This window comes from Stomoxys calcitrans, chromosome 4 (genome assembly GCF_963082655.1).
Source record: "Stomoxys calcitrans chromosome 4, idStoCalc2.1, whole genome shotgun sequence".
Taxonomy (NCBI): Eukaryota; Metazoa; Arthropoda; class Insecta; order Diptera; family Muscidae; genus Stomoxys; species Stomoxys calcitrans.
In genome coordinates, this window is record NC_081555.1 from 81,565,828 (window position 1) to 81,637,916 (window position 72,089).

The following is a 72,089-nucleotide window of genomic DNA, read 5'->3' on the forward strand; positions in this document are numbered from 1 at the left end:
TTTACCCCTTTCGCGTCTCCTGCCGTAATGATGGGAGCCATATAGTCAGCATATACTTTCTAGTAGGCTATGTTGCACAGCGACATTTCTGTTGGCAGTATCCCATCACAACTGGCATTCCAAAGATCAGATCCCAGTATGGAGCCCTGCGCCACTCCTGATGTGACCTCATATTTACTGGTTCCATCCTGAAAGTTATAGATCAATTCCCTGTCATGCAGGTAACTTCTCAGTATTGTCATCAGATACGACGGTAATTTGAAGTATTCTCTAAGCGCCCGAAGGTCGTCCGACCATCCAAGGCTATTGAAAGCGATCTTCACAACCAATGTGGCCAAGAGGAGATTTTTGTCCGGAAGCTCATTGATGGTACACTTTCATCAGTGATGACTTGCTGAAATTTATTTCCAATATGTAGCTTTAAGGTATTTGGTCTCAAATAAATACAGAGAACATTTTGTTGGATAAGGTGGCGTGTAGCACAACTTCCTTTGTTCTTTGTCTCCATCGTTTTATGTGACATTGCATAGTGCGATTGAAGGGTGCAGCCCCACCACGAAACAAAATCACCCATAAAGATCATGTCTGTGTTTTGTTAGTATTTGTCACCTCGTTACATTATTTTGTATACATTTAGCACGAGTTGAACAATTCTGTATTTTATACCAAATAACATAAACATTTTCCAATTACACCCTAAGCCAACAACAGAAAAGAAACAGCCACCACACTCTATAGCCAGTCATTGATCCATGGACCAGTCGGTGTATCTGCCATGCCTTCATATTTCCAGATGACTACCAAAAGCATTTAACCACATATAAATCCCATCATGGCACCTAACACTCGCACACCCCTAACAGCCCCAACAATTTTCAACATCCTCCAAAATTGGTGTCCCCCTTTTGTAAAAAATGGCATTGGGGAATTTTGTCAGCTATGGGGCGACGTTTGTAATTTAAAACGAAATCAGGCAAGTGTTGATGTCTTCAATTAGACATCGAACAAACTGATGCATTGGCCTACGTGGATGTGTCTGTCTGTTGGTATGTCTGTCTGTCTGTCTGTCTTAAGATATGTCTTTGAAGCTCCCTGGGTATTATGATGAACACTGTGGCTGCGTGTGCCCCAACCAAAGTGCCTAGTAGTGTGTACTGTTTGTTTGCCTCTAATTCAATTAGTTGCAGTTGCAATGCTGCTACACGTATGGTCGTAGCATCTTGCGATCTTTTCTATTTTGTGAGTTGATAGTTTTATGCGCCTAAAGTGCACCGCAATGAATTTTTATGACAAACACTGCACCAGAGGACACAAAAAGCCATCTCTTAACCATCAACCAATGTCCCGGCTATACATCGAACAATGTAGACACACACGAACGATGTGTTTTCTTCGTTAATATTCAATATTTTTGTTTGAAGTGAGGTATTTCGATCATAAAACTATAAAAAAAGAAGAATCAAAGTTACAGTGGAGCTTGATATTAAAAATAACATATTGGATTTTTTTTAAAAATTTTTGAGAAAATTTCGTTTGCAATAAACATTTTCTGGTTTTTAAAAAAAAATATTTTCATAGGAAAATTATATTGTGGAAATATTAATGTCATAAGAAGTTCGGTGCAAAACTTGATTATACACTCCACTCTAGAATCCATTCCGTTTCTAACACATTAGAATATTGGCCACGGCAAATGTGTGCTGTGATGGCATGCAAAGCAGTTGTTGTTGTTGTCGCATAGAAGATCTCCAACGAGGCTCTGGAGGAGTAGTCCCTCAAGCGTCTTGGCTGATGGTGAAAGAGAAGGGAAATCGGTCTATATGACTCCCCCTTACTCGGGTCTTTTCCTGGCTTCAGTAGCGGCCTGCCTATCTTCCAGACATCGGGTACTTTAGGAGTGTTCAAATACAGGTAGAGGACGCTTGTAAGGTACTCGACTCCAGGTGGATCGAAATTCTTCAGCAGCAGTGTAGAGATTCATATCGAATGTTCATGGCATATGCAAATTTGCCCATGAACATTCGATTAAGGAACAACAGGGAACTTCTCTCATATAAGTGAGTGCCAATACAAGTTGGTCTGTTGATCTGGCGGTCTAAGGCACGTTTAATTTCGAATAAGTAAATCTAGACTTTTCCAAATTTTCCAATAAATATTTGGGATTTAAAAGGGTCAATCGGTTTATGTTTTGATATACCCTACGTGTAGTCAATTGCCCAATATATACCGGTCATAAACTGGAGAATTAGTTACCTGTCACAGGACATATCCTACAGGGAATGAAAAGTTTCAACTGTCAAAACTTATGATTCTTAATTATTTTTTAAAAAGTCAGTTAATTATTGTTAAAAAATGCTTATCCGTTAAATATGTTTCCTAACTAATGTTATCTCCCTTAAAAATACTTGCAAAGTGTACTCATCCGTTTCGAACTGTCCTAGGACCTATCCTATGGTGTTAGAATGGTGGCAATTCGTCACCTCGAGCGACAAACCCCTATAAAAGAAAGTGATAGGTTTTTTTTTCATGTAAGTGGACGAGAACTGGGACCGGTCCCTATCACCAGAGGACCTATCCCGTGACAGCGTGCAACGTCCCAACACCTTCCTCACATGCTTTAACTTGCCGTACCGATTTTGCATAAGTGAGCCCTATACTGACCTTCTGCTGGGATATTTGCGTCTATCGCCTTAACTTGGACTGCTTCGCCCCGAAAGGCTTCGGGTTAACCATGTTTGCTGACGGCAGTTCTCTGACCTTCACTTCCAAATCGTCTGCTCTTTTATTCTTCCTTGCTCCGCTATTACCTGACACCCAAACTATGCGGATTTTGTCATCCTCAGAGGAGGAGTTATTCTTTTTCTTACACTCCAATACTGTTTGTGACTTAAACGTACTGCCTTCAGTACCCTAATGGGAGTGGCGCTCATCGCTCCGTCTATGCCAAGGCAATGTGCACTCTGAGCCTCTTGTATTATCCCTACGTCGCACTTATTCTCCATCGCAGTCCACCAAACTACTGATGCATATTTGAGTATTGGTCTATTCGCGCTCCTGTAGATTCAGTGGATCATACTTGGATTAAGACCTTTTTCGGGCCTTCTGCCCTTCTACATAATGCCCAACATCTATGTCGGTACGCTTTTGAATGTGATACTTCCAAATTAGTTTCCCGTCCAAGACAACTCTTAAGTATTTTACCTTTTCAGATATCGAAATCGTTAAATGGAATATCTCAGTTTTCTCTTAGACATTGAGACCCCTACGTCTAGGCCAATCGCATTCAATCTCCAAGGCTCTTTCGTCCTTATTGCATACCTGATTCGGATCTTTACCCCTTAGATGTCTTTAAATATCGTCTGCATAGCAAACGGATTCGAATTCCTCTTAAATTAGCATCCTTATGATGGTCACCCATAAGAGTGGCGATTAAATGCACCCCGTGGCACTTTCCCCATTATCATTATGACATGGGACCCACAATTTATCTACCTGTTCTTTAGCATATGGTACACCTAAGGACTCGGTCCACCCGGTACTGGTCTAAGGATTGTATTAGTGTGTCGGTCCGCACATTGTTAACAACCCCCTCGATATCAATGCATAAATTCAATGTTCTGTGGGCCACAGCCGCGACAAAAATCGAAAAATCGACTGTGACAAATTATTGGGTTGCCCAAAAAGTAATTGTGGATTATTTAAAAGAAAGTAAATGCATTTTTTATAAAACTTAGAATGAACTTTAATCAAATATACTTTTTTTACACTTTTTTTCTAAAGCAAGCTAAAAGTAACAGCTGATAAATGACAGAAGAAAGAATGCAATTACAGAGTCACAAGCTGTGAAAAAATTTGTCAACGCCGACTATATGAAAAATCCGCAATTACTTTTTGGGCAACCAATACATACATTAAGTCAAGAAATCTCCAAACTTATCCAATTTTTATGCTTCAACATTAATTTTTGCGTTGTAATGGTACTTGGAAAAATAAAGCAAAACAAATAAAAGCGCTTTCATCGATTTATATGGTAACTGTAACAGTTTATTTGAACCGATTTGGACCACAATTGGCGCAGTTATTAGAAGTTAAAACAAAATACGTCATACTAAATTTCAGCTCAATTGGGTAAGAATTGCATCCTTTAGAAGCTCAAGAATTCCAGATCCGAGATCAGTTTACATAACACCTATATGAAGTTATGGACCGATTGAGCCAATTTACAACCCCAACCTACACCAATAAGAAGTATTTGTACAAAATTTAAAGCGCTAAGCTTTGTTCTTTCGCAAGTAAGCGTGCATTCTACAGACAGAAGGACAGACAGACAGGCGAATGGACTTTTCTTAATCGACTTAGAATGTCAAGACAATTAAGAATATACTTTGGTGGATTCCAGATCAATGTTTTCATGTGTTACAAACGGAATGACAAAATAAATATACCCCCACCCTACAAAGGAAAAAAAAATCACAAAAAAAATTGAATTAAAAGTTAAATTAAAAAAACAGACGTTTTCAGTTGAAAAAATAATTGATTCAATCATTTTTATACCCACCACCGAAGGATGGGGGTGTATTCATTTTGTCTCTTCGTTTGCAACACATCGAAATATCCATTTCCGATCCTATAAAGTATATATATTCTTGATCAGCGTAAAAATCTAAGACGATCTGGGCATGTCCGTCCGTCTGTCTGTTGAAATCACGCTACAGTCTTTAAAAATAGAGATATTGAGCTGAAACCTTGCACAGATTCTTTATTTGTCCATAAGCAGGTTAAGTTCGAAGATGGGCTATATCGGACTATATCTTGATATAGCCCCCATAAAAACCGATCCGCCGATTTAGGGTTTAGGCCAAAAAATGCCACATTTATTATTCGATTTTGCTAAAATTTGGGACAGTGAGTTGTGTTAGGCCCTTCGACATTCTTCGTTAATTTGGCCTAGATCGGTTCAGATGCTATACAGACCGATCCTCCGATTTAGGGTCTTAGGCCCATAAAAGCCACATTTATTATCCGATTTCGCTGAAATTTGGGACAGTGAGTTGTGTTGGGCCCTTCGACATCCTTTAGGGTCTAAGGCCCATAAAAGCAACATTTATTATCCGATTTTACTGAAATTTGGGACAGTGAGTTGTCCTAGGCCCTTCGACATCTTTTTTCCATTTGGCCCTGATTGGCTAAGATTTTGGACGCATAAAAGGAGCATTTATAGTCCGATGTCGCCGAAATTTGGGACAGTGAGTTATGTTAAGCCCCTTGACATAGTTCTGCAATATGGCACAGATCGGTCCAGATTTGGATATAGCTGCCATATAGACCGATCTCTCGGTTTTAGGTTTTGGCGCCATAAAAAGCGCATTTATTATCCGAGTTCGCCGAAACTTGGGACAGTGAGTTGTGTTGGGCCCTTCGACATCCTTCTTGAATTTGACTCTGAGCAGTGCAGATTTGGATATAGCTGTCATATAGACCGATCTCTCGATTTAATGTCTTGGGCCCATAAAAGGCGCATTTATTGTCCGATGTTGCCGAAATTTGGGACAGTGATTAAAGTTAAGCCCCTCGATATATTTATGCAATTTAGCCCAGATCGATCATAATTTGCATATAGCTGCCATATAGACAGATCTCCCCACGATTTTAGGTTTTGGGCCCATAAAAAGCGCATTTTTTATCCGATGTCGCCGAAATTTGACACAGTGACTTATTTTCGACTTCCGTGTCATATGGTTTAGATCGGTTCATTTTTGATATGGATTCTAAAAAGACCAATATTTTGTTATACGCAATTGAACAATGACTTGTACTTATTAGTATTTGGTCCAAATCGGAACATAAGTCGATATAGCTCCTATGGGCTATTTGGGATTTAGGCTATTGGCGGATTTTGACGAAAAATGGTTTACATGTATACCCGAGGTGGTTGGTATCCAAAGTTCGGCATGGCCGAACTTAACGCCATTTTACTTGTTTTCATTTACAGTCGTGACTAGGCGCCCTTGTAGCCGAGTTGGTAGCGTGCTCGGTTTGCCAGAACGGGGATCGGGGGTTCGACTCCTGCCTGAATCCTTGTTCTGTCGCTACTGTGGTATCACAATGGACCTAAAATTGTCTAAGCGAATCTGCAATAGGACTGCCACTCGTACTTAACCTTAACTAACCTACAGTAGTGACTAAAATATTTGCTATTTTCAATTAAAAAATTAATTTTCAGTTTTTTTTTTTTGCCTGTTAGGGCGAAGATCATTTTAATTTTACAATCTTTGTTTGTTTCTCTTTCGAGAGCTCAATGATCGAAGATTTTTTTTTGCAATGGAAAAGGAAAAACAGAGATCACCATAAAAGCCAACCACTATGGGACGCGTTTTGGCATTTGGTTAGAATAACTCATCGGCCATATTAGAAAGCCGTGCCGCAGTACGACACCTCTTTGGGAAGAAATTTTAACATGGCATAGTAACTCCCAAATGTCGCCAGTATTAGGAGGGGATAACCACCACTAAAACGTTTTTTTTTTCTAATGTTCTCGCCAGGATTCGATGCCAGTCGTTCAGCGTTATAGGTGGACATGCTAACCTCTGCGCTATGGCTGCCTCCTCTTGGGCAATGTAGGACTGTTTAATAATAAATTTTTTTCTTATACAATCCTTTAGAAAAATCACAAAATTTGATAGTTCACCCCGTTTTTTGCTCCACTGTCAATGTTGTAAATATAATTTATGACACAATAACATATCGTCAACATGTCGTCAGCAAAGACGAAAAAAGGCTACGTAAAACTTAAAAGCCATTTTAGTTTGCTGTCAATAAAATCAATTTAATATGAACATTTTTCCATTAGTCGCATTCGGACTCGTCGAGGCAACAATACCGACGACAACTTCAACGGCATAGTCGTTGTGTTATGTCTTCCTCAAATATCGTCCTTTACAACACTTGACGTCTCGTCATTCCTTCCGCCAATGTCGCGAACATAGACATTGCCATGACATGATCTGGCAGCGTCAAGTGAATGCAAAATGATCTGCGGGCGACGCAGAATGAAATACGCTTTGGGTTAAAATGTTCCCCTATAACCATAAAGTGCATTTTGGCTGCACAAAATATTAAGAAACATTTCTCAATGCACATGGCCGTGGACAACGCTCTCCATAAAACGACTGCAGATGGGAATTAGAAATAACAAGTAAAGATTTTTGGTAGTGTTTTTGGGACTTCTACTCGTATATAATATGTGATTAAAAATTATGGAAAGTCGAATAAATGAATAAACATGTAAATAAAATTGCCGGTACATGTGGTCTCGTTCAGATAAAACTTATTTTATTAGTAGCTAATGTTTGTTGGAATATTCCCTCCCCATAAAATTGTTCGCTTTTTATTTAAAAATAAATCTGAGCGAAATTGCAACACTATCAGAAGTTCATAAATGCCAATTTCGTTGCTTACTCTTTTAGGCAGATGTGGCACAATCGCATGTTAAAAAATTGGCCTCACTCATACGTTTCGTATATTTTTAATATTCCATATTTTAAGCCATTAGTAAAGTTGTCAATGACGATTTTAATCGATTTCATTTCTTTTCATCTTTTTCGTGAGCGGTACTAAAAATAAGAAATGAGGCTGAGTAAATATTCAATACAAGAAAATATGGTAAAGGCACGTGTAAATTTTTTGGAGGGGAGTTCGATATTTCTACACTTAGTCTTATATTTGGAGTTTCCTGTGATTCCGAGACTCTTAGTCGCTTTGCTTGAAATGGTTCAGAAGTGAGGATATGGTTATGTCGCGTCCTACAATTAGCTGTTCCATGATAACGATTTGTTTAGCCTTATGTCTGTGTCATTCACTTGACGGAAGTTCAATAAACCCTATCTCAATTACAAAGGAAGTTGACATTTTTCCTCCCAACGCCGCATTCATTGCGTAAGATAAACAATATCCTACTCTTGAAGTTTAGCCGAGCTCACCGACAAGGGGAATCCCCATTTAATAGTGCATGTGTGCGCATCCCTTGACTATTACCTTCATTGACTTGATTTCTTTCAATCCACTTGAATATTTCACTTAAAAATAAACAGACTTCACGTGTTAAATATTTGTGTCTTTCGTTTGTGGACTCTTTTGGCTCTTTTTTTTGGAGGGGGGGAGTAGATTATGTTAATGACCTTTCAGTTTTTTGAGCAAGTACCGAAATGCTTTGGTATATAAAAAGCCCTGAATTTTTACCTTTTATCTTAAGTATTTAAATTATTTCTGTGGTGGCAAAGACCCAGTAGTGGCTGGGTTTCTGGAAAAACATTTACCCAACTCAATAAGTTTTGGTTTTTGTTATTTCGTTAATATTTGCGGTCAAATGAAAATGTTTCGCTGTTTTCCCTATTTGTCTGGCTTTGTTTTTTTTTTCAATGGAACATATTTTCATATGTGAGAATATGAGAAAAGTTTTACAGTTGAGTTTTTTTTTGTTTTACACATTTTTTGGCAACAATTCCATGAATAAAAAACTAAATGTGAACACAAAAGTACATACAGACGTGTACTCATTTTGTTCATAACTTTACAAGTGGATGACATTCAAATTATATGTTTTTAAAGGCTTTTCTAAAGGTTGCGTATGCAAGTTATTTGAGGTGGTCTAGATTTTTGGAAACAATTTTCAGATATTGTGTTGGACAGTCCAGAAAAATTATGTTTTTATGTATATTTCGTCTGCAAATACTTGTACTTTGTACAAAGAGTCATACAGACTTAAATGAAAGAGTTAAAGTGAATATGACCCATAGGTTGAAAGGAGTAAAGGAGCAAATTTTTATGTTCAGAATAAGTTCAACACTTAGCATTTGCAATGATATGCAAATTTGCCCATGAACATTCCTTTAAGGAAAACAAGCAAAGTTCTCAGATATCAATGAGTTCTATCCGATTCATGTTTAAGCTCAATGATTAAGAGCCTCCTTTTTCTAGTCGAGTCCGAACAGTGTGCCGCAGTGCCTCTCCCTCTTTGGGGAAAAGTTGTTACATGGCATAGTGCCTCAAAAATGTCGTAGGCATTAGGAGGGAATAACCAACGCTAAAAATTTGTATACTCTCCACCATAGAAGGGGGGTAAACTAATTTCGACATTCCGTTTGTAACTCCTCGAAATAATCGTGTAAGATCCCATATAGAATATATATTCTTGATCGTCGTGTCATTTTAAGTCAATCCAGCCATGTCCGTCTGTCCGACTGTCTGTCGAAAGCACGCTAACTTTCGAAGGAGTAAAGCTAGACGCTTAAAGTTTTGCACAACTGCTTCTTTTAGTGTAAGTCGGTTGGGATTGTAAATGGCACATATCGGTTCAAGTTTTGATTTAGCTGCCATATAAACCGATCTTAGATCTTGACTTCTTAAGCGACTAGAAGGCGCAATTCTTATCCAATTTGGCTGAAATTTTCCATGAGGTGTTTTGTTATGACTTCCAACAACTGTGCTAAGTAAGCTCTAAATCGTTTTATAACCTGATATTGCTCCCATATAAACCGATCTTCAGACTATACTTTTTAAACCTCCACAGGGCGCAATTCATGCGGCTGATACAGCTCCTATATAAATCGATCTCCCGATTTTACTTCTTGAGCCTCTAAAGAGCCCAATTCTTATCCGAATTGGTTGACATTTTACACAATGACTTCTACTATGGTATCCAATATTCAATTTATTTATGGTCCGATATCTTCTTATATATAACGAGTAGAAAGGCATTAAGTTCGTCCGGGCTGATCTTTGGATACCCACCACCTTAGGTATATATGTAAACCCCCTTTCGTCACAATCCGATGAAAATTTGATAACTTATGCACCCAACTTCGGCACTGACATTGAGTGGTCTTATAAATGAAGGTCACCGTTGAATTTTGTATTTCAAATTTCAACAAAATCGGGCAATAAATAAAGCTTTTATAAGCTTCAAACCTTTAACCGGCATATCGGTTTATCTAAATACAGTCCTATTTTTACCATATTTGGGTCCGATGGCGGATGGCCTAAAACTACTCACTGTTGAAAATTTCAGTGAAATTGGGTAAAAAAATAATGATTTATGGGCTTCAGACCCTTTATCGACAGATCGGTCTATATGGCAGCTATATCTAAATAAAGTCCGATCTGAACCATACTTAGGTTAGATGTCGGGAGGCTTAAAATAGCCAACTTTTTCAAATTTCGGCGAAATTGGGTAATAAATAAAGCTTTTAAGACCCTCCAGACCCTTTATCAGGAGATCGGTCTATATGACAGCTATATCTAAATATAGTCCGATCTGAACCATATCTAGATTCGAAGTTGAGAAGCCTAAAACCAGTCACTGTTTCAAATTTCAGCGAAATCGGTTTAAAAATAAAGCTTGTATGGGCTTCAGACCTTTATCGGGAGATCGGTTTATATGGCAGCTATATTTAAATATTGTGCGATCTGAACCATATTTGGGTCAGTTGTCGGGAGGCCTAAAATAGCCCACTTTTTCAAATTTCAACGAAATTGGGTAATGAATAAAGCTTTTAAGGGCTTCAGACGCTTTATCAGGAGATCGGTCTGAATGACAGCTATATCTAAATATAGTCCGATCTGAACCGTATCTAGGTTCGAAGTTGAGAGGCCTAAAACCACTCACTGTTTCAAATTTCAGCGAAATCGGTTTAAAAATAAAGCTTTTATAGGCTTCAGACGCTTTATCGGGAGATCTATCTATATGGCAGCTATATCTAAATAAAATCCGAACCAAACCATATTTGAAGTGAATATCGGGAGACTTAAAACTACCCACTCTTTCAAATTTCAGCGAAAACGGGTAATAAATAGGGCTTTTATGGGCTTCAGATCCTTTATCTTGAGATAGGTTTATATGGCAGCTATATCTAAATATAGTCTGATTCAAACAATATTTGAAGCGGATGTCGGGAGACCTAAAACTTCCCACAGTTTCAAATTTCAGAGAAATCGGGTAATAAATAGGGCTTTTATGGGCTTCAGACCCTTTATCGGGAGATTGGTCTATATGGCAGCTATATCTAAATATAGTTCGATCTGAATCATGGTTGGGTCAGATATTGGCAGGCATAAAACCACTAACTGTTTCAAATTTCAGCGAAATCGGTTAAAAAATAAAGCTGTTTTGGGCTTCAGACCCTTTGTCGGCAGATCGGTCTATATGGCAGCTATATCTAAATATAGTCAGATCTGAACCATACTAAGGTCAGATGACAGGAGGCTTAATATAACTCACTTTTGAAAATTTCAGCGAAATTGGGCGATAAATAAAGCTTTTAAGGGCTTCATACCCTTTATCGGCAGATCGGTCTATATGGCACTATATCTGAATATTGTCCGACCTGAACCATATTTGGGTCAGATGTCGGCAGCCCTAAAGCTACTCACTTTTTTAGCAAAATCGGATGAAAAATTAAGTTTTTATGGGCATTAGACCCTTTATCGGAAAATCGGTCTATATAGCAGGTATATCCAAATATGGTCCGATTTGGCCCGTTCAAGAACTGTGCCAAATTTCAGCCCAATATCTCAATTTTTGAAGGCTGTAGAGTGATTACAACAGACGAACGGACACACGGTCATCGTCAAATCGTCTTAGAATTTTATGACGATCCGAAATATATACAGTTTGTAGGGTCGGAACATGATATTTCGATGTGTTGCAAACGTAATGACTAAATGAATCCTACGGTGGTGGGTATAATAAAAATCAGTTTGTTTGTGTGTTCTTTATAGACTCAAAAACGGCTGAACCGATTTTCTTGAAATTTTGATCCTGTGGTGAAAATAGGGTACTACATTTTTTGATATCTGAAGGGGGAGTGGACCCTCCCCCTTACCCTAATTTTCAGAAATCCCAGATCTCGGAGATGGGTGGTGCGATTTAAGCAAAATTTTGTGTGCTTTCTTATAGTAAACTTACATCTAAAATTTGGTATCTCAAATTTGGATGGGGTACCTGGGGATGCGCACCACTCACAAAACATAATATATATATATATATATATATATATATATATATATATATATATATATATATATATATATATATATATATATATATATATATATATATATATATATATATATATATATATATATGTAAAATGGATACTTTCGGGACAATTTTTCTGTATAATGTATGTTTCGAGGACATTTGTATACTTTGGGGACTGTCCCCAAAATTTCTGTCTATATTATGGATGTTTTGAGGACACCGATACATTGGGGACACTTTTTGCTTTACGATTTTATGACTTTTTCTAGATTCTCCATAATTTTGATCACTAAAATAACACTTACTTTTCATATATACTCTTGTTTTCTATAAAAAATAAGTGGTTTTTTAATTTTATTTTTGCTCATCGTGTTGCCAGAATAGTATCGTGTAAAACAGCAACCTACAAAATCAACCCTGTTGTTTCAATGTTACCACCTCAGGGTGGTAGTTCAGAGTATTGCCGCAATGTCGCCAAAGTCACTCAGATTTAATATTGGAATAGTTCGAGTACTCGCCGCAATTAAAACAGAGCGCTGTAATGAATTCGGCTATTTTAGTGCCACGACATCTACTTTTTACGCGGGTAGATTTTTTTGGGCTCATTGTAACTATAACATAGAAAGCAGCATCACTCTATATATAAAAGTCATAGTGTGTTTCCTTGTCTGTTTGTTCGAAACTCGAAAACGACCAAACCGATGTTCTTGAAATTTCCACAGATTGTGTAAAATGGTCTGGAAGGAATAATAGGCTATATAAATTTTTGATATCGAAAGCGGGTCGGAGCCTTTCCCTAACCCTAAAAATAACCACCAAAATTAAAAGTGGATCGATTGTAACAATGTTGGACTCAAATTAACGATATTTGGGAGTATAAAATAAAACATATTAAAATTTCAAGCTAATTCGAATGGGGCTAGCCCCACCACAATAATCCCAAACGCACATATACACCGATCGAGGCAACATACAGTGGGATAGAACCGAAAAAAACTAGTAGGAAATATGCCATGTAAGAACGGATAGAGAAAACTATTTGAATTTTAAAGACCAAAAATTAAATCTGCACGAAACTTTCTATAGAGAAACGCATAATACCCATTTTGGGAAGAGATAGTTTCCAAATCGGAATTTTTTAGTACATTTTCTGTGAAGGTTACAAATATCGTCAAGCCAATTCGCATGGGACTCGCCCCTCCACAAAAACCTTGAACGAACATATAGACCGATCGAGGCAACATACAGCGGGATAAAACCGAAAAAAAAAACTAGTAGAAAACATGCCCTATGAAAACAGATAGAGATAACTATTTTAATTTTGAAATGGTCAAGGCCCTACGTAGTGTAAGCGTTTCGCCGCAAGACCCTTAAGTTGGTCACCTCGGAATTAAGAAAAAATGTTCGGGCTGCCAATCATCATTTGTGGTCCAACTTCCAAAATTCTTTTTTTTGCTGAATAGCGCTGAAAAATTCTAAGAAAAAAAAACAACAAATGAAGATATCTTAATAATTCTGTTTGATATTTCCAGATATAAGTGTATTTAAAATACCAAAATTAAATTTTGTCTGTAAGTTTTTACAGAGCTAAGATAGTTTCCAAATCGGCATTTTTTTAGAAAATTTTCTGTAGAGGCTAAAAATATGGTTTGGTGCAAAAATTGTTTGCATGGGTTCAGGGGACATATGAAGTTAAAAAAATATTTGAGTTAATGGGGATCTAGGCTTTGCATTTGAGATCTCGAGGAGTTTTCCAATTGTTTAATAAATAAATGGCCCATCCTAAAGTAACTTAAGCAGCCGTTTAGGTTGACATAGCTTGTTCAAATTTCACTTGAAAATTATTTATAATATTGTATTTCCTTTTTACTATAAAATATATTGGTATTTAAGCTATTTTTATACCCTCCACCAAAGGATGGGGGTATACTAATTTCGTCATTCTGTTTGTAACTACTCGAAATATTCGTATGAGACCCCATAAAATATATATATTCTTGATCGTCGCGAAATTTTTTGTCGATCTAGCTATGTCCGTCCGTCCGTCCGTCTGTATGTCGAAAGCACGCTAACTTCCGAAGAATTAAAGCTAGCCGCTTGAAATTTTGCACAAATACTTTTTATTAGTGTAGGTCGGTTTGTATTGTAAATGTGCCATATCGGCCCATGTTTTGATATAGCTGTCATATAAACCGATCTTGGGTCTTGACTTCTTGAGACTCTAGAGGGCGCCATTCTTATCCTATTTGAATGAATTTTTGCACGAAGTATTTTGTTATGATATCCAACAACTGTGCCAAGTATGGTTTAAATCGGTTCATAACCTGATATAGCTGTTATATAAACCGATCTTGAGTCTTGAGTTCTTGAGCTTCTAGAGGGCGCAATTTCTACCCGATATGATCAAAATTTTGCATGACGTATTTTATTTTTACTTCCAACAACTATGTCAAATAAGGTTCAAATCGGTTCATAACCTGATATAGCTGCCATATAAACCGACCTTGGATCTTGACTTCTTGAGCCTCTAGAGGTCGCAATTATTATCCGATTTGCCTGAAATTTTGTACGACAGATCCTCTGGTGACCCTCAACATACGTGTTTATTATGGTCTGAATCGGTCTATAGTCTGATACAGCTCCCATATAAATCGATCTCTATATTTTACTTCTTGAGACCCCAAAGGGCTCAATTCTTATTCGAATTGGCTGACATTTTACACATATAATTTAATTGTGGTCCAAACCGGACCATATCTTGATATCGCTCTAATAGCAGAGCAAATCTTTTCTTATATTATTTTTTGCCTAAGAAGAAATGCCAGAAAAAAACTCGACAATTGCGACCCATGGTGGATGGTATATAAGATTCGGCCCGGCCGAACTTAGCACGCTTTTACTTGTTTCAATTAAGAATAAATAATGAAAATACTCTTTTTGACCAAAAAATGCAAAAAACTATTTTTGCGCATTCTTTGATTTTTAAGCTGCATAACTTTTAACTGCATAACTTTTAACGCATGTGGACACTTTTTGCAGCAAGTCATTGTAAATTTTGTCAAGAATCCAAATCAAAATGAAAATCAATCTAAAAATACCGTTTTAATATTACTACCTCAGAGTTGATTTTTGCACTAGTTCAGAGTATCGCCGCAATGTTGCCAAAGTCATACATATTTAATATCGGATTAGTTCATGTACTCGCCGCAATAAAATCAGAGCGCTATAACGAATTCAGCTATTTTAGTACCACGACATCTACTCTTTAACGCGGGTCAATTTTTTTGGGCCCATTATAACTATAACATAGAAAGAAATATCTCTCTATATACAAAAGTCATAGTGTGTTTACTTGTCCTTTTTTTTGAGATTCGAAAACGACCGAACCGATTTTCTTTAATTTTCCGCAGATTGTGTTGGATGGTCTGGAAGGAATAATAGGCTACATAAATTTTTGATATCGGAAGCGGGTCGGAACCTTGCCCCAAAAATAACTACCCTAAATTAAAAGTGGATCGATTGTAATAATATTGGACTCAAATTAACTGTATTTGGGAGTATAAAACGAAACTTATATTAAAGTTTGAAGCTAATGCGCCATAAATACATTCTGCCCAAAACTTTTTACAGAGATACCCAAAATACCCATTTCGGGCAAAAATAGTTTCCAAATCGGTATTTTTTAGTAAATTTTCTGTGGAGGCTATAATATGGTTTGGTTCAAACAATTTTGTGCATGAGTTTAGGAAACATATGAAGTAAAAAATATTAGCCCTGCGGGGGACTTAGCTGAGAACTCGCGGGGTTTTTCTAATTGTTTTAATAAAAACTTGCCTATTTTGAGGCATATATTGCACCCGTTTAGGTTGACATATTTTGTTCAAGTTTCACTTGAAACGTATGTATCTATAATATGCTTTTTTAATAAAGACTAATCAATGAAAAAACTTTTTATGACCAAAAAAAACGCAAAAAAATCACATTCTTTGATTTTAATTTTAAATCCACCAGTTCAAATCATGCATCAAAATGAAAATTAAGCTACAAATCGTTCAAGTTACTCTAAACAACACAAATATCGCTCGTATGTCGAAACGTTCTGAGTACGTATAACTTCAAAAATGTCAAGCTTTACGGTAGAGCTGTCAGTTGGGAGATTACACCACAAGGGTTGTCCTATCCCGAAATATAAAAGACAACTCTCGTATGCAACAAGTGATGGGAACGTGGTCTGAAGAAAGGGCGTTTGAGTGAGTCTCTAGATGAGATATTGTTAGAATAGAATTTTGGGCGAACCGTGTAGGATTTGGAGGATAATAAACATGTACACAGGACTGATTTTGATATTTATAAAGTACGTTCCCAGCGGTGTTACTCATTACACAATTCCAGCTTGTATGTTGTGCGTTAAAGTCGCCAAAAATTAAAACATCATTATTTTTATACCCTCCACCATAAGATGGGGGGTATACTAATTTCGTCATTCTGATTGTAACTACTCGAAATATTCGTCTGAGACCCCATAAAGTATATATATTCTTGATCGTCGTGAAATTTTATGTCGATCTAGCCATGTCCGTCCGTCCGTCCGTCTGTCTGTCGAAAGCACTCTAACTTCCGAAGGAGTAAAGCTAGCCGCTTGAAATTTTGCACAAATACTTCTTATTAGTGTAGGTCGGTTGGTATTGTAAATGGGCCATATCGTTCCATGTTTTGGTATAGCTGCCATATAAACCGATCTTGGGTCTTGACTTCTTGAGCCTCTAGAGTGCGCATTTCTTATCCGATTGGGATGAAATTTTGCACGACGTGTTTTGTTATTATATCCAACAACTGTGCCAAGTATGGTTTAAATCGGTCCATAACCTGATATAGCTGCCATATAAACCGATCTTGGGTCTTGACTTCTTGAGCCTCTAGAGGGCGCAATTCTTATCTGATTGGAATTGAATTTCGCACGACGTGTTTTGTTATGATACCCAACAACTGTGCCAAGTATGGTTCAAATCGGTCCATAACCTGATATAGCTGTCATATAAACCGATCTTGGGTCTTGACTTCTTGAGCCTCTAGAGGGCGCAATTCCTATCCGATTTGAATGAATTTTTAAACGTAGTATTTTGTTATGATATCCATCAACTGTGCAAAGTATGGTTCAAATCGGTTCATAACCTGATATAGCTGTCATATAAACAGATCTGGGGACTTGATTTCTTGAGGTTCTAGAGGGCGCAATTCCTATCCGATTTGGCTGAAATTTCGCAAGACGTTTTTTATTATTACTTTCAACCACTATGTCAAATAAAATACAAGTCGGTTCATAACCTGATATAGCTGCCATATAAACCGATCTGGGATCTTGACTTCTTGAATCTCTAGAGGTCGCAATTATTATCCGATTTGCCTGAAATTTTGTACGACGGATTCTTTCATGACCATCAACAAAAGTGTTTATTATGGTCTCAATCGGTCCATAACCAGATACAGCTCCCATATTTTACTTCTTGAGGCCACAAAGGGCGCAATTCTTATTCGAATTGGCTGACATTTTACACAGGTCTCCAACATATAATTTAATTGTGGTCCAAACCGGACCATATCTTGATATCGCTCTAATAGCAGAGCAAATCTTTTCTTATATCCTGTTTTGCATAAGAAGAGATGCCGGGAAAAGAACTCGACAAATGCGATCCATGGTGGAGGGTATATAAGATTCGGCCCGGCCGAACTTAGCACGCTTTTACTTGTTTCTATTTAACTTTATTAAGTCATATTTAATGTTAGGCTTCTAATGTGGGGTATAAGCAGATGTTATTATAACACAGCCGCCTTTAGTTAACCGATCATTACTGTAGATTTTGTAGCCTTCCATCTTGAATTTATGATGGGGTTTGAGAAATGTTTCATTTAAGAGAAAAACATATGATTTTGTTGTAAAAAGCGAAATTCAGCTGCATAATTGCTGCATTTTGTCGTTATGCCTTGTCAATTCCTGTGTATAACATGAATCTGATTTATGTTGAATGAATTATAAAGCATGACGCAACATCATTCCTTAAACTCTGAATTTATCATACCTATTCTGCACTGTTGTAGGCGATCAATAGCTTCAAAGTATATATCATCATAACAAATTCATCATCGTTAAGTCGTCCGCATCGTCTACTTGACTGCCTTGCCTTGTAACGTTAGAGTATAGGTTTCAATTGCCAAATGGTTCAGTACTAAAATTTCTAGCTGATTGACGGCCAGCTGTTTGAACATATGGGGTTCTTAACCCACTAAAATTTAACCACCCTGTGTTCTAGATTAACATGTTGGATTATCAACAGCTGATCGAGAAGACAAACCTTTGTTTTTGTAACCAGCTTGAGGGAAATCATCTGGTTCTATTTAATATTCATACACACATCGTGTACCACAGGAAATTTTGTTCGTAACTAGATTACGCATTTGCATGTAATCTTGCCTACATGGACATTTTGAATCATCAGCCTTATGGTTCACATTATTTAGGTATCTCTTGGAACAGTTAAAATATATATATATACAACAGGACCATCCCGTTGAGTCTTATTTAAAGTACAAACTGGGAGATCATGGTTACCGGCGCATGCAGGACAGACAACTGTTCGGGACCTGTTGTGCGGGACCTTTGTTATTTTTAATTGGGCCACTTCACAACGATTCCATAGAAAAATCTAATTGTACGGATTTCCTTTTTTGAAATTTGATGACGGCCGTATTCATTCATATATATCTCGTCGTCTTGAAATTACTTTTGTTCCGATGGATATTTTTTGGAGCTAGTACTGCGACATCAACCAAGCGATTATTTTAGAAAAGATCATAGTTTGGCCAACAACAATTGGTGGAAACGTATCTCATGTTATAGTAATTTCACCATCTTCTTTACTTGCTGATTCCATATCATCTCTATCGAGCGCTTGATATCGATTGGCCGAATCGAGAACTGTAGCATTTCTTAGATATTTGAAAGGCATTCGTTGGAAACAAACGCAACTTTACGTTTATTATTTCTTAGAAATACCATAATTTAATATTTTAAGGAAAACATTTTTAGCGCAGAAAAATTAACATGTGGTATCAGCTGATTACCAGAAAAGACTGTGATATTTTCATTTAAAATTCAGATAATTTATCTGAAATTAAGATATTCAACTTCAAATTCAGATATTCCATTTGAATATCAGAATACCTCACTTTCAAGTGTAATTAAGAAAATACCAGTTGAAATATAGAATTCCGTTTGTAATTCAGAAATTTTATTTAATATTTTGAAATTTCATTTGAAATTCAGAAATTTCATTTGAAATTCGGAAATTTCATTTGAAATTCAGAAATTTCATCGGAAATTCAGAAAATTTTTTTTGAAATATAAAATATTTAAATTGAAATTCAGATACTTTATTTGAAATTCAGAAAATGTCAATTAAAATTCCGAATCTTTCAATTGAAATTTAGAATTTTTCGATTGAAATTCAGACTATGCCACTTTCAAGAGTGGTTCAAAAGTGGTTTCAGAAATTCCATTTATAATTCAGAAATTTTATTTTAAATTCAAATATTTTATTTGTAATTCAGAAATATTCTTTATATTCAGATATTTCATTTAAAATTTGGAATATTCCAATTGAAATTCAGAGTACTTCAATTGAGATTTAGAATATTTCATTTGCAATTCAGACCACTTTCAAGTATAATTCAGAAAATACCATTTGAAATTGAGAAATTCCATTTATAATGCAGAAATTTTAATTAAATTCTCATATATGCTATTTGAAATTCACATATTCCATTTGAAATTCAAACCACTCCACTTTCAAGTGTAATTCAGATATTCCAAGTACCAACTGCAATTCAGAAATTCCATTTGTAATTCAGAAATTTCATTTGAAATTGAGATATCATATTTCAAATTTAAAAATTTTATTTCATATTCAGAAAGTGCATATAAAATTCGGAGTATTTCAATTAAAATTCAGATACTCCATCCGACATTCAGGTATTCCATCTAAAATTCAGATATTTTATTTGAAATTCAGAATATTTCAATTGAATTTCAGAATATTTGAATTAAAATTAAGAATATTTCAACAGAAATTCAGCTTACACAACTTTGAAGTGTAATTCATAAAATACCAATTGATATTCAGAAACTCCATTTCTTATTCGGAAAATTAATTTAAAATTCAGATATTTTATTTGAAACTCAGAAATTCTATGTTATGTTCAGACACTCCATTTCAAATTCAGAATATTTATTATTATAAGGGGCTATGTTTTAAAAGCTGTGGGAAAGTTTTTTTAAAAAAAGTTCAGAAAAATGCATTAAATCTTTACTTGGGTCGATAGAACGGTCCATATAATTTATTTCATGCAAACCTTGACCGTGGCTGCGCCTCAAATGGTTCATCCGCTTAGTCAATTTTGGCATACTCTTTCCAACATTTCGGCCGGTATCTCACGAATAAATGATTTAATGTTGTCTTCAAATACGTAAATTGAAGCGGGCCTGTCTGTATAGACATGAGCTTCAACATGGCCACACAATAAAAGTCTAGAGGCGTTAAATCGCACGATATAGGCGGCCAATTGACCGGTCCCGAACGTGAAATAAAGTCCTTACCTAACTTGCCTCTCAATAAGTCCATTGTTACGCGTGCTGTTTGGCATGTGGCACCGTCTTGTTGAAACCATATGTCATGCAAGTCAAGCTCTTGTTTTTTGGGCAAAAAATGTTAGATATCGTCTCACGGTAGCGCTCACTATTTACATGTACGTTGCGATTCGCATCATCTTTGAAGAAGTACGATCCAATGATGCCACCAGCCCATAAACTGCACCAAATTTTGACTTTTTCTGGATGCATCGGTAGCTCTTGCAATGCTTCTGGCTGATCTTCACTTCAAAATCGACAATTATGCTTATGAACTTTTTTAACAGATAACTTTTTTTTGATAATAAAATTAATTAATTTGCAAGCGTTGTTTGTTTGCAAGACGATTCATGATTAAATTGTAGACCAATCTGAAGATGTTTGACAGTGACACAAAACACGAAACTTGCGTGAGCAATGAAAACCAGTGTTGTCGAAAAGATAATAGCTAAAAAATCACCATTTATTGTATGAACTTCAAAATATTTCGATTGAAATTCAGATATTTTGAATTTCAAAATATATTGATTGAAATTCAGATATTCCATTTTATATTCTATTCCAGATATTATATTTTATATTTAATAATTTCAATTAAGATTGCGATAGTTTTTTGAAATTCAGAATGTGTTTATTAAAATTCAGACATTCCATTTGAAATTCCAATTAGAATTCAGAATATTTCAATTGAAATTCAGACTCCATAAAATACCAATTGAAATTGAGAAATTCAATCTGTAAGTCAGAAGTTCGTTTGAAGTTCAGAAATTACGTATGATATCCATGCAGTCCTTTTGAAATTCAGAATAATTCATTTGAAATTCAGATTCTTCTTTTGAAATTCAGAATATTTCAATTCAAAGGTAGATATTTTATTTGAAATTCAGAATATTTTATCTAAAATTCAGAATATTTCAGGTCAAATTCAGGATATTTTAATTCAGACTGGTGTAACTTTCAAATGTAATTCAGATTAAACCTATTGAAATTGATAAATTCCGTTTAAATTAAGAATTTCATTTAAAATTCAGGTAGTAAATTTGAATTTCAGAAATTCCGTATGATATTCAGATATTTTATTTGAACTTCAAATACTTCATTTGAAGATCAGATATTTTATTTGCATTTCATAAATTCCATTTGAAATATTAACATTTTTCAATTGAAAATATTCCATTCGAAGTTCAATTATAATTCAGAAGATTCCAATTGGAATTCTGACTACACCACTTTTAAGAGTATTTCAGAAAATACCAATTTAAAAATTAGAAATTCCATGTGGTGTTCAGATATTCCATTTGAAATGCAGAATATTTTATTTTCAATTAAGACACCCCATGTGAAATTCATATATTTTATTCGAAATTCAGATATTGTATTTGAAATTCAGATATTTTATTTGAAATTCAGAAATTTTATTTGAATTTCAGAATATGTAAAATGCAATTTAGATATTCCATTTGAAATTCAGAATATTTCTATTAAAATTAGGAATATTTCAATTAAAAATTAGACTACACCACTCTTAAATATAATTCAGATATTCCAAGTACTAATTGAAATTCAGAAATTCCTTCAGATATTCCTGTTGAAATTCAGAATACTTCTTTTGAAATTCATATACTTCATATGAAATTCGGAATATTTCAATAGAAATTCACTTATTTCATGAAATTTGAAATATGCTTATTAAAATTTAATATTCCATTTGAAATTCATCATATTTCAATTTAGAATATTTGAGTTGAAATTTAGAATATTGCAACGAAATGGTGTGGTCTGACACAATTTTCCAGTGTAAGTGCGAAGAAACCAACTATAATTCAGAAACTGCATTTATTAATCAGAAATGTCATTTGAAAGTTATATATTGTATTTGAAAGTCAAAAATTCCGTTTTATATTCAGATATTAAACTTAAAGTTCAGAATATTTAATTTGAAATCCGGACACACCATTTGAATTGAATATTTTATTTGAAATTCAGAAAATCCATTTGATATTCAGATATTTCATTTAACGTTCATATACTCCATTTGAAATTCAGAAATTTCAACTGAAATTCAGATATTCCATATATCTTAATTCGGAATATTTACATTGGAATTCATAATATATCATTTGAAATTCAGTTCAAATGTTTCTATTGAAATTCAGACTACACCACTTTCAACTGTTTTCTGAAAATACCAATTGAAATTCAGAAACTCTATAAATTCTGAATAATTCGTTGGGAAAATTATGCATGCAAGACGAAACGCGTCCCATAGTGGTTGGTGTGTGTTGCTATCTTTGGCTTTCCTTTTCCACTTTCAATTTCCGATCATTCATCTCGTCTCGAAAGAGAAACAAACAAAAAATTTCTTTTAAAATTCAGATATTCAATTGGAAACTCTAAAAATTTCAATTGAAATTCAAAAATTGCATTTGATTTTCAGAATATGTTAAATAAAAAATCTTAACTCAAGACCCAAATCGGGCGCAGATTTTAATGCAACTTATTGTGCCAAATTTCAGTGAAATTTATCAATAAATGCGGCTTTTTGAACAAAATACCTTTAATGTGGAGATCAGTCTGTTTGGGCGCTATAGTGAGATACAGTCTGACTTAGACCATACTCAGTAAGGAAATCGAAGATTGTATCGCAACTCACTGTGTGTGGGAAATCAATGCTGCTTTTATGTAAGTCATTAAATCGGGAGATCGGTCTACATCAAGATATAAGTAGTCCTTCATCGAAGTCTCCTGTAGTAAAAAATATACTATTCAAAATAATATAAATGTAAAATTTATATACCGGTCTTAATGGTAGCTATATTCAAAAGGCTACACAATGTTGGGGAGGCCAAAAGAGACAAAATTTGACACGCTGTATCTCTACCTATATTAAAGTTTTTGGCCAACAATAGCCAACAATGAATTTTGGAACGGCGAGAATATGGTCCAGATCGGTCCAACCTCTCCAAAAAAAGATTTCAACACCGAGTTTAGTTAAGTTTCGGAGCTTGGGAATGTTTTATACATCCATTAATAAGGAATATTGCGTAAATAATGCGGTCGGTTTTTATGTGTAATGATGACGGCAACAAAAAAAATTGGAAAATTTTACGTTTTTCAAAAATTTACTTTTGTGTCGCCAGTTATTTAAAATCGGATAGGATAGAGATATATTCATGATTCTTGTTGTGTTTTCTAGAAGGAGTGATGCAGAATTAAAGTTCCTTACATATATATAAAGGGTGATTTTTTAGCATTATCTTTTTGGCAACACTGGTTTAAACAGCTCACGCACGTTTCGTGTTTTGTTTTACTGTCAAACATCTTCAGTTTGGTCTATAATTTAACCATGAACCGTCTTACAAACGAACAACGCTAGCAAATTATTGAATTTTATTATCCATGCTCTATTAAGAAGGTTCATCGTGCGCTTCTTCCATTGAGCGACGAAGATAATTTTTGGCTCAATGGGTACGTAAATAAGCAGAATTGCCGATTTTGGAGTGAAGGTCATCCAAAAGTTGCAAGTGCTACCAATGCATCCAGAAAAAGTTTATGGGCTGGTGGCATCATTGGACCGTACTTCTTCAACGATGAAGCGCATCGTAACGTAACTATGAAAGGTGAGCGCTACTCTGAGGTGATACCCAAATTTTTTGACCAGAAACGCATGAGCTTGACTTGCATGACATGTGGTTTCAACAAGACGGTTCCACACAGCACGGGTAACAATAGACTTATTGAGAGGCGATTCGGTGAACATTTTATTTTACGTTCGGGACCGGTCAATTGGCCGCCTATTTCGTGCTATTTTACGCCTTTAGTTTAGTTTTTGTGGGGTTATGTTAAAGCTCATGTCTATACAGAACAGCCCGGTTCAATTGACGCAATGCAAGACAACATAGAAGCATTTATTAGTGAGATACCGGTCGAAACGTTGGAAAGAGTATGCCAAAATTGGACTAAGCGGATGGTCTATTTGAAGCGCGGTTATGGGCGACATTTTCATGAAATAATCTTCAAACATTAAATTATATGCATCGTACTATCGATTCTAATAAAGATTTAAAAAATTTTTCTGAATTTTATGTTTTTTTTTTTGTTTTGAAAAACTATAGCTCTTAACAAGTAAGAACGTGCTAAGTTCGGCCGGGCCGAATCCTATATACCCTCCACCATGGATCGCATTTGTCGAGTTCTTTTCCCGGCATCTCTTCTTAGGCAAAAAAGGATATAAGAAAAGAGTTGCTCTGCTATTAAAACGATTAAAACGAAACGAAGATATGGTCCGGTTCGGACCACAATTAAATTATATGTTGGAGACCTGTGTAAAATGTCAGCCAATTCGTATAAGAATTGCGCCCATTGGGGCTCACGAAGTAAAAAAGAGAGAACGATTTATATGGGATCTGTATCGGGCTATAGACCGATTCAGACTATAATAAACACGTTTGTTGATGGTCATGAAAGGATCCATCGTACAAAATTTCAGGCATATCGGATAATAATTGCGACCTCTAGGGACCAAGAAGTCAAGATCCCAGATCGGTTTATATGGTAGCTATATCAGGTTATGAACCGATTTGAACCTTATTTGACACAGTTTTTGAAAGTAAAAATAAAACACGTCATGCAAAAATCCAGCCAAATCGAATAGGAATTGCGCCCTCTAGAAGATCAAGAAGTCAAATCGGATAAGAATTGCGCACGCTAGAGGCTCAAGAAGTCAAGACCCAAGATCGGTTTAAATGGCAGCTATATCAGGTTATGGACCGATTTAAACTATACTTGGCACAGTTGTTGGATATCATAGAAAAACACGTCGTACAAAATTTCATTCCAATCGGATAAGAATAGCACACTCTAGAGGCTCAAGAATTCAAGACCCAAGATCGGTTTATATGGCAGCTATATCAAAACATGGACCGATATGGCCCATTAACAATACCAACCGACCTACACTAATAAGAAGTATTTGTGCAAAATTTCAAGCGGCTAGCTTTACTCCTTCGGAAGTTAGCGTGCTTTCGACAGACAGACGGACGGACGGACGGACAGACGGACGGACATGGCTAGATCGACATAAAATGTCGCGACGATCAAGAATATATATACTTTATGGGGTCTCAGACGAATATTTCGAGTAGTTACAAACAGAATGACGATATTAGTATACCCCCCATCTTATGGTGGTGGGTATAAAAAATCACCCTTTACGTGCAATAAATGTGACGTAGTACTTGGTTTTTAGCAGTGACAATTTATTTATAACGTATTTTGGTTACCACGACCTCATTTATGGCTGGGTTATGGCGAGACATTTCTTAAATTGTTGGAAACATATTAACATTCAAGTTAAAATAAAAAAATCACCGTGAAACTTTTGGAAACTTTTGAAATGTAGTAAAAACAAGTATGGACGGTCTAAAGTCGTCCAAAAACGACCTTTTGATACCATACACCACATGGGGTATGCAATATAGGTGAAGTCTTCGAAATTTAAATTTGCTTACAATTGAAGTGACGAATTTCGACCAAACTTTTGTTTGGAAATCGGTTCATAAATGCGCTTGCAACGGCCCAAAAACTGAAAATGAGGAAATATATATAAATGACACATATATCTAAATCTGAACCGATTGTTATTATATTTACTAGAGATCCGAAGAGTTGCAATTAACACAAATAATCGAATTATTGCAGTATAAGTCAAGTATAACTCAAAACTTTATATGGGAGCTATGCCTAAATCTAAATCGATTTCGAACAAAATCGGCACACATAGTAAAAAAACAGTCATAAGAGTATGCATTGTGCCAAATTTTGGAAAAATCTGTCAAGAAATACGCTGACCATGGCCTTAAAAGTAAAAATCGGGTGATACATATATATGTTAACTATACATAAATCTGAACCGATTTATTTAAAACACAACAACATTGTCAGGAGTTATAAGGAAAAACTACTTGCCAACATTTTGGGAAAATCGTATAGCAAATGACCACATTATTGCAACATCATTCCAAATCGGACGAACATATATGCGAGCTAAAAAAAATCTGAAATCTGAACCGATTTTAATAAATTAACATGCATGGATGGACAGACGGACATAGCTAAATCAAATCAGAACGTGATTCTGGGTCGATCAGTATGCTTATCAATGGGTCTATCTCTATTTCTTCTGGGTGTTACAAACAAATTCACTAAGTTATAATACCCTATACCATGGTAGTGGTGTAAGGTATAAAAAATGGCCATATTGGCTTTAAGATAAAGGGGTGGTTTGATTTTGAAAAGAGTCAAATTAGCATTTAAAACTTTTCTTATTGACTCCGCTTTATGAAAATGGAAAAGAAAAATGTTAATGATTTGATAACCAAAGTTTACGAAAACTTCAAGTAAATAGGAGTATCTTTTATGGAAAATTTTCCTAGTTTTAGAAGAACAAAATGTTTTTCATGTTGAAAACGATTCCATATTTAAACCGCTAAATATATTGGAATGATTATTTTTTTTTACTTTATCTATACTATACTGGCACAATTTGGGTGAAACTTTCAGTATATAGCTAAGAAATTGACGAGGTTATAAAGAAACAACACTGAAGAAACCAATGCAAAATTTTGACATTTTAAAACTAAACTGTCCATATCTCCTCAACGGTAAACGATGACATAGGACATGCATGCTTATGCATGCTTTTTTAGACCTCGTCAAGCTCTTTCTCCAGAGTCCTAAACCATGGATATCGGTACAGTAGATTAAAAGTTATAAATCTTAAAAGGTTGGAGAAGTGGAAAGTGGTTAATTTTGACACCCTGCATCTCACCCTGTTTTAAATATATTGACCTACATTTTCCATTTTCCTGAAAGCCTATGTACTCTTCTACAAATGTCTAGAACATTTTTTACCGCTCAGATCAACAAATAAAAAGTTGCTGATTTATTTCCATTTTTCTTTTTGCCGCTTGGCCCAGTGTGCAACGCCATCTTGCGTTTTAAATTATCCATAAATGACTTTTTCGATAGAGAAAGGTTGAAAGATAGAATAAATTATAATGCAAAGTTGATAACACAATGGCTGAAAACTTGACTAAATGGATACGCAATGATGTATGGTTGCAGACTCGACTAATTGATAACGCAGAGTTGATTTTTTGAAAATCAGAATGTATGAGTGAAAGGTGGCAAGTTTTTCCCTTGTTAATAAAGTGTATACATCGAGGACATGTCCCGGAAGTAAACATTTTATATAATAGTGTCCTTATAATATACGTTTTATAATAAATCTGATATATGTTGACATTTCAAGGTGTTAGAGTGGAAAAATGGACATACATCGTATGGGAAAATAAAAACGAAGCGATGTATGCCATAATTTCCATAGGTTTTTTCTGTCCCCAAAACATCCATTTTACATGTATATATATATATATATATATATATATATATATAGACCAATCACGACAATATGGGAGTCAAATGAGAGGTATTTAAGGTTAGAAAACGTATCAGATATCCAATTGTCGGGCGAAGTGTTTGGGGGACCACCCCAACCCCCAAAACACCCCTAAATTGGACAAATTTACCTACCATGCAAATATAGGACTTAATTGAAAGGTATTTACGAGTAGAATACGAATTTGATATCCAAATGCAGGACCAAGTCTCTTGTGTTCCACTCCTTCCCCAAAACGCCCCCCAAACATGGCTTATTTACTGACCATGGTAAAACGGGACATGAATAAAAGGTATTTGAGTGTAGAATTTGAATCTGATATCTAAATATGGGACCAAGTGTATGAGGGGCCGCCTCTCCCCAAAAACCTCCTCCCCCGACACCTCTTTGGGGAGAAGTTTTATACATGGCAAAATACCGCACAAATGTCGCCAGCATTAGGAAGGGATAACTACCTCCAAAAATTTTTTTATTATATTCTCGCCAGGATTCGAACCCAGGCGTTCAGTGTTAAAAACGATTTATAGCGCATGTAGTAAGTGAAAATAAAAGTAGGACGGTAAAGGTATATATACGTAATACTACAACTAAACTAAAGGGGGAATTTTGATGAAATGATAATTGTGTCCAAACATCACATGTGAAAGTGAAAGGAGTTCTGCATACCCTGCCATATTGGAGAAACTCACAAATGACTGAAACGACTGCAAGTCGTTGTAATTTATTATCAAAGTTCGTGCTTTGTGACAATTGATCGATGAAAATCCCCAGTTTTTCTAAAAAAATTATCTTAGGTTAGGTTAAAGGACACGCGTCTTGCTACCGCAGTTAACAACCACTTCACTTAGAAACCTCTGTTTGATTGTGTTTGTCCTAGAAATAAATGAAATAAAAAAGAGAGAGAGAGAGACGATAGCTGGTAGAAAAATATAAAGGAAACGATAAACAGAAAGCCGGCATAGAGACCGAAAGAAGCCATCGCAGGTCCTTACCCAAGTCCAGAATAACTCGGGGGTCAAAAGATTCTAGATAGCTCAGGTAAGAGAAAAGGTATTCACCCATAATCCTAAGCTTTCTCTCAGCCATCGCAGGACATTGGTACACAGATGCTCGACCGTCTCTTCCCTATGCTCAAAGACTCAGCAGAAACCATCATCATCCCTCACCCATCGCCATGTCAACTCCCTGACATCGGAGCTGACCGGCGCCAACCGGACTCTCACTATCAATCCAAGATTATGCTTGCCCAGCTCAAGGACAACGTTCCGAAGAATCTGGCCACAGGACCTTGGCCATGGCATTGTGGGTCCTGCAGCCTACACTGGCATCCCCCGCGGAGTCTACGCATTCGCCGTACTAATCATCTACCATCCCCTACAGCCAACACTGACGGGGGTTCACCATAGGCGTCGCACTCTCAAAGTCCATTTGCGATCCAATATGATCAGCTCGTCAGCCTCTTCGTTCCTCGCAACCCCTTGATGGCCCGGAACCCAGCACAATCTGACAGCAGCACCCAAACGTCCCAGACGCTTCTTGTGAGAGTATGAGAGGGCCGCCTCTCCTGAGTCAGGATCACATCTAAGGCTCTGAGGTTCGGAAAAACCTCGGCCTGAAAGACACTGTACCTATACAAAAGTCTATGTGACTCATTAATTATTAGGAATTGAACAAAAATTCTGACAGATTTCCATTATAGAGCTAACAAATAAACATAAATTCAAGCTTCATTAAGTTTTGTGAATAAGGCCGTTACAATTTAATTTTTCATTAAAAATACTAAAAAGTCTATCGAATAACGTTTCATTGAAATTTTAAAAATGATTCTAGTCCAACAGCACAGGAAATGGTCGCATAAATAGATCTCACATTACAAATATATGGAACGTGCCGTTTGGCTGATCGTAATATGCGACTCAATAAAATTTCACGCATTGACACCGCTGCCGAGCGCTTTATGCGAAACAATGTGCGAAAAAGCGAAACATCTTGCAAGCAATTTCAATGAAAGAAGCACGCACAAATTGGTTATTTATAGGATACAGTATCAAACGGTTTTGCAAGAATGCAAAAAAAAAAATAAGATATCGGTGTATATGTCAGATGGCAATGCAATTGAATGTGGGGATAAACGATAAATACTGTACAGCCCACGAGTTTATTGAAAAAAAAAAACATCAAAATTAACAAGTAAAAAGGCATTAAGTTCGGCCGGGCTGAACTATGGATACCCAACACCTCGGGTATTTTTGTAAAACATCTCTCGTAATAATCCAGTGATTTAATATTGGCCATTTTGGCAGCTATATCCGAATAAAGACCAATCTGAGCCATATAGGGCACGGATGTCGCAAAGCCTACCATATGTCACTGTCCTAAATTTCAGTGAAATCAGACAATAACTATCTAATTTTTTTAGGGTGCAGACACTTGGCTCTGAATGTGGATAACGAATTCGTGCCACTGTAACCAATGTCCGCCTATGAGGCTGAACAACTGCGTTCGAATCCTGGCGAGAACATCGGACAAAATTTGAAGCGGTGGTTATCCCCTCTTAATGCTGGCGACCTTTGCGAGGTACCATGTCATGTATAAAATTCTCCCCAAAGAGTTGTCGCACTGCGGCAAGCCGTTCGGACTCGGCTATAAAAAAAGGTCCCTTATCATTGAGTTTAAACTTAAATCGAAAGCAATCATTGACGTGTGAGAAGTTTACCTCTGCTCGGTTCCTGGGCAAATTTTCATTGTACTGCCAAAATCCTTTCTTTTAAGTAAATACTACCGGTTTGGGGGTATTTCGTGGGTGAGGTGGCTCCTAAAGTAAATATAAGATTCGTGCTCTACTTTCAAATATATTTTATATGAGCCCCATAATGACATTATCGGTAAATAAGTTCTTTTTGAGGGTGGGTGGAACCCATGGGCTTTGTCCAGAAAATGAGTATCGACTTCCCGAAAATCTATCAAAAAGCTTTTATACAATAGGGACGTATTTTGAGGCGGGCGGTGATTAGTTTATATTTGGCAGATTTTGGGCGACCCCCTAGGCACCCGACCCCAACAATAGAAATCATGTTTTGTTTTTGGTGATTGAGAGTGTGCAAAAAATTTCGAAGAAGTGCTTTTTAGGGGAGGGATGGCACCGCAGACATTTTGTTTCCAATATGAATATCAAATTTGTGCTCCACTCCCTAATCCCTTTCATTTGAGCCACATATTGCCATGGTCGGTAAATATGTACTGTTTGGAGGGTGTTTTGAGCTGGGGCGGGCAGAGGCACTTTGTCCTGAAAATAGATGTCAATTTCGTTCTTTACTCCCAAATACCGTTGATTTGAGCCCCATATTGCCATAGTCGGAAATGAGGTTCAGTTTAGGGTGTGCTTTAGGTCGTACCCCATACACTTAGCTCCAAAATTGGATATCAAATTCGTTTTCTATTCTCAAATACCTTTGATTTAAGTCCCATATTACCATAATGGGTCAAATAACCCATTTGCCATATCTTTAAGAGGAACTTGGACCAAAATGTTAATGCCATATTTGTTTTCTGGTCTCCAATACCTTTCATTTGATACCGTTATTGTGCCCATCGGACCACTATCGGATATGGGTGGCGTTTTTAAATTAAGGGAGAGTGTCCGCCTCGACCCGATATCTAAAAATTATATAGCCTATATTTCCTTCCAGACAAACTTACACAATCTATTAAAATTTTAAGAAACTCGGTTCATCCAAGAATCATATAGTCATAATGGGTCTAATGGCTTTTTTGAGGGATGGCGTGACCCCCCTATACTTCGATCTGATTTTGTATGCCAGATTCGAAATCTACTCCCAAATACCTTTCATTTGAGGCCCATATTGACATGAACGTCCAATATGCCCGTTTTGGGGAGTTTTGGGGTTGGGGCGCCCCGATGGGCACTTAGACTCAAATTTTAATAACACTTTCAAATTCTACTCTTCAATACCTTTTATTTGATACCTTTATTGTCAGGATCGGTCCACTTTTGATTTTGGGTTGTGTTTTCGGCATAAGGGGGAGGATCCGTTCACCTTCCGTTTTCAAATAAACCTATTTTAATTTGTTTTGGGGCTGGGGCGGCCCCCCAGGTACTTGGACCTAACTTTTATTGTGAAATTCGTACTCTCCTCTTGAATACCTTTCATTTGAATTCCATTTTGTCCCGATCGGTTGATTTTTGGGTAGTACTTTTGGGATAAGCGGAAGGGTCCGCCTCCCTCCCGATATCCAAAAATTATATAGCCTGCATTTCCTTCCAGACCCACACACGCAATCTGTGAAAATTCCAAGTAATCGGTTCAGCCGTCGAATCGTCCGTTTGTGATTCTACGGAACAAACAAACCGAGTCCTATATAATCATGATGGGTCATATGCCTATTTGGAGCGTTTTTGGGGGATGGGGTGACCCCCTATACTTCAATCTGATTTTGTATGCCAGATAAGTAATCTACTCCAGATTACCCATCATTTGAGCCCCATATTGACATGAACGTCCATTGTGTCTGTTTTGGCTTGGAGCGGCCCGACTCAAATTTTAATACTTCATTCGTATTCTACTCTCCAATACCTTTCATTTGATATCTTTATTGCCACGATCGGTCCACTTTCGGTTTTGGGTGGTATTATTGGCATAAGGGGAGAGTCCGCCCCTTTCCGATGTCAAGCAAGTAAGGAAAAGCAAAAGTCGGGCGGTGCCGACTGTATAATACCCTACATCCACCCTATAAGTACAAAAGGGGAGCTATATCTTATTCTGAATCAATTTTGATTGACCTCGCCCTATGTTTATACCCTACACAACTACTGTAGAACAGGGTATTATAACTTAGTGAATTTGTTTCTAACACCCAAGAGGAAAAGAGATAGATCCATTGATAAATATACCGATCAACTCAAAATCACTTTCTGATTCGATTTAGCTATGTCCGTCTGTCTGTCCGTCTGTCTGTCTGTGCATGTTATTTTGTGTATAAACTACAGGTCGCAATTTTTATCCGGTCGTTTTCAAATTTTGTATGGGAATGTTTTTCGGCCTAGAGACGAAGCCTATTGAAATTGGAAAAAATCGATTCAGATTTGAACATAGCTCCCATATATATGTTCGTCCGATTTGCAGTAATACAGCAATAAAATGGTCATTTGTTAATCGATTCTATCGAAATTTGACAGGAAGGATTTTATGACTACCGACATTGCAGGTGGATTTTATAGAAATCGGTTCAGATTTAGATATAGCTCCCATATATATGTTTGTCTGATTTGCAGTAATAATGGAATAAAATGGTCATTCGTAAACCGATTCTCTTGAAATTTGTTGAAAAGGATTTTCTCTTGACTCTAGATTACTAGTAAATTTTATAGAAATTGGTTCAGATTTGGATATATATATATATAATGATGCAAGAAAATGGTCATTTGTTAACCAATTCTCTCGAAATTTGACAGGAAGGATTTTCGTATGACTTCCGACATTACAGGTGAATTTTATAGAAATTGACATTACTGGTGAATTTCATGGAAATCGGTCCAGATTTAGATATAGCTCTCATATATATATATATATATATATATATATATATATATATATATATATATATATATATATATATATATATATATATATATATATATATATATATATATATATATCTATATATATATATATATATATATATATATATATATATATATATATATATATATATATATATCGCCCGATTTTCACCCCTTGAACCACTGCAAGCGAATTTTTTGACCAGTCTTGCCAAATTTTTACACAACGCTTATCTCGATGAGTTCCGTATTATCTGAGAAGTTTGCTCGAAATTGGTTTTGAATGAGATAAAGCTCCAATATATATGTTTGTCAATTTTTGGGTAATTTGCAATAATGCTGTAATTTTTGACCCACAGTTTGAATATATTTGCTCAAAATGTGATACGGATTGTTTAATAACCCATCTGAAAACATCCGACGAGGTCCATCAAAATCGGTTCAGAATTAGACATAGCTCGCACTTTGTACCTATAGGATAGGTGTAGGGTATTATATAGTTGGCACCGCCTGACTTTTGCCTTTCTTTACTGGTTTCAAATGGGTTATTAAACAATCCATATCAAATTTCGAGCAGATATCTTTAAACTGTAATCGGGAAAATTGACCAATAAATACGATTGCCCCTAGGAGTCAAAATCGAACTATATATATATATATATGTGAGAGCTATATCTCATAAGAAGAGCATTTTTCGTCCGATTTCGATTTGGTACTGCAAATTATGATAGACCTCTACATCTTTTTGTTGAATGTTGTCCAGATCGGATCATATTTGGATATAGCTGTCATATTGATCTATCTGCCGGGTAAGTCCACACGCATTGGGAATTTATCCGGTAGAATCCCATCTCAGGTCAATGCCCAGAGATCGCGGCTAACAGACACCGGCACTTAGGTGGGGACACAATACCAGACATAAATTAACTTAGGGGCGTGGTAGCAATTAGTAATTTTGTAAGTAGCACGCATTACTAAATTAGATTTCTTTTTCGAGGTTGCTTTTTTAGTATTTAGACCGCACAACCAGACGATTACTGGTTTAGGCGTGTGTCCATAGCGACACCTTCTTTTCCACCTAATCTATCCTACCACGTATTTTGAAAGTCATAACAGAACACTACGAGCAAAATGTCAGCCCAGTCGAACAACAATTGCTGCTTCCAGTAGTATCAGGATCGTACTTGACATGGTTGTTGAAAATCGTAACAAAACGCTACGTTCAAAATCGGATAATAATAGCAGTAAGTAAAGTCGAAGGACAACTTAATGCGGGAACTAAAGGGTGATTTTTTTGAGGTTAGGATTTTCATGCATTAGTATTTGACAGATCACGTGGGATTTCAGACATGGTGTCAAAGAGAAAGATGCTCAGTATGCTTTGACATTTCATCATGAATAGACTTACTAACGAGCAACGCTTGCAAATCATTGAATTTTATTACCAAAATCAGTGTTCGGTTCGAAATGTGTTCAAATTTTGACAAATTTTGTTCAGCGATGAGGCTCATTTCTGGTTGAATGGCTACGTAAATAAGCAAAATTGCCGCATTTGGAGTGAAGAGCAACCAGAAGCCATTCAAGAACTGCCCATGCATCCCGAAAAATGCACTGTTTGGTGTGGTTTGTACGCTGGTGGAATCATTGGACCGTATTTTTTCAAAGATGCTGTTGGACGCAACGTTACGGTGAATGAACACATTTCGAACCGAACACTGATTTTGGTAATAAAATTCAATGATTTGCAAGCGTTGCTCGTTAGTAAGTCTATTCATGATGAAATGTCAAAGCATACTGAGCATCTTTCTCTTTGACACCATGTCTGAAATCCCACGTGATCTGTCAAATACTAATGCATGAAAATCCTAACCTCAAAAAAATCACCCTTTACTACTACCAACGACATACATCAATAAGAAGTATCTGCGCAAAATTTCAAACGGATATGGCTAGAAGAATATACCTACTTTGTGGAGTTGCAGATCTATATTTCGAGTAAAAGTACATCTAGCTTTTATCTTTTTAAGAGTAGCGAACAAATGCAATGTGAAAAAAGATTTTTGTAAGAGTAGAGGTATGCAATCTGTATACATTGATGATCTAGTAAAATAAGCCAGTTCAAATTTAAGTCCAATCAAAACTTTACCGGGTTTGAGAAGACAAAGGCAAAAATCGTGAAAACAAGAAAAAAGGTCTAAAATCGGCCCGTGCGGATAATGGGTACCCACAACCATGGCCAATCTGCTCAAAATTTTAATTTCTGACACTAAGTTTCGAGGTGTCTTCCACCACTTGATCTTTCCATCGTCCCGGTTTGCGTGCACCACTGTTTTTGCCTTCAAACGACTTTTTTGCTGGAGCCTTTTCATCCATTCTGACAACATGACCTAGCCAACGCAACCGTGGTATTTTGATACGTGTAACTACGCTATCGTCGTCATACAGCTCAAACAGCTCGTGATTCATACGACGCTTATATTCTCCATTACCTTCAACTGTCCATATATTTTACGAAGAATCTTTCTCTCAAACACTTCAAGCACTACCTCGTCTGCTGTCACAAGTATCCATGCCCAATAACCATATAACAACACGGAAGTATCAGTACCTTGTATAGTGTGATCTTCGTCTGTCCAGAGGTGACCTTGTTTTTAAACAGCTTACTTAATCCAAAGTAGCATCTATTTGCCAGTATTATTCTTCGCATTATTTCATTCGTTTCGTTTACGGCGGTGCCGAGGTAGATAAAGTTGCTGACTATCTCGAAGTTGTGGTTCCCAACTTTCTCCATTTTCTTTATATGAGCGGTTGTAGAGAGCATTTAGGGAGTTAATATTGATTCCTTTTCGATTCTTTCAAAGGCTGTAGTTACAGCTTCCGGTGACTGACCTATTATATCGATGTCAACAGCAAAGGCGAGTTCTATTTGTTGTCATCTTCATCTCGTATAATCTTATCCAGAAGGATGTTAAAGAGATCACACAAAAGGCTGTCTCCTTGTCTGAAACCTCGTTTGGTAGTAAAAGATTCGGAGATATTCTTTTCTATTCTTACTGAGGAACGTGTATCAGCAAGTGTCATCGTGCCGAGTCTTATTCATTTTGCAGAGATACCAAACTCAGAAATGACTTCAAATACCTTGAACGTATAGGGGTATCAAAAGCGTCTTTGTAGTCAACAAAGCGATGCTAGGTGTTTATTTGTATTCTCAGGTCTTTTGCAGGAGGATGTGCCTGCACCAAAGCCATCACGTCTTTCCATTTCCTTTTTCTTTCTGCGCAATAGACGTTTCTCCTCTCTCCTTTTCTCCCAATAGCTTTCCTTCATCTGGCGCTTTGCTACTGATTGCAGGGTTGCTTCCTGTATCCAAGTACGGATTTCGAGGCATTTTCCATGGAGTGGGCAATAGGCAATTGCCACTGCGCCATTATATCATCGGAACAAGGAGTGCATTCATCAAGCAGTTGGGTCAGTCGAGTGGAGTATGCCGATGTCATCTGTTGTGTTTGCACTTTTTTCGTAGTTTTCTCGCCATGCTCAAACGGGTGCGAACCCTGCCTTCAACAAGAAAATGACCCGAATCTATGTTCACTTCACGGATCGATCGTACATCTAACACGCTGAATGAATGCCTTGCATCAATCACAACGTAATCAATTTGGTTCTCGTGTTTTGATCGGGTGACAGCCATGTGGCTTTGTGAATATTTTTATGTTGAAATCTGGTGCTGCTATTAGCCTCAACCCATTATCGGACCTTATCTTGTGGAGGAAACAGTCGAAAAGTTTGACTGTCGGACCAAAGATGTCTTCCTTACCTATCTTCGCATTAAAATCTCCCAGAACGATTTTAATAACATGGGCGGGATAGCGGTTATATTCTCTCTCTAGGTACTCGTAGAAAATATCCATAGTCAGCTCGTCTTTGTCTTCCGAATTTGGGTTTCAGCGGATTTTGGCTAGCCTCTCATCCACCGGAGTAAAGCTTGAGACAATGTGTTTCAGTATCCGACTAACCACAAATCCACAGCCAAATTCATGCCTCATGTTATGGCAGCTTTAGTATAGTTCGTCACCGTTTAGTGTTGTTGTGACGCCATTTCCGTTCCATCGTTCTTCTCCAATACATCCGCCAGCGCGTATACTGCACCTTCTCTACAGAGAGTGCGAACATTCCAGGTGCGCAAATCCGCAAATCATGGGTCCTTTTTTGTTCGCCTGGGTTGTCTACGTTAGGGGGCTCCGTTTTTCTATTCTTTTGTTTCTCGGAGTGATTCTCGAAGTTTTCCGGGGGCGGGTTACTGACACAGCGTCCAAACCGCATGGGTTTTGTGGGATCGCATTGCTCGTTATGGCGAGCCGCTTGCTCCAAGATCCGAAGTTCGCCTCCAGCCGCCCCTAACCTGGGGACAGACTCTGATGATGGCCATTGGCTATTCGAAGGCACCAATAACTCGTCTTGCCATCTCGAGTATCATTGGCATTCAGTATTTAATTAAGAGCCAGTGCCACCTGAACCCTCACTGAGACTCTCTTCCCGAAATCACTGATTGCCAGCGGCCGCTTTTACAGCTACTCCGCATAAAAACGAAGCTTTCCACTATACACAACCTGTGGACGCGGCTAAGCGTACCGTTATAACAATGGACGCCACACAAGTCGGAGCTCGAAGTTCCAGCCTGTATGGTGCTCATAGTTATCCAGTGTCGGCAGGGGCCAATAAGGTTTAGGAACTTAAATATTACCAAAATTATTGAAAGTATGTCGTTCATATATTTTTATACCCAACACCGAAGTATGGGGTATATTCATTTAGGCAATCCGTTTGCAACAAAGTGTATATAAGAATATATACACAAATATATATATCCTACAAAGTGTATATATTTTTGATCTTCATAAAAATCCAAGACAATCTAGTCATGTCTTTAGAAATATTGGACTGGAACCTTGCACGGATTCTTTTCTTGTCCATTAGTATGGTCGAGATCGTACTAAATTTGGATATAGCTACCATATAGACTGATCTCCCGATGTATGGTCTTTGGGCCCATTTATTACCAGATTGAACTGAAATTTGCGCAAAGAATTGTGACAGGCCCTTCGATATTCGTGCCCAACAAGGTCTAAATCGGACTATATGTATACGACATATATGTATACCGGTCTCGGTTTTGAGTGTAGTTAGACCACTCCACATATGTTTAATTCAGATCAGGCAATCTTTTAAATGGTGTATTTTTCGCCGAATTTCGGTTGTTATATGTATATATGTGAAGTGAAGGGTTTCGAAAGTTCGGCCCAGTCGAACATGAAACCTTTTGCTCTTGTTTTTGTTATTTTTTTTTACACGCTCTTTTTCTACTTACTCCTTCAGGCCAAAAAGGAAATTCCAAAGTGTAACAATATTGAATTTCAATGCATATAAAATGTATCAATTCAACGAAAAAATCATACAAATAAAAGGGCAGAATGTTGCAGGATTATTTATGTGCCTTTAGGGAATGCTAAAAATATGTCACAACTCCTAGACGGCGGACGGTATGCACAACATACCAACCAGCACACGTTGGATTTCAAGTGAATTAGCAAAGGCAATTGAAGGCAACAATAATTCACAATCCTTGGAACGTGCTTATGAGTGCATTAAAGGTCCTTGCCTCACCGCCCCATTTCACATATGCTAGGTTATACCTTCCTGCCACCCCCACCTTGGGCCAATTTAAGCTAAGTAACGAAGGCTGAATGCTAAATTGGAGAGAAGTACAAAAAAGCTTTGTTGGCCAATATCTTATAATGTGGTAATCGTTTGCCTAAAAGGCGACAAATCATTTCCCCCCGGAACACAGGGCAAAAACCCTTTTCTTAACTCCCATATCAGCATCACCTTTCACATACGATTGGGATGGTTGGGCAATCTTTGTTGTTAGGCTTTAATAAATCCCTTTGAAGATTGTTTCGTTTGTCTTGTTGTACAAGGGTGACAATATATCACAGGTTGTTAGTTTGTTAAGGCAAAACAAAACTTCCCCATAAACCCTTCCATGCTTTGTTTGGGATTTCTAGATATGCTTATTTGAGAAAGGGGTGGTTCTTATCATTTTTTGGTTTGGTGAATATCATAAAAATAAGTGTTTTATGATAATGAATTCTTTCGGCCACATGTATAATATTTATGTTAAAAAACTACTTTTTGGTTTTTTATGATCGCCATTAACTGTTAACAATAAATTGGAATTCATTACCGGACATAAGGGTTTAGAAGAAACATGCAATAGAGTATTGGTCAAAACAAAAAAGGTCGCAAATCGCAATTATAAATAAATTCAATTAAGCCTAATTGATTTGAAAAATTGGCCTTTTGGATATTTATTATATTCGATGTTTCCAATGAACGAAATAGAGGAAAATTTGTACAAGTAATTCTGTAGGGTTGAGGTAAGAATAATTTCCAAGTGGTAAAGGGAAACTAAATAAATTGATTCAATGTAAAAATAAAACTAGTAAAAACATGTTAAAATCGGCCGGCCCGAATCTTATATACCCACCACCATTGATCGCATTTGTCGAGTTCTATGCGAGTTCTTTTTAGACAAACATAGAATATTGAGTAAGGACTGTTATGCTATTGGAGCTATATCAAGTTATAGTCCGATTCGGACCATAAATGCATGCTGAACATTGTAGAAGTCATTGTGTAATATTTCAGTTCATTCGGATAAGAGTTGCGCCTTGTAGGGGCTCAAGAAGCAAAATCGAGAGATAAGTTAAGGAGCTGTAACAAGCTATTGATCGATTCAGACCATACTAGGCACTTATGTTGAAGGCCATAAGAGAAGAAGTTGTACAAAATTTCTTCCAAATCGGATGAGAATTGCGCCCTCTAGAGGTTCAAGAAGTCAAGATCCCAGATCGGTTTATATGGCAGCTATATCACTTTAGGTACCGATTTACGCCATACTTATCACAGTTTTTGGATGTCATAACAAAACACCTTATGCAAATGTTCAGCCAAATCGGATGAGAATTGCCCGCTCTATTGGCTCAAGAAGTCAAGATCCATGATCGGTTTATATGACAGCTATACCAGATTATGAACCGATACTTAACACAGTTATTGGAAGTGATACCAAAACACCACGTGCAAAATTTCAGTCAAATCGGACGAGAATTGCGCCCTCTAGAGGCTCAAGAAATCATGGATACCAACCGACCTACTAAAAAAAAAATTGTGCAAAATTTCAAGCGGCTAGCTTTACTCCTTCGAGAGTTAGCGTGCTTTCGACAGACAGACAGACGGACGGACGGACATGGCTAGATCGACTTAAAATGACTACCAAGAATATATATAATTTATGGGGTCTCAGACGCATATTTCGAGGTGTTACAAAGAGAATGACGAAATTAGTATACCCCCATACTATGGTGGAAGGTACGAAAATTGTTCAAAGCTGGTTTCCCATCCTAATGCTGGAAAGATTTGTGAGGTACTATGCCATGTAAAAATTTCCCTCAAAAGAGGTGTCGACACGCCGTTTGGTCTCGGCTATAAAAAAGACCGCTATTATTAAGCCTAAACTTGAAACGGACTGCACTCATTGACATGTTAGAATTTTGCCCCTGTTCCTTAGTGGATTGTTTGTCTGTTCCTTATAGACTCAAAAACTGGTGAACCGATTTTCATGAAATTTTTACTGATGGTGGAGTTTGAGCCCCCGGTGCAAATAGGGTACAACATTTTTTGATATTGGAAGGGGGGCGGACCCTCCCCCATACCCCAATTTTCAAAACGTCAGATATCGGAGATACCTGCACCGACATAAGCGAAATTTTGTATACCACCTTATGGTATCCCAAAAACACGAAATTTGTATAACATTTTTTAATCCAATAACCTGCGGGGACGCCCCATCCCAAAACCCACCCGGTCGGACATGTTTACCGATTGGGAAAATATGGGTATCAAATGAAAGGAGTCTTTCACCACTTTGGGCAATATGGGTATCAAATGAAAAGTTTTTAAAAGTAGAGTACAAATTTGACATAAAAATGTATCCTTTGGAGTCTGTGGGGCCTCCCCAACCCACAAAACACCCCGCACGGACATGTTTACCGATTGGGACAATATGGGTATTATACGAAAGGTATTTTAGAGTAGAGTACGAATTTGGTATCAAATTTCGCAGCAAGTATACGGGGGTCCCCCACCTCCGAATAAGAGGTGAGAACTCTTTCACCGCTTTGAACAATATGGGTACCAAATGAATGGTATTTAAAATAAGAGTACAAATATGACACCCCCCCAAACCTCCCGCATTGAAAGCTTTTTAAAAATAGAGTAAGAATATATATTCCTTGGTATCTGAGACGCCTCCCCATCCCCAAAACCCGCCAGCAGGGCTTATGTACCAATTGAGTCAATATGGATTTCAAATGAGAGGTGTTTGGAAGTTAAGTACACTTCTGTTATAGGAATTTGGTCCAAGGTGTCTATGGGGCCTCCCCAAACCCCAAAATCACTTAAATGGGCATGAATGTCCAACGTCACAAAATGGGTATCAAATGAAAGGTCTTTGTGAGTTGACTACGAATCTGGTATTCATATTTGGTATAGAGTCTGAGACCGGCCACCCACTAAATATGCTTCAATAGGACGTCTAGTACCATCACGATAATATATGAATTAAAAGAAAGGTCTATGTCAGTAGATAGATCTCGACATTAAAGGACTCAAATAAATAGTCTTTTGGGTCTTATAGTCGGGAGAATCGACCCTTTCCTCCCAATAAAAAACAACACCAAACTGTCGTATAGGACGACCGACAGAGGTAAATCATCCTCCCCATCATACGCAAAAAAATTAATTAAAAATAATAAATGAAGGCTGATCAAGATAGAATAGGACAGCAATAAAGGGTCTTTGGTAGTAGAGTACGTGCCAGTATAGGGCTCAGATAAAATAAGAGAGTAAAAAAAGGCGCAGCGGAGCGGGCCTTTCCTGATGGTAAATTATAAATAAATGGACATTCGCATAATGTTGGCCAAATGGCCAAGACAGCAAATCAATTGAATATATTTTTAAGGTTTGTTGTCGTCCGAGATACTTCTATATCGATTAATTTTGCCTGGCTTCCACGGCCAATAGACAACCCGTACTTAGGTGAGGATACAATAAAAGACATAAAACTTCTTAGGGGCGTTGTATGGAAAACAATTAGGGATTTTGTAAGTAGCACGGAATTCCTTGTCGTCTTCCTGTCTGAAACCTTCTTTGGTATTGAATGGTTGGGAAAGGTTCTTTCCAATTTTTAATTCCTGAAACATCATACTGCCAGCGTCCCACTGCAGTCTAAATTTTGTAAGGATACCAAGCTCAGACATGGCTTGAAATGTCTTTAAACGTGTAGGGCTGTCGAAAGCGTCTTTGTAGTAGAGGATTTGGCGCAGTATGAAAAAAGTAAAAATCAGTTTCAATCACAAAATTAATTGATCCAATTAATTTTTTAATTGAAACTGTTTCAATCACAAAAATGACAATATAAATCACCGCTTTTAAAAAAATAGTACAAAAAATTTCATATTCAAATGTTTGACATTTTTGAAAATTTGAATTATTTTTCTAATTGATCCAATTAATTAAATTTTGAAATTTTTTAAATTTTCGAATAATCTGTTAATTGGTCCAATAAAAAAATTATAGAATTTTTACATTGTTTGAGCAAAGGTCTGTGGGCACCCACATAAAACAAATTTCCTAAAAGAGTCGGGTGTTGAGTGGGCCTGACCTGTAGATTTGTTGTTCTTGTCGTAGCGGAATGTTTTGTACTGAGGCGGCAGCTCTTGGCTGATGAAGGACTACATCGGGGTAATCCGGTACGTAAAACCGGTTGCCACGGTATTGCTATAGATTTGTCGAAATGTGGGACGTATGGGTCTTTGAAATCTCCTTCCTTTTATTAATTGAATTTATTTAAGGATCATATTTGAAAAATGTTTAAAGTTCTATTAAGAAGTTATTAAATCAATTAATTTTTTAGTTGCAAAAAAATCATATTTAATTAAACAAGTAAAAGAGTGATAAGTTCGACCAGGCCGAATATTGGGAACCTACCACCATGGATTCTGCCAAAAATTTATGCAAAATAAATTAATTTGAAGGGCATAATTCTATTCCACATATCAAACTCCTGTCAAACCAGCAAAATTTAAAGCTTCTAGGAACCGAACAAGGATCATCGAGAGACCGGTTTACATGGGAGCTATATCAGGTTATAGACCGATTTGAACCTCACTGGGCACTAATGTTGGAAGTCATAACAGAACACCACATGCAAAATTTCAGCCAAATCGGACAAAAATTGCGGCTTCCAATGGCTTAGAAAGACAAGTCGCGAGATCGGTTTACATGGGAGCTATATAAATCTAAACCGATATAGCCTATTTGCAATCTCCAACGATCTGCATTAATATTAATTATCTGTCCAAAATGTGAAGCGGCTAGATTTACGCGTTCGACCGCTATCGTGATTTCGAAAGACGGATGAACGAACGGATATGGCTAGATCGACTCAGAACGTCGACACGACCATGAGTATATATACTTCATGGGGTCTTAGACGAATATTTCAAGGTGTTACAAACTGAATAACTAGATTAGCATACCCCCATCCTATGGTGGTGGGTGAAAAAATGATTGAATCAATTATTTTGTATACCCACCACCGTAGGATTGGGGTATATTTATTTAGTCATTCCGTTTGCAACACTTCGAAATATCAATTTCCGACCCTACAAAGTATATATATTTCGGATCGTCGTAAAATTCAAAGACGATTTAACGATGACCGTGTTTGTCCGTCTGGCCGACCGTCTGTTGTAATCACTCTAGAACCTTAAAAAATTGAGATATTTGATCTAAAATTTAACACAGATACGTCTTTTTGATGCACGCTGGTTAAGTTCTTGAACGGGCCAAATCGGACCATGTATGGATGTATCTGCTATATAAACCGATTTTCCGATAAAGGGTCTAAGGCCCATAAATACTTAAATTTTCACCCAATTTTGCCGATAAAGGGTCTGAAGCCCATAAAAGCTTTATTGCCCAATTTCGTTGAAGTTTGAAATAGTGGGTTATTTTAAGCCTCCAGACATCTGGTCTAAGTATGGTTCAGATCGGACTATATTTAGATATAGCTGCTATATAGACCGATCTCCCGATAAAGGGTCTGAAGCCAATAAAAGCTTTATTTTTAACCGATTTCGCTGAAATTGAAAACAGTGGGTAGTTTCAGGCCTCTTAATTTTGAACATTAATATGGTAAAGATCGGACTATATTTAGATATAGCTGCCATATAGACCGATCTGCCGATAAAGCGTCTGAAGCCCATAAAAGCTTTATTTATTGCCCAATTTTGCTGAAATTTGAAACAGTGGGTTATTTGAGGCCTCCCGATATCTGACCTGAGTATGGTTCAAATCAGACTATATTTAGATATAGCTGCCATATAGACCGATGTCCCGATTAAGGGTCTGAAGCCCATAAAAGCTTTATTTTTTAATCGATTGTGCTGAAATTTGAAACAGTGTGTAGTTTTCGGCCTCCCAACATCTGACTCAAATATGGTTCGGATCGGACTATATTTAGATATAGCTGCCATATAGACCGATGTCCCGATTAAGAGTCTGAAGCCCATAAAAGCTTTATTTTTTAACCGATTTTGTTGAAATTGGAAATAGTGAGTAGCTTTAGGCCTACTAACATCTGACCCAAATATGGTTCCGATCGGACTATATTTAGATATAGCTGTACTATAGACCGATCTCCCGATAAAGTGTCTGAAACCCATAAAAGCCCTTTTTATTATCCGATTTCGCTGAAATTTGAAAAACTTGGTAGTTTTAGGTCTCCCGATATCCGTCCCAAATATGGCTTGGATCGGACCATATTAAGATATAGTTGTCATATAGACCGATCTCCCGATTAAGGATCTGAAGCCCATAAAAGCATTATTTTTTAACCGATTTCGATGAAATTTGAAACAGTAAGTAGTTTTAGGCCACCCGCCATCCGATCCAAATATGGTAAAAATCGGACTGTATTTATATATAGCTGTAATATAGACCGATATGCCGGTTAAGGTTCTGAAGCTCATAAAGCAAAGTTCAACAGTGTCTTATATTTATAAGACCACTCAATGTCCGTGCCGAATTTGGGTGCATAAGATATCCAATTTTTATCGAATTATGACGAAAGGGGGTGTACATATATACCCAAATTGGTGGGTATCCAAAGTTCGGCCCGGCCGATCTTAATGCCTTTTTACTTGTTTAAATGGGAATCAATTTAATTTTCACTTACATTTTTAATTGAAAAATTTTTGGTTTTTTTTTCTGTGTAGCACACTATCTGTAACCACATTTCTTTGTCGTCTCTGCAGGAGGATGTGCCCGTATCAAAATCATCGGTTTGATATTTGATCCTTTGATAAAAATACATATGGAATTTTAATTTGTGCTTTAACTCTGTCGAAATCGAGATAAAACCGCAGATAAAACTTCCACAAATCCTTTTACAAAAGTCAAATTTTAAACAAATTCGTTACGAAATCGAAAATTTTTCCGAAAAAAATTAAATATTGTTGAATTGAATATCAACTAAGATGAATAACATAAGATAAGTTAAAACTTAAACATATTGTGTTCCCTATTTCAAATTCGTGTTATCATGATCTTCATACTTCGATGTTCACACCTGTGCAAGTTCTTTGCAAGTTTCACTACACAACATATTAATAGTTAAAACATATGTCAACACTTGGGATTTCGATAATTTTTCAAAGAGTTTTCCCTGCATGTCCTTTAATTTTATGATAATTTTCACCAACTCATGTTGACAAAGATTTACGAGTTGTACAAAAACCTGAACACAATGTTTAACAACATCATCAATATAAAGTGGGTGTAAAGACTCACTCACTCTTACATAAATTTATGCGATGACGCTGCCATCTCATTCCATCACCCACCCCTTTGCTACAACACTTAAATTTTAATACCATCACTTTTTTTGGCTTGGCATGAAAATTGAAAAGTAGGAAAGCAGGAGATATATGTTACAATATATTCTTTACATACTCAAAACGTATGTATCGGGTGTTGGTAAGAGTGACGGTTTAGTTTGCTTTAGGTTTATATAAAGACAAAACTCTGTTATTCAGACAAATAATAATAATAAGACTACGACGATATTAACGGTTGGTAATCTCATACTTATTATAAATACTTGGATATCCTTACCAAGTATGGCCCCTATCTGTGCATGGTTTAATATAGCTTCCTTCTAAACCGATCTCCAAATTAAACTTCTTGAACTACTAGAGGGAGCAATTCTATTCCAATTCGGTTGAAATTTTCCATAATGACTTTCGATATCACAATTAATATCAATGTTATTAATAACAGATCGTCGTCAAACATGATATAACTTAACCGAGCTCCCGCTTATTATGGTATTAATGAGACTCAAACCCACAGTAACCGATCTTCCCATTTTTGTTTTTGCCATTTTATTTCTTCCAACTATACATTTTCAGGTACTATCGTTAAAGGTCGAGGGTGTATAAGATTCGAACCAGCTGAACCGTTTTTTTTATTTTATGTTATATTCGTCAAAGAAAACACCCTAAGCATGCGTTATTTATGCATAAAATATGAGCTACTTGACAGTTTTTTCTTCCTTTGTAAATTGCAAAAGACTTCTCGAAACTCTATTAGAAATTATTTAAAGCTTAAGGACACAGCTCCCGGTGGCAGGCAAAATTCTAAGGAGCTACCAATCTCCCCTCATTGAATCTCTAGAGCATTGCCTTTGCTGCATAAGAGTGACAGACAAGTTATTTAAGCTGTCATGTTTGACACTTTGATAGTAACGAAAGTAGTGTTGGCAGCATTGTCATTAAAGGGGGGTGAAGTTGAGATTCTAACGTTCGTAGCTCAAATTGTGCCTAACTTTTTAAGTGTTCACACAAAATCGTTTGTTGACAAGTTCCTGTTGTTGTGTTTTGTTGTTGCGCCTTTTTTCGCCCTTCCACCTCAAATCAATTATCCCGCTACTTCCTTAACGAGTGAGCTGCCGTGGAGAGCTCAATAAAAAATGGATTGTAATAAATTTATATGCAAATTGTCTTTATTATTTTGTACTTGTGAGCTATTAAGTGACGTTTTCACTTTCTTGCCATCTTTTGCTGGTGTTGTTTAAAATGTTGTATTGAAGCCTACCACAGTGTAAGTTTTGTTGAAATACAGAAAACTTTTTGTTGATAACGCATCTTATGACCTTAGATTTTGATAGATTCTGAATAGTGTGTTGCTGCCTTTGGCTTTGCTTTTCCATTTGCATCTTCGATCATTGAGCTCGTCTCGAAAGAGAAACAAACAAAAATTTTAAAATTTAATGATCTCGGCCTAAGAGACAAAAAACTTGAAAAATGAAAAATTTGTCAGATCCCGGCCAGGATTCCAACCTGGGCACACGGAGCAACAGCGAGAGCCATTGCCGTTGTCTTAGCATTCGAAGTTCTGTGGTACGGAAGAAGTGTAATTTACCACAGACAAAATGTCTGCCATTACACAAAAAAATAAATGCATTGGAAAAAGTACAGCTAATAACAGGGTTGTGGTAATTGTATCATAGATGCGTTTTCGCAATTAATACGATTAAAATACAACATATCATACGCACGGCCCTTGAAGCCATCACACCTAATATGGTTGAAAAGTCTTCTAACCAAAGACGAAACGCGTCCCATAGTGGTTGGTGTGTGTTGCTATCTTTGACTTTCCTTTTCCATTTGCATCTCCGATCCTTGAGCTCGTCTCGAAAGAGAAACAAACAGAAAGTTCTGAACGACTTCAACATGGTATTCTAATTTTGAGGTCGAATTACGATTGCTCCAATTGATATAGCTCCAATTGCTATGCTATTGGAGCTATATCAGCTTATGAATCGAATCCATCCGAAACCGAAGATGTCATAGATGTAGTCACTGTGCAACATTTCAACCAAATTGGATAAGAATTGTGCCCTATGGGGGCTCAAGAAGTTAAATCGGGAGATCGGTTTATATGGAAGCTATATCAGGATACACACCGATTCAGACCATTTTTGCCACATATATTAAAGGCCTTAGTAAAAGTCACTGTGTAAGTATTCTGCCAAATCGGATAAATGTTACGCCCTCTAGAAGTTCAAGAAGCATAATCTGGCGATCGGTTTATATGAGAGCTGTATCGGGTTTTGAGCTGATTCAGACCATACTTGGTCCGGGCTCAAGGAATATAAACGGGAGATCGGTTTATATGGGAGCTATATCAAAACATGGACAAATATGGCCCATTTACATCTCCAACCGACATACACTAGCAGGAAGTATTTGTGCAAAATTTCAAGCCAGCGTGCTTTCGACAGTCATACAGATTGACAGACAGACAGACAGACGGATATGGCTATATTGACTCAGAATGTCAAGATTGTCAAGAAAATATATACCTTGTTGGGTCTCAGATCAATATTTCGATGTATAAAAAACGGAATGACGAAACTAGTATTCCCCACCCAATAGTGGAGGGTATAAAGAGTAAATAAATACTCTTTATACCCACCACACCCACCATTGGATGAGGTTATACTAATCTAGATATTACGTTTGTAACACCTCGAAATATTGATCTAAGATACTAAATATTGATGTAGGTCACAGGGGATTGCAAATTGGCTATATCGGTTCAGATTTGGATATTTGGTACAGTTGTTAGGGGGTCAAGCCCCTACTGTACCAAGTGCGGTGCAAATCCGTCTATAACCTGATATAGCTCCTATATAAACTGATCTCCCGTTTTAACTTATTTAGTCTTTACAAGCCGCAACTGTACTAAGTAAAGTCCAAATTGGTCTATAATCTGATATAGGTCCTATATAAACCAATCTGCCGATTTCACTTCTTTAATTAAATTTTTGCTGGATTTACATGTTTCGTATATAGGACTAATTTGCACAAAATAAATGGGCGGCAAAAGTTTGAAATGGCTCAATTCATGACCATCCGAATTTGCCAAAAAACGTTGCCAAATTGTAGCCAAGGGAAGACAACATCTTAAAGGAATATGAAAAGGAAAACCATGTTCCGCACTGCATTCGGTTCACAATAACTGTCCAATTCACCAAATGCCAATCTGGCGGAATTTTCTATCTGGGCCCCTTTTGAGAGCAAGGTAAGGACTAAAATATCTGTCCATATGGATGCGTTGAAAAAATACATCGTAAAGGAATGGACCAAAATACCGGCAGATTACATTCGTGCAGCTTGCAATACTTTTTTTAAAGACTCAGAACAAATGTTAGGGCAAAGTGTAGTCATATCGAGCAAAAGTGAAGGGATTGAAAAATTGAACCCATTTTTGTACTTTGAATCAATAAAATTGTTTTCACACAAAAATTGGGATCGTTTGGGCACTGGATTGGGATCGTTAGGGTACTGGAAACTGTTCTAAATATCCGACCCATAGACATACATACAGGGTGGCTGATGAAAGCCGCTACCAAAAAAAAATGTAATAACTTTTTTTCTATTTAATAATAATAATTTAATAATTAATTTAATTAATTAATTAATTAATTTAATTAATAATAATTTAATAATTAATTTAATAATTTAATTTAACATGAATAAAAGAAAAATGTATTCCATACACCGAAAAAAAAATGTAGCAATATTCATCATTGTAGCAATATTCATCAGCCACCCTGTATTAAGTGCGAGGCAGCCACTGCGGCTATGAGACTTAAACCGATGGGAGAATGGATTGGGAGCAGTTCATACCATCACGGTATAATCGAGGCGACGATAAGAACGGAAGCAACGAATGGAAGAGGTTTCCGATCGGATACCTGAGACGACACTTAAGGTCGATTGCGAGGCACTGCTGCCAGCGGCACAGTCTTCGATCGATGGAACCCTAGTATTGTCATCTGGTGGATCATGTTACACGGATAGACCAAAGCTAGAGGACAGAGTTGGCCTACGGGTCTACATTGAGAACCCAGGGACTTAGATCTGTTTTAGATTGCCTGACCATAACACGGTCCTGCAGGAGGAGATCCAGGCGATCACGGAATGCGTGAGGTGGTGTTGTGTTAACGCGAGGACGTCGAGTATAAATATCTTTAGGGGCAGTTAACAGTCCATAAGCGCAATAACAGCCAGGACGGTAAGATAACGAACAGTCTTCGAATGTAAGAAGGAAATTAACGCCTTATCTGAGGATGGCATGATCCGCATCGTTTGGGTGGCGGGTCATTGCGGAGTAACTGGGAATGAGAAAGCAGACGATTTGACAGTGAAGGCCAGAGAACTGCCGCCAGAGAACGACGCAGTCCGAGTTAAGGGCGTGGGTGACGATTGTGCATGTAACCCTCTGCAACAGCGAAACGGTTGGTGAGACGACGAAAATCTTATGGAAAGCTATTCTGAAAGGAATTAAAAGGAGGTCAGTATTGCTTTCAGTATCACAAGGCTACGATCTCACTTATGTAAAATCGGTAGGCAAGTGATAGCATGTGGGGTAGATGATAAGGTGATGGAGCATGTCATTGCCCGGCTTTCGCGTCTAACAGCTACCCGCACTTAGGTGGGGATAAAATGCCAGACATGAACCAACTTAGGGGCGTGGCATGGAATACAATAAAGAATTTTGTTAGTAGCACGGAATTCCTAACTTAAATTTTCTTTTTCTAGGTTACTTTTTTAGTATTTAGAGCAACAAGCCGATTACTGGCTTAGGTGTATGTTCATAGTGGCATGAATCGGTTTAATAATCTCAACCTCTTTTCAACCTAGCTTCGCCTATTGTCCTTCGTAGAAACTGAGGACGACAAGCACAAAAAAGGAATGTAGCCTTATTTGTATTTGTAAATTCACGTTTGTTTCCGAAAATTTCATTAAATTCACATTTTTGCAAAAGCCTAGTAATTGTCAATTGTCATATGTGTTGTTTTGTTTTGCCACAAACATATGGTCGAATCAACTCTGATCCAAAAAATAATCTGTACCCATTTGAAAAATTTCGATAAGACTGCTTTCGAGTGCGTTAATACATTCATTTGATACGTGACGAAATCTCATTCGATACCATAGCGTACTCGATCACTTATGCGGTAATTCGGCCCCTGATGTTACCTGGGATGTGCCATATGGAAACGTCCAATAATGGATTGATGTTTAAAGAGTTCGTCACAGCAAAATGTTGGAAAGCTTCTTCTTGCGAAAAAATTTACTGTTATGCCACGGTAATATCATATACTTGAAGGAGTTTTCATACTTCCCGGTATGGCCCAAACTCACATTTGATTTCTAGTTAAAAAACAAGAGAACATCTTCGAACACTTTAGTACCCGTAAAAAATTCAACAAATATTTCAAGCTTCCTGAAAAACGTTTTCAATACAATTTTCCACCACTGTGTGCAACATTGCGTGCCTTGATTGATGGATCGCTTATAAAGACGACTGTTGGCATTCTGCTTATTCTCGTCGCTTGTTTATTATTTGCCATGGCAAAGCAACAACATCAACAGGCGACTTGACAAGCTCTTGATTAAAAAAACTTCACTGCCCACATGGGACTTGGGACTGAACAATTTCGAATGTTGCTCAATTTTCTGCCATCACACACAACCGAGTCCTTGTGGTCCTCCATCCTGTATAACCAGCAAACAGCCTTTGCCGTATATGCTAGCCTGTCGTGAACATATTGCGTGCATCAATTGTCGTGTGGGTGTCATAGGCAAATTTTGTATTTTTCCTTTCTTTTTTACTTAGAGGCAGGCCTTAGATGAAACGTCCACCGCTTGTTTGTATTTTGGTGCGCAGGGAGTTGTCGCCCATTTGGGACTTGCTTTTCTTGCCACGGCACGGCAACTGTTCGGTGTAAAGCATGAAGTTGAACATGCAAATTACATAGTCAACATCACACCATGCAGGCGAATACGTAACATTGGTAATAAAATCGCAGCGTTTCACAATGGTGGGCGCTTTTTAAGCAATTTTCGTTTTTCATCAGATTTTCAAATGCTGATAATGTCAAGTGCTGGAGTGGTGTTGATGTTTTGTTTTCCTATATAAAAAAGAACAACAAAAGCCTGTGAAAAATTGTTGATGGTCTTTTGCTAATTCGTGACACAAATGTCGGATGGACTGTGATAACAGGCCGATGAAGCTTTGAGAATATGTTTCGCTTACAAATGGTATCAACCATTAATTGTAGCGCCAAATGATCTGTCAAAACAATTGTGTACAACGGGGAGCAATTTGTAAAGGAAGATTCGCTTGTGGAATGATTTGCATGGGAAATTTTTATTTTTATGGGTGAAGAGTTTAGAATTACATTGTCTGGAATTGTGATGCGCCTTATCAGCGATGATATTAACAGTTTAAATTTGATTAACAAAGGAACCAAGGCCATTAAAAGAAAAATTACAAATTAGTTTCGTGTTGAAAAACATAAATAAAACGAGTTATATATACTCTTTGAATCAAAATTCAATTTCGAACCTGTTTCTAATTGTTTTTTTGAAAAATCTGAATCGAAAATCAATCACAATCAACGAGGGGTGAGTTATGGTCAACGGAACATGTTTAATGCTTATTTTTTGTTTACTACGGAGTTATGTCGGATGTAGTGCCGAAACTAGCGAAAGCGAGTGCTTTCTTCACCGCATATAAAGTTGCACTCCTGTGTGGAAGCATGGTTATTGTATTTTTGGCATGACCTTCAATGAATCATAGAACATGCAACGATTTTAAACAAATATGGGGGTAATAAAAACAAATCATAAAAGTAGTAATCATTTTCTATTCTCCATTTCGTGCTTTAGAAAGCACAGCGAAGCGCGAAATTCCCTTATCAAGTCAGTTTAGTACAACTGTAGCGTTGATTGGCTTTAGCTTTAGCTGGTTTTTTGCTAGCTTAATCGGACTCAAACCATATTGCAGATGCTTGTTCCCAAAAACGATTATTTTATACTTACCGCTTAACGATGGAGAGTTTCGGATTTCTGTTTGGAGCAGTTAGAAATATTGATCTGTGGCCGTATAAAGTATATGATCTATGTATTTTTGACTGTCTTTACTTTGTGGGTAACGTCCGTATGCCTTTCGAAATAACGATAACAATTTATCCAACTGGGCATCTGTCATCTCTAATCAACGATTACTTTTTCCGTTTTAGAAATAGATCTTCATTTATATTTCATATTGTCTTTCTAATTGGAAGAAAGAGCGCCAGACTAAATTGAACCACATACAAAGATTTTTATACACTCAATGAAATATGTTATTTAAAAGAGCAAAAATGTTCGCTAAAACAACTGTTGTTATACCCTACACCACTACTGTGGTACAGTGTATTATAACTTAGTGAAATAGTTAGTAACACCCAAAAGGAAAAGAGATAGACCCATTGATAAGTTTAACGATCGACGCAGAATCACTTTCTGATTCGATTTAGCTATATCCGTCTGTCTGTCTGTCCGTCCATCTATCTGTCCATGTTAATTTGTGTACAAACTACAGGTCGCAATTTTCATCCGATCGTCTTCAAATTTGGCATGGTCGTTGTTTTCGGCCTAGAGACGAAGCCTTTTGAAATTAGAAAAAATCGGTTAATATTTGGATATAGCTCCCATATATATGTTCGTCCGATTTCCAGTAATACAGCAGTAAAATGGTCATTTGTTGACCGATTCTCTAGAAATTTGCTGGGAAGGATTTTCTTCTGACTGACAATATTACTGGTGAATTTGATAAAAATCGGTTCAGATTTGGATATAGCCCCCATATATATATTTTCGTCCGATTTGGAGTAATACAGCAATAAAATGGTCATTTGTCAACCGATTCTCTCGAAATTTGGCAGGAAGGTTTTTCTTATGACTCTCGACATTAGTGGTGAATTTCATAGGAATCGGTTCAGATTAAGCTATAGCTCTCATTTATATATATCGCCCGATTTTCACTCCTATACCCACTTCAAGCGCATTTATTGATCAATCTTCCCAAAATTTTGTACAACGCTTTCCTCGACGAATTTCACAATATCCATAAAGTTTGGTGGAAATCGGTTCAGAAATATAGCTTCCATGTATTTGTTCGTCAGATTTTGGATAATTTGTTTCATTTGTCACCCGTACTTATTACATTTTGAACATATTTACTTTTTTTATACATAAAGATTAATCAAGTAGTCGAGATTCGACTTTGGGATCCCTATGTCATACTTCACTTAAAAAAAATTATAAATGAGAAATGTGTGGAAAATTAAAATATTTTTAGGCTTATGACTTAAAAGTAGCAATTAAGCTCAATTAATCCCAGTGTAATGTAATGTAATTATGTTTAAGAAAAATAACATATGTTGTTGAAGTTTTACAAAACCGAAAACAGAGTACCCTGATTTAGACTTGAAACTTCCTTAAATCTACCACTTCGTTTATTCTTTTTTTTTTTTTTTTTTTTGACTGTGCTGCATTGAATGCAATGATCCTCAGCACGCATATTCGTTTGCCAACTGATGTGCCTGCCTGTGCCAACATTTATTCCATTTTTGGACTACCTTTGTGAGTATAAAAATTTTATGTAGATAAGTTTAAAAAGAGGGTGCGGATATTAATCCGCCCCAAGCCACTCGAAAAAGAAAATCTAAGTTAGGAATTCCGTGCTACTTACAAAATCCTTAATTGTTTTCCATACCAAGCGCCTAAGTTGGTTCTTGTCTAGTATAGGCCTCACCTAAGTTCCGGTGTCTGTTGGGAGCGAAAGCCGGTCAATGACATAGGATATGCTCTAAGGTCTCATCATTTTCCCCACATGCCCTACACATGCTCTCACTTGCCTCACCGATTTTGCTTAAGTGAGTTAGCAGTCCTATGTGTCCCGTTATGATACCAAAAACTATGTTAGGTTAGGTTTAAGTGGCAGTCTGCCATCAGACTCACTTAGATGTTTTCGTCCATTGTGATCTCATCATTTTCCCCACGTGCCCTACACATGCTCTCACTTGCCTTACCGATTTTGCTTAAGTGAGTTAGCAGTCCTATGTGTCCCGTTATGATACCAAAAGCTATGTTAGGTTAGGTTTAAGTGGCAGTCTGCCATCAGACTCACTTAGATGTTTTCGTCCATTGTGATGCCACAGGAACGGAAGAAGGAAGGTGCCTTCTAGTTCTTACCGTTGAACCATCCAGATCCCTTTAAAAAACCTAATAACTTGCGAATGTTCACATCCGCTAAATCAGACAGGTTCTCAAAGAATTTAGAACCTAAAGTGGAACCTCTTCTAACTGCTAGTGCGGGACGCACACACAGAAGGTGTTCTATAGTCTCTTCTTCTTTGAAGTCCCTACAGCTTCTGCAAAAGTCGTTGCTTCAGTCTGTCAGCATGTTTTCCGATTAGCCAGAGACCTGTTATGACGGACACAATTATCTCAGTCTGTTCTAGCCAATGATAGCAAAGCAGTAGACCTCTTCAAGTCTAGATGAGGCCACATAGTTTCGGAATGCTCACAGCCCCCTTCCTTCGGGTCTAGTCCTGAAAACTTAGCTTACATGTCGCTTGAGGCATACCCACAGATAAGTGTCCCTTGAATGTGTAGGGTAGTTTCTAGTTTCTAGTCTCGCAAGCTCGTCCGCTGTACAATTCCCTGGGATATCTCTATGGCACGGCACCCAAAACAGGTGAATTTTGTACTGTTCAGCCATCTGCCAAAAGCTATACTGACATCCGTCTTACTTCCTTTTAGTAATAGCCCCGTTTTCTCACAATCAGGATCTCCCCATAGGTTTTTGCCGTCCTACAGACCGTTTCGCTATTTCACAGTGTGCAAGTTCGTAGCCCACGCCCTTAACTCGGACTGCGTCGACCCGAAAGGCTTCGGGTTATTTTCATACTCGACGTCCTCGCGTTAGCACCAAACCACTCCACGCATTCCGTGATCGCCCGGATCTCCGCCTGCAGGACCGTTCTATGGTAAGCAGGCTGTTAAAAACAGATCTCAGTCCCTGGGTCTGGGGCAAACTCTGCCGGTGTAACATGATCTTCCAGGTGGCAATACTTGGGTTCCGCCAATCCAAGACTGTGCCGACGGCAGCAGTGTCGTCTCATGTATCCGGATCTCCGCCTGCAGGACCGTGTTGTGGTCAGCAGGCTGTCTAAAACAGATCTCAGTCCCTGGGTTCTCAGTGTAGACCCCCAAGCAAACTCTGCCGGTGTAACATGATCTTCCAGGTGGCAATACTAGGGTTCCACCAATCCAAGACTGTGCCGGTGGCTGCAGCGCCTCGCATTTGACCTCAATAGTCGTCTCAGATATCCGATTGGACACCTCCTCCTTCCTTCCAGGTTTCCTATCGTCGTCTCGGTTAACGTTTCTCCTCAGTGAGCATCTGTAAAAGGTTATTATAGTGGTCACCCATAGAAGTGGTGATAAAATGCCGCCCTGTGGCGTGCCTTGTTCCGCTTTCTCCCCTTTATTTACATTATGGTATCCACAATTTATCCAACTGTTCCTTAGCATACGATTTAGCCAGTCTTTACGTTCCATGGGTTTGATTAGAATGGGAGTAAGGCTTATAGGTCTTTGGTTTCGAATAACTGCCTTGCCGGACTTGGGTACAAATACCACCCTTGCCTCCTGTCAGGCTTTCGGAGTATATGCAAGATCTAGGTACGCTTTTTTTTGCTTTTGCAGTAACGCCGGAAATATTCCATCAGGTCAGGGTGACTTAAATGGTTTGAAAGCACAAGGCTTTCTTGACCATAAATTCCGTTATGATAAGCCTTCGATCAACCTCATTACTCCAAGATTCTGGTGTCTCTGTGATTCCCGTTGTATCCTGTGGAAAATTCGTTTTCATCAAAAGCCTCAAGATGTCCCCCGTTGTCTCTGCTCTCACTCCCATGTCGTATACTAACGTTTCCGTTTAGATATGGGTTTTTGAGAGAAACTTTTTCATCTTGACGGCGTCATTATCGCTATTGACTTGTTCGCAGAAAAGCTTCCAGGAGGCATGTTTTGCCGCTGTGGTAATCTTATTATATTTCTTGAGCTGTGTGTAGTACACATCCTAGTAAACTTCCGATTTGTTCGTCATGCTCTGCTGCCAACCTCTTTCCCAAAGTTTCGAATCTCCCCACTCATCGAGGGTTTTTCTTGGGCCGATTTCTTTTCAACTATCGTCAAAAGACGCAACCATCAATGTCTTCTTTGCTTGGACAATCTAAATTATCTTGCCCAAGTCTTCTTCTGATTAGTCTTCCAAATTTTGTCCAGTTGGTTTTCAACTTATTACGGAAGCTCAGCGGATTCGTTTTTTCCGATTTTTAATTCTGATGTAGCGGTGGCCTGAGAAGAAGTACTCCTTGGAGACCCTCCAATCCTGAACCTCATCGATCATATTTTCCGAACATATTGTCATATGTTACCAATATTAAGTGTTATTAGGTCGTTAGTATCCCAAAATTCTGCCAGGACTTGTCCTCGCTTGCTAGAGTTGGTACTACCCCACGAAATGTGGTGGGAGTTCGCATTACACACTATTAGTACCTCATTTACTGTCTGTTTTGTTTTCCTCATCAGCCGTTGCAGCTCCGACGTGGGTGGCGGTGTAGGAATGTCGAAAGGTAGATAAAGCGATGCCAGGTATGCTCCACCGTCTCCTTGTCGCATTACTATTGCATCCGAAGTTGACAACTCTGGGGAAAACATATAATTCAAATATGTATTACAAATATAGCAGGTCTTCGGCCGAGTACCAGTGTTAGCATAGAATATTTGTTTGTTGATATGGTTCAGTTCAGAAACTCTGTCCCGGATCGTCCATGACTCCGGAATTAAAGTAAAATGAATCTTGCCCTTGCTGATTTTTTCCATCATTTATCTGGATTACCTCAATCATGGGTCCTCCTGTAAATGTGCATTCTCAGTAACCATCTCATCGTCTTTTCCCCTGTTCTTTAGACTGCATTGACTTTCCTGTCACTGCACTGCCTGATGTCATCGTTTTAGGTTCTTTGCCTAGTCTAGTCATCCGACTCTTTATAAAGTCGGTAATGGTTCCATCGTCGGTCCCTGTTCGTTAAGCTGTATTGGGTTTTCATTCCCTGTACTGCCTGATGTTCGAATACTAGGATCTTTGCCTATCTTAGCCTTCCAAATATTAAGTAAATGGGCTTCTTGGGAGTAGGTGATGGTACCATCATCGTTCGTCCCTGTTCGTTGGGTTGCATTGAGTCTCCTGTCGCTGCGCTGCCTAATGTTCCAATATTAGGATCTTTACTTATCCCAGAATCTTTAAGTCGGTGATGGGTCCGTCGTCGGGTTCCTGTCTGTCAGGCTGTGTTGGGTCTCTCGCCACTGCACTGCCTGATATTTTAGTATTAGGATCTTTGCTTCTACTAGTCTTTTCAATATTGAGAGATGTCGTGATTGTCTCGTTTTCGGCCCCCTGTTGGGCGGTGTTGAGTCACCTGCCACTGCACGGCCTGATGTCGCAGAATGAAAATTTCAGCCTATCCTAGTCTTCGCAATCTTGAAAGGACAGCTTTGCTCCCGTAGTGCGCCATGCCTTTGGTCTTAGCCAAACAACCACAAAGAGAGTTCCTTCCTCCTTCTCCTCCCTGTGGAATTCCTCACACTTCTCTGCGACCAAACCTTTGTTTTGCTTGCCCAAGAATCCCAACATGCGTTCCGTCGTATGATGAAGGCCTTTGTGAGCTGAGGGATATCCATGTTTCTCACCAGGTCGAGCTTTGCGCCCTCCCAGGGAGCGTGAATACCTCTGACGAGCTGTTTGACGGTATCAATACATTCCGCCGACGCAAAACGCAGCGTAAAGATGTCCCTTCTAAATTCACTGCTCATCATTTGTATGGGTGGACTCTATACAGAGTTCTACACATGTTCAAAAATCCTACCTTGGTGGAATCCTACCGGATCCACAGCCGATATTGATGAATGCATATGTCAGCTCATCTCTGTTGTGCTTCCTTGCCACACTGGCGTAAGAGGGCGTCTCCTTACCACCCGACGCAAGCTCACAGCTCACGTCTGCCGTCACCCCGATACCTTCATCTTTTGATTCGGCTGCGATGACTGTATCATTGACACAGTTGCTGTCTGTATCCGAATCGGAAACACCATCTTTATTTAAAGGCTGGGTGCGAACAGTGCATCCCTCTGGTATATCCGTCTCTTCCTCATTAATTAGTCTGAAGACTAGTTGTGCGCTTGAAGCATTACTCTCGACTACAGGTACCAAGGCATCCACAGCTATAGGAGCGGAGGACAACACGCTACGGTCGGACGCCACCATCGCCGATGTTGAGTCTTTGGAGTCCATTTCTAGCCTACTCCAAAAGGCTTTAAAATTTTTTTCGTAGTACCTATTCTGAGATTCGGATATATTTGTTTTTTGTTTTTTTTTCTTTCAGGAGCGAAATAAAAACACGTCCGCTTCACTAAACGTCTACAATTACCTTAGTGCATTTATCTCTAAGTGCATTTATTTCTCTGCGCTACGTAGGCCACCGTAGCACAGAGGTTAGCATGTTCGCCGATGACGCTGAACGCCTGGGTTCGAATCCCTGCGAGACCATCTGGCTACATGTGTGACCATGCTGGCAACTTCTCTCCAAAGAGGTGTCGCACTGCGGCACGTCGTTCGGACTCGTCTATAAAAAGGAGGTCCCTTATTATTGAGCTTAAATTTGAATCGGACTGCACTTATTGACATTTGAGAAGTTTGCCCCTGTTCCTTAGTGGAATGTTCATGGGCAAAATTTGCAATTTGCAAAATTTATTTCTAACACATAGAAGAAATATATATATGTATATATATATATATATATATATATATATATATATATATATATATATATATATATATATATATATATATATATATATATATATATATATATATATATATATATATATATATATATATATATATATATATATATATATATATATATATATATATATATATATATATATATATATATATATATATATATATATATATATATATATATATATATATATATGGGTTGCCCAAAAAGTAATTGCGGATTTTTCATATAGTCGGCGTTGACAAATTTTTTCACAGCTTGTGACTCTTTAATTGCATTCCTTCTTCTGTCAGTTATCAGCTGTTACTTTTAGCTTGCTTTAGAAAAAAAGTGGAAAAAAAGTATATTTGATTCAAGTTCATTCTAAGTTTTATTAAAAATGCATTTACTTTCTTTTAAAAAATCCGCAATTACTTTTTGGGCATCCCAATATATATATATATATATATATATATATATGTTAGTAGGAATCGGACTTATATAACTACAATATGGTCGTTTCTAAACTGATTCTCATAAATTTTGGTACGAAAAAGTTTGCCTATGACTCCCGACACTGCTGATGAATTTTATAGAATTTCCCATAGATTTCTAAAAATTTTGCACAACGGCTTCTTCTACGATTATTGGTCGAAATCGGTTCAATTTAGATACTGCTCGTTTGTTAACGGATTCTTACAAAATTTAGCACTAAATTTGCCCTCTATGACTTCCACAGTATGTGCGAATTGTGGTCGAAATTCAAACTCAATATTCCAATGTAGTGTACGATATGTAGGCTCTGAGTTTAATTTTATAAACGAATTTTGCTTGGTCCCCCCAATATTATACGAATTTTTATTCAGTTTTCCCATTGCACAAACAATGTTGTTTTCAAGAGTGCACTGTTTCCTCAACTCAACTCAAATTATGAATATGCGAGTAAGCGTGACTTTGTACTAACAACATTAATAATTATGTATTTATCATTTGTGCATTCCGACATTTGTGCACAAGTCGTGTGATAACAATTTCACAATCTGGTATTAAGATTCAAAGTGGTGCATCACACCAAGAAAATTTTGTTTGGCATTTACCTTTTTGTCTATAATTCTACAGTTTGCTGGTGGGTTCTCTGCAATTACTACGCATCAATTCCATTAGCAACACCTTGATCATCGAACAAGATCACCACAATCATCATTTGCAAATGTTGTATTCATTCTGCATCAATATAAAATCATAACGTTGATCGTTCCGCTTTATTCGACTTTTGTTGTTATGTGTCATTACGAAATGAAGGGCCGCCACATGGAATTTTCAAATCTTCAATATTTAAAATTTTTTCCCACAGCTTTAGAATTTCATTGATATATATGTCTTGAGAAGTTAAAGTTTTGAATGTGTGTTAAAATAAAAGTAAAGAAGTCTAACAGTTGTATAAGAAGGAAAACTTACACCTTGAAAATAACAAAAACAATTGTCAGAAAGACAAGTGTAGCAGCAGATTGCCAGTATATTTTGTTGTTTCTTAAAAACAGAATCAAGCACTTGGTTTACGATAGTAATGTCAGCAACGCTGAATTATCAACAGTAGAAATGCTTACTATTAGCCCTCTGAACTCTGTTGAAGTAATTACACTCCCATATGGTGGTTTTGACAATAATAGTCCCATGCTCGATGGAAGCCATCTTAGGTTAGCCACTTTGGAGCTACAACAGAAGCAACAACAAAAAATGAAATCAAAAACAAAGCCTTTTTACTCCTACCACATTTTCCACATTCTATGGCTGCAACAACTATCATGGGGGCAACAACAGTTGCCTATTGTTAATTTTTGCGGCTTCTGATGGCTTCTTGCAATCAGTTGAGCTTAATATTTACCCAACAAAATGGTTGCAACAGCCATCAACTAGCAAGCAACATCCACAACAACTACGGATCAAAAGTGTTTGCCAATTCTGGGGGATACCTTGATATGCCTCATAGGGCTGTGCTAGGAGCCCATAGACATCTTATGCGCCAAGTGCCACCAACTCAAAGTTGACTATAACGTCAGCGACGCCATCATCATAATCGCCCGCCGCCGTTGTCGTCCACATCGTCCCCCCACTAGTCGTCGTCGTCGTCGTCATCATCATTATCAACGTCGTCGCCGTCATCGTCGTCATAGCCAACGTCAAAATTTAATGTGCTCATACGAATTCACTATAAATTCCGCCAATAAACTAGCATCGATCACACCCCAAAACGTGACCAAAGATCACGAACTAGAATCAGGTTCCATATTAAAAACCTAGCTGCAACAACCACAATCAGCCAAATTATGAAAAAGTATGGACACCACACACAAAAATTGGCAACCGTAAAGAGATCTCTTTTGGGCCATACTATGCATTATTAAAGTTTGACGAATGGAAATGTTCAGCTTCCTCGTTCAGCTGTTCTTATGCAAAAATAAATTCAGAAGAATTATGTGTCAAAAAACACTTCAACTAGTTGACATTGACAATGGGTGCATTGCACGTGATGATGATTATTACACATAGTAGAATGGATTATTCAGTTTATAAAAGCAGCTTTAAAAGAATATATTATTAAAACATGAGAATACAAGATTCACGAATAGAAGGTTAGGTCACTTGCTAAAACATAAAGCGGATAGGCCCCTTGAGCATCATTAAGGATGTCTAATCTGCCGAAACAAAGAATGAATGAAAAGAGAGAAAAAGTCGACATCCTCAATGGCAAGAACTTCCAAAAATTAAAAAATAAAATTTATGTCAGCTATTCGCTTAGCTTAACCTAATTCAGTGAATCCTTAGGAGAATATAACAAATCATAAAGCTAGTCAGAAATAAAATCATATTGCAATAGTTTCGGTTAAAAATATGCAAATTTACCCATGAGTAAGGAACTGGAGAAAAGTCAATGAGTGCTGTCCGATTCAAGTTTAAGCTCAATGATAAGGCACCTCTCATGTCAGTGTCATAGGCGGAAATGCTACCTTTCTGCCCAATTGTGTCTTCCTTTCCGTCTAGGCTGTAGAAAAAACTTCCTCTTCAAGAGATGGGGCTACATTTTGCAGCTATTCGGTTTGGTCTATTAGATCGCTGTTAATTTTTCAGAACGTGCTTGTCTGATGTTAAAAACTTGGCGTATCAATTCTTGCTCTACCCCCCAATACCTTTCATTAAAGCTCCACATTGACATGGTCGGAAAATATGCCCGATTTTAGTGACGATTTCTTATAGTTCTTAAATGCTCAAAACAATTTTTATTATTCGCTTATTTTGACTTGCTTGCAACTTTGTTTTATGATTTCAACATGAAATTTTCCAGATTTAGAAAATGTATTTCAAATGATTTCTGCTTCGATAAAATTCTACAATAACAAACTGAAAATATTCAAAATAATTTTTTGATTTTTTAAGAAAATAAATTTTGATAAATTTTTATGAAATGCTCAAATGACGCGCTCAAATTCAATAATCCTCTTTTCGATAATATTTATTTTCGACAATTAGAGATCTTTTTGTGAAATACCATGCACACTTGACAAACAGTTTAACAATATAAGTGCCCTTATCTGAATCCCATATGATCTTAATTGGTCTACGAATTTAAGTTTGGACGTAAGGTGTACTCCATTCTTAAAATACTTCATTACAGCCCGATATTCTCATGATGTCTGATTTAGTGGTGTTTTCGAAGGAGAGGTGGTCCCCCAGATACTTGGCCCTGAAATAAAATCAGCATCGTGCTTTTCTCTCAAGTTATCAAATTCGTTTTCTAATCTCAAATACCTTTCATTTAAGCCACATATTGGCATGATCGAAAAATTCTTTCCTTTGGGTGTGTTTTGGGAAAGGGGTGATGCCCTAAATACATGGTCCTACATTTGGATATCAAATTCGTATTCAACTCCCAAATACCTTTATTTAAGCTCCATATTGCGATGGTCACTAAAAAATTGCTTTTGTGGAGTATTTTGGGAAAGGGGTAGACCCCCAGAAAATTGGTCCCGAAAATGGGTATCAATTCTTGATCTACCCCCCAATACCTTTTATTTAAGCTCCACATTGATATGATCGGTAAATATGGCCGATTTAGGGATGTTTTTGGGGATTGGGGTGATCCCCCAAACAATAAGCCCGGAAAATATATCATTTATTTGAACCCCATATTGCCATTGGCCTCAAAATTAGATATCAAATTCGTTTTCTAATCTCATTTAAACTCCTTATAGAAAAAGTCAGCAAATATGTCCGGTTTGGGGTAGTGGCCCTAAGAACTATAAATATTTAGTTCCACTCTCTTTAAGGCCCAAATTTTCTTGGTGAGCAAATATGTACTATTGGGTTGCCCAAAAAGTAATTGCGGATTTTTCATATAATCGGCGTTGACAAATTTTTAGCAAATTTTAAGCTTCAATCGAATTGGATCGTCATGTAACTGAGCGTGAGATAGGAGAGAAGTTAAATATACCAAAATCAACCGTTCATTATCACATAAAAAGTCTTGGACTGGTGAAAAAGCTTGATATTTGTGTACCACATGTATTGAAAGAAATTCATTTAACAAACCGAACCAACGCTTGTGATATGCACCTTAAACGCAATGAATTCGATCCGTTTTTAAAACGAATCATAACTGCAGATTAAAAATGGATTGTTTACAACAGCGTTAGTCGAAAACGATCATGGTCCAAGCATGGTGAACCAGCTCAAACCACTTCAAAGGCTGATATCTACCAAAAGAAGGTTATGCTGTCTGTTTGGTGGGATTGGAAGGGTGTGGTATATTTTGAGCTGCTTCCAAGGAACCAAACAATTAATTCGGATGTTTACTGTCAACAATTGGACAAATTGAATACAGCCATCAAGGAGAAGCGACCAGAATTGGTCAATCGTAAAGGTGTCATATTCCACCAGGACAACGCTAGACCGCACACATCTTTAAATTTGCCAGGAAGATGGCAAAAGGTTATCGAACAAAATGGCAATTACATATTTGATTAAAGTTCATTCTAAATTTTATTAAAAATGCATTTACTTTCTTTTAAAAAATCCTCAATTACTTTTTGGGCAACCCAATATTTGGGGGTTGTTATGGTGGTGGAATGTTCGCTAGACAGTTGGCCCCTAATGTTGATATCAGATACGTGGTCTACTCCCACATACCATACCGCATATTTCCATAGTCGGTAAACATGACCGGTTTAGGGGTGTTTTGTGGGATTGGCGGCCACTCAGTGAGTTGGCCTTGAAAATATATATCGGATTCGTATTCCACTTTAAGAACCCTCTTATTTGAGCCTCATATTGGAATAGTCAGAAAATACTTACTATTTGTGTTGTGGAGGTGGGGTGGCCCCATAGGCACTTTTCCCAAATATTGATATCAAATTCGTGCTTTACTCCCAAAGACCTTTCATTTGAGCCCCATATTGCTAAGGTCGTAAATTTGTCCCCTTTGGGGGATATTTTTGGTGAGAGGCGGCCCCCAAACACTTGGTCCCATATATTGATATCAGATTCGTATTCTACATTCAAATACCTTTTATTTAAGCCTCATACCTTTTATTTAAGCCCCATATTCCCATGGTCAGTAAATAAGTCCTGGTTTTGGGAAGGGGTGAACCCCCTAATCGTGGTCCCACATTTGGATATCAGATTCGTATTTTACACGCAAATGTCCGATTTAGGGGTGTTTTGGGGGTTGGGTGGTCCCCCTAACACTTGGTCCGACAATTGGATATCAGATACGTTTTATTATCCTAAATACCTTTTATTTGAGTCCCATATTGTCATGATTGGTCTATATATTTGAGGTAAGTTTTGGGGGTGGGGCAGCCCCCCTAGGTATCCCATACAAAATTTTGGATACCAAATATTTCTTTATAGGTTACTATAAGAGAGCACACAAAATTTGGCTTAAGTCGCACCACCCATTTCCGAGATCTGGCGTTTCTGAAAATTAGGGTAAGGGGGATGATCTGCCCCGATGTTTTAATGTCCTACCGAAAAACGTTAAAGTAATATAAAAACAAGTAAGAGCGTGTTAAGTTCGGCCGGGCCAAATCTTATATACCCTGCACCATGGATCGCATTTGTCGAGTTCTATGCGCAGTACCTCTTTTTAGGCAAACAAAGAATATTGAATAAGAACTGTTATGCTATTGGAGCTATATCAGGTTGTAGTCCGATTCGGACCATGAATGAGTGCTGAACATTGTAAAAGTCATTGTTTAACATTTCAGTTCATTCGGATAAGAATTGCGCCTTGTGGGGGCTCAAGAAGCAAAATCGGGAGATAGGTTTATATGGGAGCTGTATCAAGCTATTGATCGATTCAGACCATATTAGACACGTATGTTGAAGGTCATGAGATTAGCCGTTGTACAAATTTCTTCCAAATCAGATGGGAATTGCGCTCTCTAGAAGCTCAGGAAGTCAAGACCCAAGATCGATTTATATGGCAGTTATATCAAAACATGAACCGATTTGGCCCATTTACTATCCCAACCGACCTACACTCATAAAAAGTATTTGTGCAAAATTTCCAGCCACCCATGCGCAGAGGTCAGCATGTCCGCCTATGACGCTGAACGCCTGGGTTCGAATCCTGGCGAGACCATCAGAGCTGTATGGGCTCTACTTGGCGCAGTTGTAAGAATTCTTAACAGAACACTATGTGCAAAATTTCATCCGAATCGGAAAAATATATCGGCTTTCAGAAGCTCAAGAAGTCAAATCGGGGGATCGGTTTATAAGAGAGTAATATCCAATTCTGAACGGATATGAGCCATTTGCAATCCCCAATTTTCTAACGGCTAGCTTTACGCGTTTGGCCGCCATGATGATATCGACAGATGACCAGACGGAAATGTCTAGATCGACTCAGAATGTCGAGACGATCGAATATGTACATACATTATGGGGTGCTAGATCAATATTTCGAGGTGTTACAAACGGCATGACTAGATTAGTATACCTCCATCCTATGGTGGTGGGTATAAAAACTAACACTGATAACCCAAAATAAGGTGATTTTTTTAATTGGCGTAGTTTTTCTTCCAAAAAATACGTTTAGGCATGCATGTGATGGTGCGATTTTCGATGTATTGCTAAGTTAATATTATTTAAATTAATTTTCCATCCAACCCATATTTAAAAGGTCAAACTCGTCAACGGCTTAATAACTCAAGTTAATACCTTAATTGCATCCCATTTCAAAGAACATTGAAGGTGTCGCTTGAGGAGAAACGACAGCAAAACCTGAATATTTATTAAACTACAAATGACAGTTGTCAATTCTGTGTACATGGTTATATGTCGACTTTTAATTGCACAAATGTCAATGTTAAAACAACTTGTTTTTATGTCGCATTTTTAATTCAATCAAACGTGTGGGTTAATAAAAGTTTTAAGTATAGTTAATTGTTTAATTGAAAATAAAAAAATTGTTTTTTAAACTGTATATGGTAGAAAGAATTGAAGTCTACCGTATGTTAAGAAATTTAGTATTTCCATTCCACAGTGCCCTGTTATAACTCATGCAATTGAACTCAGCGTCCTCTTATCAAAGATCAACTGTACTTCAGCAGTTCCTTTGTCAGCGGTAGGTGGGAATGTTCCAGCAGTTCGGCACCTCGCCCCCTCTTCCGCAGCGACCAACCCATTTACAAAGTTCGCAGTGCTGAGCCCTTCCTGGCAGGAACCCACGTCCCTGACTCCATCGTTGAGCCATCCGTGCCAAAATGCTTAATATTATTTGTATATGGGCGGACCAATATGTACTTTACTTTAATTGGCTATGACAGAATATTTGTTCCACTAGCCGAACGTGGAATAGCGATCCAAGAGCCTCGATCTTCTGCGCTCAATCTAAAATCTCTGACACCAAGTTTCAAGGTGTCTCCCACCACTTGATCTCTCATCGGGATTTTGGTCTTCTCGGTATGCGTGTACCACCGTGTTTGCCTTCAAACCACTTCTTTGCTGGAGCTTCTTCATCCATTCTGACAACATGACCTAGACAACGCTGACGTTGTATTTTGATGCGTGCAACTATCCTATCGTCGTCATACAGCTCATACAGTTCGAGGTTCATACGTCGCCTATATTCCCCATTAACGCAAACTGGTCCATATATTTTTCGAAGAATCTTTCTCTCAAATACTCCAAGCACTGTCTCATCTGCTTTCACAAGTACCCATGCTTCAGAACCATATAACAGCACGGGTATTATCAGAGTCTCGTATAGTGTGATCTTCGTCTGTCGACAGGTGAACTTGTTTCTAAACTGCTTACTTAGTCGAAAGAAGCATCTGCATGCCAGTATTATTCTTCGCTTAATCTCAAAACTGGTGTCATTCGTTTCGGTTACGGCGGTGCCGAGTTAGATAAACTTACTGACTGTCTCAAAGTTGTGGTTCCCAACTTTCTCCATTTTCTTTATCTGCTCGGTTGTGCAAGGCTTTTTGGGAGTTGAGACCATCCATTTCATCTTATCTCCATTTACTGCCAGACCCATTTTCACTGACTCTCTTTCGATTCAAAAGCTGCAGTTACTACTTCCGGTGACCGACCTATGATATCGATTTCGTCGGCATAGGCGAGTAGCATGTCTTGTGATTAGTGTGCCATATCTATTCATATGTGCATCTCTTATAATCATATCCAAAAGGATGTTAAAGAGATCACACGATAGGCTGTCTCCTTGTCTGAAATCTCGTTTGGTATTAAATGGTTCGGAGAGATTATTTCCTATTCTTACTGAGGAAAGCGTATCAGCAAGTGTCATACTGCAGAGTTTTATTAATTTTGAAGGGATACCAAACTCAGACATGGCTTGAAATACATTTGAACGTAAAGGAGTATCGAAGGAGTTGATTTGTCCTTCTCGGGTCTTTTCCAGGATTTCGCGCAGTGTGAATATCTCGTCCAGGGTGGAGTTACCAGGTCTAAAGCCGCATTGATAGGGCCCAACTATCTCATTGACTTTAGGTTTTAATCTTTCACACAGCACACACGAGAGTAATTGGCGCATTCCGTCTTGTCTCCTTTCTTGTGTACGGTACATAGTATGCCGAGGTTCCAATCATCGGGTATGCGTTCTTCTAGCCAGATTGCGCAGATAAGCTGATGCATACGTCTTATCAGCCTGTCCCCTCCAGTCTTAAATAGTTCAGCGGGTAACCTGTCGGCTCCTGCTGCCTTGTTGTTCTTTAGTTGGGTCACTGCTACTTGGACCTCATTCTGACTAGGAGGTAATCATTCTATATCATCATCAGGGATTGGATTGGGACCAATATTTACTGTGTGTAAATACTTTACATGAAAAACTTTTGTTAGACCAAGTGTAAAATAATAAACTCCTATAATTAGCCAAAGGTTCCAATGAATGGTTGTATAGTTTTGCATAGAAACGATTAAAACACAAATAACCAAATTAAGTTGTCAAGCCTTATTAAAATATCATTTTGCTATTAATATATATGCTCGTATAAATTTAATTACAACTATAGCAATGACCGCTGATAGCTCACTGTTGTTCTATCGAGGCAATAACTCATTACCCACTGCGCATGTGTAAACATTACGTGACACTGTAAACTCGATATCATTGTGTCACCTGAACCGCTGACTTTGAAGTGTCAAAAAGGAAATCCAGCTAGATATCTTGAATTTTGTTTATTGCTCAAAGATTCGTTACAAAATACAAGTTAAATGAAAAATTTAAATAACATTTTACAGATTAATTGTTGATTGTTTACCATATTACTATTACAAACACCATGATGACAAATACTCATTCATTAAGACAGATTCACAACGTTCCCAAGGCTTTCTCAAGATCAAGTTATGGAAAAGTTGTTTGCTTGGAAGTAGTTGATTGCTAGACCATACAATTAAGGAAGGGTGGGAAAATATCTTTTGCATGACAATGTTTTATTGATGGATATTGGCTTCAAAAGGTTAATTTGTTATTAGAATGAAGTTATGTTAGTGTAGTCAGGCGGAATGTCGCCAATAGATCAGGGAAGGTTTGTTAACGACAATAATTTACAAGAACAACAACAAAGAGGTAGAAAACAAGTTTAACGGAATATCAACTAAATGATCATTGAGTAATTTGAGAATTAAGTGAAAGTGCAACGCATATTGAAATTATTCTAGCATACAGAGGCTGTTATGAAACAACAAACAGTAGTATTGAAACTGTTTGTATCAATACTATGGCCTAATTACCACATTACATTTTTGGATGATGGCATCGGTTATTATTCCCTCCACCATAGGATGGGGGTATACTAATTTCGTCATTGTGTTTGGAACACCTCGAAATATGCGACTAAGACACCATATGTCATCTTTTGAAGGAGTAAAACTAGACGCTTGAAATTTTGCACAAAAACTTTCTATTAGTGTAGGTCGGTTGGGATTGTAAATGGGCGAAATTGGTCTATATTTTGATATAGGTGCCATATAAACCGATCTTGGGTCTTAACTTCTTAAAACTCTAGAGGGCGCAATTCTCGTCCGAATTGACTGAAATTTTGCACGTCTTTGGTATCACTTCTAACAACTGTGCTAAGTATGGTTAACATCGATTCATAACCTGATATAGCTGCCATATGAACCGGCTTCTTCAGCTTTTAGAGTGCGCAGTTCTTATCCGATTTGGCTATCACATCCAACAACTGTACTAAGTATGGTTCAAATCGGTTCATAACATGGTAAAGCTGCCATATAAACTGATCGTGGAGCTTTACTTCTTGAGACACTAGAAGGCGCAATTCTCACCCGATTTGGTTAAAATTTTGTATGATGTGTTTTGCTATGACTTCCAACCACTGTGCTAAGTATTAGTGTGGGTTGGTTGGGATTGTAAATGCGCGAAATCAGTCCATATTTTTATATAGGTGCTATACAAACCGATCTTGGGCCTTGGCTTCTTAAAACTCTAGAGGGCGCAATTCTCGTCCGAATTGACTGAAATTTTGAACGTGGTGTTTTGGTATCACTTCCAGAAACTGTGCTAAGTATAATTTACATCGGTCCATAAACTGATATATTGTAGCTGCCATACGGACCGACTTCTTCAGCTTTTAGAGTGCGCAATTCTTATTCGATTTGGCTATCACATCCAAAAACTGGACTAAGTTTGGTTAAAATCGGTTCATAACCTGGTATAGCTGCCATATAAGTTGATCGTGGATCTTGACTTCATGAGCCTCTAGGGGGCGCAACTCTCACTCGATTTGGCTAAAATTCTGTATGAGGTGTTTTGTTATGCCTTCCAACAACTGAGCTCAGTATTAGGGTAGGTTGGTTGGGATTGGAAATGGGCCAAATCGGTCACTATATTGATATAGGTGCCAT